General features: G+C 40.7%; 2 protein-coding genes across 4 annotated transcripts; one reads left to right on the top strand and one right to left on the bottom strand.

Annotated features, from left to right (window-relative positions):
• The first annotated feature begins 41,808 nt into the window (after positions 1-41,808).
• Positions 41,809-52,342, top strand: FCER2 (Fc fragment of IgE receptor II). Of its 2 annotated transcripts, XM_012542303.3 has the most exons (11): positions 41,809-41,909; positions 44,427-44,543; positions 44,729-44,785; positions 45,226-45,288; positions 46,272-46,334; positions 47,217-47,279; positions 47,450-47,539; positions 47,900-47,962; positions 48,743-48,894; positions 49,206-49,312; positions 49,898-52,342. In XM_012542303.3, the coding sequence occupies exons 1-11, from the start codon at positions 41,837-41,839 to the stop codon at positions 50,037-50,039; spliced, it is 990 nt and encodes a 329-aa protein (XP_012397757.1). In that variant the 5' UTR covers positions 41,809-41,836; the 3' UTR covers positions 50,040-52,342. The 2 variants fall into 2 exon arrangements, with proteins under 2 accessions (XP_012397757.1, XP_012397758.1); XM_012542304.3 differs by lacking the exon at positions 47,900-47,962.
• Positions 52,343-53,317: 975 nt separating this feature from the next.
• On the bottom strand, positions 53,318-58,400 carry TRAPPC5 (trafficking protein particle complex 5). 2 transcript variants are annotated; one of them, XM_031948340.1, is made up of 2 exons: positions 58,264-58,400; positions 53,318-56,060 (listed from the first exon to the last, which is right to left on the bottom strand). In XM_031948340.1, the coding sequence occupies exon 2, from the start codon at positions 56,035-56,037 to the stop codon at positions 55,471-55,473; it is 567 nt and encodes a 188-aa protein (XP_031804200.1). In that variant the 5' UTR covers positions 56,038-56,060; positions 58,264-58,400; the 3' UTR covers positions 53,318-55,470. The 2 variants fall into 2 exon arrangements, with proteins under 2 accessions (XP_031804200.1, XP_031804199.1); XM_031948339.1 differs by lacking the exon at positions 58,264-58,400 and adding an exon at positions 57,842-57,987.
• Between the last annotated feature and the right edge of the window lie 6,242 nt (positions 58,401-64,642).

The raw sequence follows: 64,642 nt of genomic DNA on the forward strand, positions 1-64,642 counted from the left end.
GGTTTTGCAATTGTCAATGCTGTAAAATTACCCATGTATATAACTTGTAAATAAAAAGCTATTAAAATAAAAAAAAAAAGAAAAAAGAAAGTGAATGCCAACAGAATAATGGGAGTCCAAGATTGGAGCTGGAAATTTGGGAAAGGGACTCAATTACACATCAGTGTCCAGATGTCAGGAAAAATAAATTCTATAGCACCAAGTCCAATTGCTGTTAGAAGAAGAATCCCAGTTCTTCAAATTTCAACCATTCCATCCAAGTCATGGCAACATTAATATTAACATTTTTTCAGATTCTGGTCTAAGAAAGACAAATAGTTAGATTGTTTGCATGGGTTTATCCTAAGAAAGCAGACATTTATGCATGTATACATGGGAGCACAATTAGAACTGAGAACAGAGTAGGAACAGGGATTATTAAGACAAAAATTACAAGGTGGGGATATAATCAAATAGTGATGTTATCAGGTTCCTTCTGGGCTATATTTTTCAGAAAGCATATTATGGCCATATCAGGCTTTGCCACTGGGCTAAGAGGGTCAACATGAGCCAGTCTAAGTTGGTGGCATAGCAAGTTCTGGGGAGAGCATGAGAATATTGAAGTGGATTTCTGATGTGCCCAACTTAAGGAAAGCTCAGTTCCAGGTCAGTCTGTCCTTTCCTGGATAGTAGGAAAGCTTGAACAAATCAAGGTTGTTAGTAAAATAATAACTGCTCCAGTTTCACACCAAAAAAAAAAAAGCCTCAAAGGGGGTGTGAAGAGTTGGATATGACTGAAATGACACAATAACATCATTTGTGAGTATAATTAATAACAAAATAAGGATTGTGCAAAGTAAGAATAAGGGTATGTGCTTGAAGTAAGCACCAAATGTTGGGATTCAGTCATGTGAAGAATTCACAGAATCAAGAAAGAGCTATCAATCTGTCAATCCTTTCCGTGTCCGGGCCGGGTGAGATTTCCCATGGTAAAAGAGGTAAAAAGAGGTTTCTCTTTGGTAAAAAAAAAAAAAGGTTTATTTAGGAAAAGAGGTTACAGACAAAATTAAGAGATACCAGGAATGGTAAATATGAAATAGAGTTGGAAGCACATATAACAATTAACAGTGGATACCCACCCCTCACATTGGCTAAGATGACAGGAAAAGATAATGATAAATGTTGGAGGGGATGTAGGACACTAATATATTGTTGGTGGATTGTGAAGTGATCCAACCATTCCGGAGAGCAATTTGGAGCTTGTGAGAAATGGATGGGCATTTATTTGGTTTCCATAGTTATAAAAATTAATTTGGAGAAATGAAACAAATTAAAAAGTTGAAACCCACAAGGACCTCAAAGAATAATCAAGGATAGAGATGATCTTCCCCCAAAAGAATGGAAGCTCCTTGGGGGTAGTGACTGGGGGGAGTGTTGTGTAACTTCTGTAACATTCAATTAATGGGGAATCAAGGAAGGGACTTGTATTCCAGGATAGGAAGTAAAATGCTGCCTTTAGTGTTTCAAAGATATGTCTACTAATCCAGGCACCCATTGTTGCAATAATGTAAAATAAATCTTTCCAGCATTCATCAGTGAGTCAGTGAAGTTCTTGGTAAAATATTTTGTTTCTCACAAATGGGGGCTCGTCCAGGATCCAGATATTATGAGCTGTGGGTGGCTTCTGTCAAAGCACAAGGAGACGCCTCCCATTGATAGTTGATTTCAACAGCCTCATAGAGCCTCGGCTCTAATGTCTTCCATTCATAAACTATCCAAGACCCCAGGACCATGTTGGTAAATAGAGCTATTGATGAATCAGGAAATCAGGAAGACAAATGATCTACAGCAGCCAAGCAACTCTGTGCACAGACCAAGGGTAAGAACATGGACTATCTAGTATTACCTTTTGGTGTCTGGAGCTATCTTAAAGAGCTTAAAGATGTTGGACAGATTAGTAAAATGGGGAATTTAATGTCTCCAAGGAGTGGGAACCCTGAGACATATCTGTCAGATAATCTTGGAAGAGAGGGATTGTCAGGAAATCTAGAGTTGGGTAATATTAGTGAGGAGATTTCCATGCTGGAATGCAGGAAGAGTCTGCAGAAGAAAAATTTACAAGAAACTCTAAGGGAGGAGTAGCAAAGAAGTGATCCAGAAGAGAAGAGTTTCTTCTTCAGGAAGTAGAGAAGGAACAACTCTACATTAGACAGAAAAGGAATTTAAAAGTAGTTTGTGTTTGTGTATATATGTGTGTGCATGTGTTTTTTTCTTCTGTGTTCTCTCAGTCAGCTGAATTACAAAAGAAAAGATCTGGCCATTTGGTGATTTAAAAGAAATAATTTTGTGTCTTCATTTTAAGTCTATGTTTGCTATCAGATGTGGTGCAAACTAACCTGAATTTTTCTTAACCTTTCAAACTTTTCTCCCTTGAGAGGACTAGGGAAATGGATGGGCATTTATTTGGTTTCCAGTTATGAAAATTAAATGAGAGAAATGAAACTTAAATTAGAAAACTGAAACCCACAAGTTTCAAGGGCCAGCAAAAGCTCACCAGAGGCTGCCAGAACTGTGACGCTTTCTAAGGCAAGGGCTGCTCTCTTGGGGGCTGCTCTTCACAAAAAGAGAGCTCTCCCCAGGGCTCCCACCAGCTTCTCCGGGTTTGGTTGCATTATTGCAGTAGACACCTCGTGGCGCCCGTCTCCCCCACTCTGGATTTGGAGATCTGAACCCAACTCCCTTTTGATTGGCCGAGGTCAATGGAGGCCATCTCCCATCCCTTCAGAATGGCACTGGTCTATCTCTCAGGACTAACTGACCCATGTTCAGCTGCTGTTCTCAAAGAAAGCTTTTGTACTGTAAGCACCTTAGGATATACTTCATATCCTAAATATTGAAAAGGAGTATGTCTTTGAATTTTTTCTGGAGCTATATGCAATTTGTAGTTCTTAGTGTTTCTATGGTATTTTGTAGACATACTTCTAACATTTGCTCCTCAGGTGCACACCCCAAGATATCATCCATGTAATGTAACAATATAACTTTTTGGAAATGCTTTTCTTACTGGAGTAAGAGCAGCAGCAACATACATTTAACGCATAGTAGGGCTACTTTTCATTCCCTATGGCAAAATTGTACATACCCTTCAATCCAGCAGGATCTCTACTGGGTCTGTATACCAAAGAGATCATAAAAAAGGGGAAAGGACCCACATGTGCAAAAATGTTTAAGGTGGCACTTTTTGTAGTGGTAAAAAATTGTAAACTGACTGGATGCCCATCAGTTGGAGAATGACTGAATAAGTTATTGTAAGTGAATATCATTGAATATTACTGTTCTCTAAGAAATGATTAGCAAGATGATTTCAGAGAGGCCTGGAGAGACTTACAGGAACTGATGCTAAGTGGAGTACAGTTAAGAGAATATTGTACATAGAAACAACAAGATTATGTGATGGACGTGGCTTTTTTCAACAATGAGGTAATTCAGGCCAATTCCAATTGTGATGGAGAGAGCCATCTGCACCCAGGGAGAAGACTGTGGGACTGAATGTGGATCACATAATATTTTCACTATTTTTTGTTGTTTGCTTGCTTTTTTTCTCATTTTTTTTTCCTTTTTGATCTGATTTTTCTTGTGCAGCATGATAAATGTGGAAATATGTATAGAAGAATTGCATATATTTAATATATATTGGATTACTTGCTGTCTAGGGGAAAGGGTGGAGACAAGGGAGGGAGAAAATTTTGAACTCAAGGTTTTGCAAAGGTAAATATTAAAAACTATCTTTAAATATATTTTTAAAATAAAAACCTATTATTTAAAAATAAAGAAAGAAAATGGCAAAATATGCATAAAAAGAAGAATTAACAGTGGAAAAGACAAGTTCCTTAGAGGAACTCACAATAAACCAGGAGCAACCCATGATGTTGGAGTATGCCCTTATCTGGCAGGCTAAATCCATAGAGAGATATCACCCCATAGTTATAAGAAGGAAAAAGATACCATGAGGTATAGTGGGGTAATGAGAGGAAAGATACCACATGGCATAGGGGAGGTAGAAGGGGAAAGACACCAGGAGGCAGAATGCCACACTGACCCAATGGATTCAGCAAAGATGGCGGGGCAATAGATTTATAGGGGAAATTTAACCTCAGGAATTTGAATAACTCAGATTTCTGACTGGACAAAGCATGGTGGGGTTGCCCAAGTCTCAAAAGAGAGTGAGACTATAAGATTAAACTGATTATCAGTGCCCTTCCCTGCTTGCCTCAGGTAGTAATATTATAAGTATTATTCTGCCAACCCTACCTAGTTACTCAGAACCTCATCAAAGGGACTCATGTTTTAATCATGTTTGACCTTTGAATACATGCAGAGCCAGTCTTCAGAGAACAAATTATATCTGAAAGGTGTAATATGTCTAAAGATAAATAAGAAGGTATTGAGGAGGTGTTCCTCTGGAGGGAGGGAGCCTGACTCCAAAATATTTAGGTTAGGTTTTAATGAAATGACACCAGTGGGGAAACTGAGATAAAGGGGATGGGTGGAAGTTTTTCCCTGAGCTCTGCTTCTTTAAGAGAACTTAGTAGAATAACATTGAAACATATTGTACCTAAGTATGGATTGGTAGAGATTATTGATTCTGATAAAGGAAATAATTTACTTCTGAGGTTTTATAAGAAATAATGGGGAGGGATTGCAAATTGAGTAGCAATGTCATACACCTGGGCATCTGCCCTCATCAAAGACAGTGGAAAGAATGAATCAGATTCTTAAGAAATGAATTATTAAATTGTTAAAGATTAAACTGAAGTGGTCCAAATGCTTGCCTAGTGTTTGTTTTTTTAAATAGTACTATTCCCAGAAATTACCTGGGACTTTCCCCATATAAGATTGGTTTATTTTATTTGGGAGGAGAAAGGGAAATGTCCTCTTATGAAACAAAAGATAAGTTTTTGAGGAATTATATACTGACAGTGTCCTCATCCCTTTTAGCCCTTAAGAAACAAGGATTGATGATCCAGACAATACCTTTGGAGTTTGCAGTTTGCAGGAGAATGGGAGCTTACTAATTCTTGGAAGAAACAGAGTAGGAAAGACCTTACCAGACATTACAGATGGATAAGACTGCGGTCTGGAGCCTGAGAACACCAGGTTTAAAAGATCTGTGGAGAAACTTCAAGAATGGATTGTAAAGGACGATTTACAACTTCTAAAATTGACTTTGCAATTAGGAATGTTTTGGGGGGAAGGAAATTGTGCTTAATTCCTTTGAGAGGAATTTTTAAAGTTTATAGAGACTCTCAATTGAAGGAAGTTGAATTAGAATCTGAGAAAAGTGGTCTAAATCTTTGTCCCTTTGAACATGGTTAATACCTGAATATGTTTTGATATAGATTGATTATTGAGCATCTAAAAGTAAAATAATTTGTGTAATGTTGAATTTAAAACCCATCTACTTAGATATAAAGATAAACTGTGAACATTCTAGGATGAATCTCTTATTGTTTTCAATGTCATATTCATCATAGTCAAACTCATTTAGGATATGTGATTCTTGAGCAAAATTTATGTGAAGCTTTGATTAATGAAACTTGTTATTTTAGATAAAATCTCTTGAGACTGTAGCTGATATTATTTGGAGTTTTGAATTCAGTTTGATTGTCTGATGATAAACAAGCCAATAATCCACCATCTGAAAGGAATATTCCACAAGCTATTCAGAAGAAGGTGATCCTGAATTGTTACAGGTGGAAGTTAGCATTTGGGTAAGAGTTGGGAGGACAACCTTGACCTTTGCCTAAGGTGAGATCCTTCTGACTCAGTTTCTCAGTGGTATACTTTTGAATAAGAACCCACATGGTTATTCTTGAGTGTGGCTATAAGGTGGGATTGTTATTGCATACAATTAGCTAAGGATGCTTTATCCTGTCACTGTGAGGCCTGAAGAGCTAGTTTTTGATTATAAAAATTTGCTATGAGGAAAAAGCAGGGACATGATTATAATCGGAGCAAGTGTTCAGTAGATTTAAGATCTTGCAGTTTCCTATCTAAAAATATGTGGTCATTATATCCTAAATAAGTGAGTATTTGACCTGGTCATTTATCTGTTGCTAAATGCATATATCTGTCTGTTGCTTTTAGCATTTTTGTTGTTGCCTACTCTATTTATTAGGAACACAAATGGTTGGGTAAAAGATGGCCCCAGATGGGAGTTGGAGGTACAGAATCCCAATTTGTATGCTGAATAGACACATTAGACTCCAAGACATGGTTGAAATAAATAGATTTGGGAGAGCATATAGTTAGTAAGGAAAGGACTTTTAAGAATTAACAATGGGAAAAAAACAACTTCCTTGATGGAATCACAATTTCCTAGTAGAAAGGAAGTACACCACAAGATTGGGACATTCCCTTAGCTGGCAAGCTAAATCCTTAAAGACACTTGACATCCTAAAAGAGTAAGTTGTAAGGAGGAGAAATGGGTTTGGAAAACATAATTAGGAGAGATACTACATGGTGTGGAGGAAGGGAAAAGAATCACAAGGCAGAATGCTGTGGTGAGCTGACCCAAAGGAAGGGGCCATGGGATGGCCCATAAGAAGGTTGGGAGATGTTCTTTCTCTCGAGATCATAATAAATCCCTTTTTGCTTTTTCTTACTCTGAGAGTCTCTGTTTTTGTGGCCACTACTATCTACATACTTTGCCTGAAAAATCAAAGGAAAGAAAGAGATGAAATAATTATCATGAATCAGAGAATAAGAATCTTGAGTAAACAGAAAGAAAAGATGTATAATGAAGAGGGTGAGAAAAATCTTTTTTTTAAAGAGTACAAAAATTGAAAATTTAAAAATTTAATAAAATTAGCCAAAGAGGAGAGAAAGGGAGAATCAACTTGACTAATTAGAGGAAAAAAAGAGTGAAAAGAAATATATAACCAGATAAAAGACAAAGAGAAAAGGGAATTAATAAATCCCTAAGGGGAAAGGGGAAACAAACAAGAAAAAGAGGTCAGAGGTAAGGGGCACAGAGCTGGTGGAAACAAAGCCACTCTGAAGGAACAAAATATTGTGTTTACAATAGAAGGGGGAGAAATCATAACTTGAAAAAAAAATTTTAAAGACATATGAGAGTCAACAACAATACTAGATGATGACCAGTTCTGATGGATCAGGCCATCCTCAGCAACGAGATCAACCAAATCATTTCTAATGGAGCAGTAATGAACTGAACTAGCTATGCCCAGAAAAATAACTCTGGGAGATGACTAAAAACCATTACATTAAATTCCCAATCCCTATATTTATGCACACCTGCATTTTTGATTTCCTTCACAAGCTAATTGTACAATAATTCAGAGCCTGATTCTTTTTGTACAGCAAAATAATGTTTTGGTCATGTATACTTATTGTGTATCTAAGTTATATTTTAATATATTTAACATCTACTGGTCATCCTGCCATCTAGGGGAGGGGGGGGGTAAGAGGTGAAAAATTGGAACAAGAGGTTTGACAATTGTTAATGCTGTAAAGTTACCCATGTATATATCCTGTAAATAAAAGGCTATTAAATAAAAAAAAAAGACATATGAGAGGAAAATAGAAACAACTCCTAAATTTTTCATAATTATACTTTATTTAGCCTTCATTTTTTGAAATTTGGAGTTCCAATTTATCTCCTTCCCTCCAAACCCTCCCTTACCGATGAGAAGGCAAGTAATTTGATACCAACTATACATGTAAAGTCACAAAAAACATATTTCCATGTTGGCTATGTTGCAAAAGAAAGGAAAAAAAAGATGGATGGAAGGAGGGAGGGAGGAAGGAAGGAAGAAAGGAAGGAAGGAAGGAAGGAAGGAAGGAAGGAAGGAAGGAAGGAAGGAAGGAAGGAACTAGTTTCCTTTGTCTCAGTTTCTGAGGAAGGGGTAACTATTACCAATGTTGTGTCATAGTTTCCTTTTGTTGTTCTGCCTCAGTTTCCCTAAATTGTTTTGACTCAGTTTCCCTAAATTGTCCTACCTCAGTTTCCCTAATTGTTCTGCTTCAGTTCCTTGAACTCAAACCTCTATTTGCAACCCCCCTTTCCTATTCATTAGGGATGAGATAATTAGGGCCAGTAGAGATCTGGCCACTCTGGCAATCCAAAAGATAAAACTCCAGATGTTCTATCTAATTGGCATCCTCTATCTCTAAGTTCCAGACTTTCTGTCTCTAACTACTCCCTTCACTCCCAGTTTATCAGAATTTATGTCCCCATCCCCTACCCTGTCAGAACTAGAATGAAGGTCCCTTCTTGGAAATTCCCACTCTCAGTGTTTGGGCTCCACCCCTTGCCTTTGTCTCCCCTGATTGCTAGAGAACCATATATAACTCAATGGAATCTCACATTCTGTGCTGATGTTGGTGCTGAATGCTTTAAGAAATCAGCCCTGGGACCAAAATGTATCTTTTGGTCCCAGAAAATCTCACCCTCTCAGAAATCCAAATAAAATTTTAAAAACTCTCTAATCTCTATCTTGCCTTGGTTTCTCTGGCATTACATTTTGAAGGCTTCCAAGAGAGATATGAGACTGGCATTACACCAGTATCATTCTGGAACTCGAATGTCTAAGCTATCACTTGGGCAAGTCAGAAAACCTGAACCTAGCATTGCTGTTTAGTCAGTCAAGTCTGGAGTGAGGAGAGAAGGGAATAAAGTCTACTTAGCATCACACAAGGCTCCCAGGAGGCTTTTACTTCCCCAAAGAGATTAGTAGAATTGATGGATAAAGTGTATTTGTGTAGCTATTCTACCTCTGAAGTATGGCACACTTATATCATAAGTGTATATCTTAAGTATTTGTCTATGACTACTATTTGTCAATTAATTCTTATGAGTCAACACTTTCAACATTTCCTTTGGAAGGAAAAAAACAATCACTCTCTACTTGATACACTATTTCTACACTGAATAACTCTTCTAGAAGAATACTATTACTCTAAAGGTGGGTGGTGGATCGTGGGTATATTTGAATTCTGGGTTTGCAGACAGGAAAACCTACATTCAAATCCTGCCTCAAACATTGACTAGCTGTGGAACCATTTTACCTTGCCTGCTTCAGTTTGCCTCACTGTAAAATGGGGATCATGATACTACCTATCTTCCAAGGTTATTGTTAAGATCAACTGAATTAATATTTGTAAAGCACTTAACACAGTGCTAAGCATACAGTAGGTGCTTAATAAATGCTTGTTTCTTTTCTCTCCTTTGAGAGCCTAAAAACAAGTAGTACCTACATTTTATTTATGAGATTTTTCTTGAAATAATTCCAGGTAAGGGGCAAAATGAGTCATAGAGTCTAAAAAAAAAAAAATGCTAGTTAGTATCTCCCGGAATTGTTCTATTTCTCTACATCCCAAATCATGGCTTCTTTCTGGAAAGAAGAACACAACCAGTTTACCCCCACTGTCTGTGACATTCTCTCATTCAAAAAAAAAAACACTTATTCAATTCCCAGCACTCTTGAAACATAATCATGGAACACAATCATGGGGAAAAGGTCATCTCTTGCCATCAAAGGATCTTGTGCCTGAATCAAGTTTGAGATTTCAAGAAACAGAGCTGCAGCCATACAACCCCCTCCAATCTAACTACTGGGTTTGTTGATAGAATATGAACTTCACCTGTGGAACACTTGTTTACATAAAAAGATACGATGATACATATTTCAGGGCTTCACAGACACTAATGGGTCTACGTCTTGGTCTCCATTTAGAAAGTGAAACTGCACAGCTAACTTCTCAAAGAAAATCAGTTCTATTCAGAAACATGCTGATTCTGAATGCTCCATATATGTCAGGGGCTAGTGATGTGATTTTAGATTTCAGTGACAAAGAGAACTGAAGTCTTTTATAAGTGAGCTTATGTAGGGTAAGCAGACCTCAAGGAGAAATCATATGTCAAATAAGGATATGTATTATAAAAGTTTTCTTTTCTTTTCTTTTTACCCATGGGAAAGAGAAGGTAGGGGGGAAGGAAATAAATGCTTGTTTATTGAAGAAGGAAAAAAAAAAGGAACATAGAGTTTCGGCAGTCATTTGACAAATGACCATAAAAAGATGTATTATGACCTGCCTTACCATTGAACTCTATTACCCCTAGATTTTTTTCATCTGCTCTGCATATAAATCTTCATATACTTGTTATCTCCCCCATTAAAGAGTAAGCTTTTTGAGAATAGGAACTATCTTACATTTCTAGTTACATCTCTTAGCACAATAACTAACACGCAGTAAGTGCTTAATAAATTATTTTTAAAATTTTATTCCAATTCCTTTAATGCTTCTCTCTTATCCTCCTTCCCTTCTTCCCTTCCTCCCTCCCCCTCTCTCTCTTTCTCTCCCTCCCTTCCTCTCTCTCTCTCTCTCTCTCTCTCTCTCTCTCTCTCTCTCTCTCTCTTTCTCTCTCTCTCTCTCCCTCTCTCTCTCTCTCTTTCTCTATCTCTTTCTCTGTCTCTGCCTCTCTTTCTCTCTGTCTTTGTCTCTGTCTGGCTTAACAAACTCATCACTGTTTATTAGAATGAAAGAGATAGCAAGGGATAAAGCAGGACAAGAATAAAATATAAATGAAGTGGGATGAAGGGTGGAAAGTTAAGAGAGGGGAGATCCAAAATAGGCAGAGATCATTTCCAATGGAGATTGGAGTGATCAAGGAAAAAAGGTTCCTGAAGAAGATAGCAATGGAACTGGGACAAAGGATAGGGCAAGAAAATTCCTGTGCCTGGAGCTTGGGTCTGCATATTGGGGAGCCATGGTTCAAGCCAGGGACTTTCAGAGTGTGAATTCACCCTCATAGCTGCCTGCCCTACCCTGTTTGGGGACTCTTTAGGACCCCACCCAGTTTTCTACTTTGAATCTAGTTACCAAACATATTCTTGTGCCTTCATAGTACTATGAATAAAATGGCAGCATTCACAGAAAAGGTCAGGCTAACAGCTTTCAGAGATTCTCTTCTCATTAAAGAATCTTATAACACAGAATTACTGAGCTGGAAGAAATCTCGGAAATCATCATACACCATCTCGATCTCAATCCTGACATTAAGTTTCACAAAATGTTTTAAATATGTCATCTCATGATAACCCTGGCTTGTGGCTGCTATTATCCTTTTACAAATGAGAAGTTAAGTGGAACACTTAGGGTCACACAACTAGGTCGTGTCTGAAACAGAATTTAAACTCACATCTTCCTAATTCCAAGTATTCTCTCCATGGTACCATTTAAACAGATGATGATTTATGCAAGAGGAGAACCCATGTCTTCTGGATTCCAGTATAGGTCTGTTTTCACTGCACCACAGTACCTTAGGGATTCTCCAAAGAGAAGGATAGAAAAATCTCTAATAAAGCCTCTCTGGCTTTCATCTCCTTATCATGGTGCTGGGAAGACAATCATATCAATGAGGATCTAGAACCAACTAGAAATAAGTGATGGATTGCTTAATCAGCAGGAAACCCAAGGGATGAAGTGTGGGTTATGTTTTCAAAGATCAGAAAAGAGAGGAAGAGAGACAGTCAGGTGAAGGAAGACAGAGGTTTTTTGTTTTTGTTTTTTGTTTTTCTGGATGATCTGAGTATTAATGAGCCCAAGAGGATGAATCTCTCTTCCATATGAGAACCTTGTGAATGCATGGAGACAACTGTCATGGCCCTCATAAGCCTCTTTTCCCCTACTAAACGTTCCCAGGTCCTTTAACCAATTCTTATTCAAGTCTCCTTAACAGACTGATCACAGTCTTCTAGACGTGCTCCATCCTTCCTAAGTTTGACTAAGATGTTTTAGATGTGATCATGTAAAACATATTTCCATATTAGTCACAGTTGTGAACTAGTATCTTTAAATGTGTCAGTGAGCTCCCTCTAGATCTGATCCCTTCTGAGCCTCAATCTAGGTCATCACCTCAAGTCTCTCCTGCTTCCTACTCAGTGTCACGTTTCTCGTAATTCCCATCTTCCTCATTTTATTGGTTTCTCTGCTGGACATTGTACTGTCTCATGGTGGCTGCTAGATATTAGCTTTGGTACAAGCTTCTGGGTCTCATCTCTTTAGGGCAGTCTATTGGTCATCTCAGCTACAATCTACGAGGATGTAGAGACAAGAAAAGCTTTTCCTAAAAAGGATAAGCTAAGAGCTCTTCAGTCAAAGCTAAGGACTTGGAACTCCCCCACCAAGCTTAAAAAGTTATGGAGAGAGCTCTCTGGCTAAAATTAAGTATATTCTATCCAACCCTGTGATTCAGGCTAGGCAGACAATTGGTAACAGACAATTCTCTGATTTAAGATTAGCTATTTCCAAGAGTATTCCTGACATGAAATGAATTTGAACAACAAAAAAAAAAAAAGATGAGAAAAGGAGACAAAGTCGTTTTATTATTTGTCCAGAATTCTTGACTTTATTATATATGTGTAATATATTCCATATGTATGTAGTTTATAGATATATAATATGCACCATCAATAGTAAAGTGGAATGGAAAATTTGAATTCAAATTTGAATCCAACTCTGCTAATGCTACTTATAATTCTTCCAAAAAAAAAAAAACTTGGGTTATATAAGTAACTTCAACTTTGGTACTTGCTACCCTCCTAGCCAACGTAGTCCATGCTCTGTAAAATATTGTCAGTCTCCCTTCCTCTAATTGTACCAGGTGCCAGAATGTTGTCCTGGGTTTGCATTCTAAGTCTAGGACAACTTAAATAGGGTATTAACATTCACAACCCCTAAACAAACCTTTAGACATCCCTGTCTTTACAAATCACTTTAGCTTTTCTTTGAGGTTGCTCCATTTCATTAACAAGTCTGATAGATATTCTGAGTTTGCAGGTGCTGAAGTCCCACAGTGTTTTTCCCGTGAGTTGTCATCTGACCAGACATCTCCAGGCTCATGTGATATTGGGTATTACTTCCTCAAAGGTAATGGAAGTCATCACTATCCCATGGGTAACATATTTCCCTTTTATACCCTCATATGGGATCCTCTGCAATATAGATTCTCCTTAGCATCAGTAATGTACTCATTCATTTTTATGACTTCAAAAGACATCCTAGCCCTCAAATGTATATGATTCATTCCTGTTGCATATTCTGCCCAATACACAATATATTTTCCATGAAGGCTTGACAATGGTGATAATAGGTTTAAACCTGGAAGGAATCATAGAAATTATATAGTCCAGCTTCATTTCACAAATAAGGAAACCAATGCTTAGTATACCTGCATAATTATGATTATGCAAAACACTTTGTACTGAAACTGGGATATTTAGGCATTCTAAAATGAATAAGCTACCTTAAGGATATTTAGAGAGACAATAATGAGACAATGATGATGATAATGATAATCATAGGATTTAGAGGAAGAAGAGAGCTTAAAAGTCTTTTGGAGTTAACTCCTCATTTTAAAGATCTGGAAGCTGAGGCTCCAGAAGATTAGATTTGTCTAAAGACATAGAGGTAATAAGTAACAGAGCCAGAATGTGTGAGCCCAGGTCATCTTTCTCCAAACCCAACGTTCTAAACATTAAATCCTGACTTAACTTCAGACAATTCATTGAAGTTTGTTGTAATGGTGATAGTGATGATATGGTGGCTCACAATCTCCCCTCTATTTCATGATCACTTATCTTCATCCCTGTTGACTCCAAGATTAATGCTGATAACCCTTCTGAGTCTGGTTTGCCAGTTCCTTCAGCTCTTTAGCTCCCATGACATCTGGCTCCATTCTGTCTCCCTCATACAATCTCCCCACACACACACACACACACACACACAAAAAAAAAGAGGACATCTACTAGATCTCTTTACCCAAATTACCCAAGATTACCATTACCCAAAATATCTACTTCCAAGGTCCTGAACTCTAAAATTCCCCCTTCTGATCACAAACTTCTATTCTTCTACCACTCTTACTCCTTACTTGTCTCAGGTTTCTGCAACAACCTCAGATTTCTCTCCCTGTCCCTTCAATCTCTCTTTTAGCCTCAATGCTGTTCCTTCTCTGTCTTGACCTGTTAGCAATGAGTTCAAGGCATTGTCCTCCACCCTCAAATCCCTTCCCCTTTTGTCCTGTTGTTCCTGTTCTGCTAAACTTTAACCCTAGGTCATCTTCAAGATTTTCTTTCTCTGTCTCTGTTCTCTGCTGCTGGACATTCCTTCCTGCATTCTAGTAATTCGGAGCCTCAGCAATCATCATTCAAATCTGGTTCCCTATCACCTACTTCCTGATTCCAATTTCCCCTCAACCCACCCACCCCCTAATGTTTCACTAAAAATCTACCCATTCTATGCTTTCTGGAATACCAGCTTCATAGGCAACACAATTGCTTTCACCTTAAATCTTTTCCTTTGCCTTTCCTTAAATCTTGGTTCTCACTGAGACTCAGCTCCCTCCTAACAACACAGCCTCCAATGACCTCCCTTTCCAATACTTTATACACTTTCATTTATTCCCCTTAACTCAATGTTTGGAGGAGGAATACTTCTTGCTCTCCATTGTCACTTCCAGACACTCCTTCTATCTCCATTATAACTAACTTCAATTCCTTTATAGTTCACTCTTTACCATCCAATTAAAATTCTTGAAGCTATTGTCTACTTACTGCCAGGATACTCTCTTTTCCTCAAAGAGCTAAATGCCTTGCTCACAGTCTTTCTGTCCTTCTCAATTCCTACCCTCAGGAGACTGCAATTTATATATTATTACTCCCTCAAACATTCTAATCTCCTTAGTCCCTCGACATACATATTTCCCATGATTTACTGGTTCACCTCACTTCATACACAAAGATGATCATATCTTTGATCTTGCCATCACCCACAAAAGAACCATGTTCATCCATTCTGAAATTTCCTCATTTGTTGATAATATATTGTCATTCTATTTCATGCTCAAAATCTCAAACCATGTTCATCAAATATACTATGACCTGTAATCCTTCAAACTGTATTTATTTTCCAGGTCATCATCCTTGTAATAGCTACACTCTCCTCCCTCTACATCTCAACCCTTTGGTAAGCCAATAAAACTCTATCCTATCCTCTTCTTTGAATCCCTTACTTCCTTTTACCATCAAAATTGCCCTGTTAACCCTCAGCTTTGGATCATTTCCATCATCTGTTGTCTTTAATTCCTATACATACACTGCTAAAAAATGGAAAAATCATAAAACCATGTTGATAAAATCCACTACAAATTTGTTATTTAAGATCAACTGGACTTTCATTGCTGAAAAGCAATCCTTCTACACCTCCCTAATTAACTCATTATCCTACTCAACATAGTGGTTCTTCCAAATCTTTTCATTTCTCTTCAAACTTTCCATTGCTCACCTACACCTGACCCTCTCAGCTAAGAATTTTGACTCTTATTTCACTGAAAAACTGAGGTTATCCACAACTGAGCTCCTTTTTCCCCCCCCATCTCATATCATCCACATTCCTTCTGTTAAATTTTCCTTCTTTCCTCCCGTCTTATATAATCAGGTAACACTTCTTGACTAAGTCAGCTTCTCTTTATATACAAGTGATCATTGTCCTCTCTATCACCTAAACCTCTCATTTATCTTCAATCTTTCCCTGGCTATTTCCCCACTGCCTACATTCTTATCTATGCCTCTTCCAGTCTCACTTGGTCCATCCAATCTTCCCATATCTTCCCCACCCTTTGTGGCTCAAATCCTTGAGAAAGCCATCTACAATAGGTTCCTCTCTATTCTTTTCTCCCACTCTCTTCTTAATTCTCTACAGTCTAGTTTCTGACCTCATATCACATAACTGAAAGAACTCTTTCCAAAGTTATTGATCTCTTAATTGCCAAATCTAAAAGCTTTTTCTCAATCTTCATCCTTCTTTACCTTTTTGCAGCCTTTGATACTATTGATCAGCCTCTTCTTGATATTCTCTTCTCTCTAGGTTTTTCACTCATTTCCAATTGCCTCTTTCACAAAGGCCTCTCCAAAGTTATCAGTGATCAAATCTAATGGTCTTTTCTCAATGGTCATCTTTTGACCTCTGTAATACTTGAAATTGTGGGTCAACTTCTCCGTGATATTCTCCAACTAGACACTCTCAACTAGACATTTAAAACTGGATGTCTCAAAGATATCTTAAATTCAATATTTCCAAAACTAAACTCATTGTTTTCCTATAAACCCTGCCTTTTTCTTGATTTTTATTACTATAGAGAATACTTATGTTAGGAAGATGAAATGAGATAATATTTATTTTTAATAGTATTTTATTTTTCCAAATACATGCAAAGATCGTTTCCAGTATTTACTTGTGCAAAACTTTGTGTTCCAATTTTTTTCCTTTCTCCCCTCCCTCGTCCCCAAGACAACAAGCAATCATACATATCTGTGTGTGTGTGTGCATGTTAAACTTGTGTTAATTCTTCTAAACATATTTCCATATTCATCATGTTGTGCAAGAAAAATCGGATCAAAAGGGAAAAACACAAAAAAGAAAAACAACAAAAAAGTGAAAATATTATGCTTTGATCCACATTTAATCTCCATAGTTCTTTCTCTGAATGTGAATGGTACTTGATTATGTGGACAACTCTTTCTTCCTTCCTTCTCTCCTTTGACTTTCATGACACTTTTTTTCTCCTGGTAATACTCCTAAATCTCTAATTGTTCTTTCTTGATCTTTGGTTCTGCTTCCTCCTTTTACTTCCTAAATATGAATAGTCTCCAAGTCTCTGTCTTCTCTTTTTTTTTTCTTCTCTTTCTATTCCTCTTCCTTAATAATTTAACTACCACCTCTATTGCTAATGAGTATCAAACCTCTCCCCTGAGCTCCAGACTTTTGTTTTCCCACCTAAAACGGCTAAGGGTATCCCTACCATCATTCAAACGCTGGACTCTTCATCTTTCTCATGAAATTCATTCTTTCTCCTAACTTTCCTGTTATTTCTATTGATCCAAAAGATTAGTCTGGATAACCAGGTCCTTTTGAAGACTTTCCAGTTTCACCTGTGCAGCCTAACCAAAAATGTAGTAGGTAACAGACTGAAGGACAGAAACAAACATTTGTTAAGCACCTACTATGTTCCAAGCATTGCTCTTGCAAATATTATCTTATTTGATCCTGACAACTTTAGGAGATGGGTTCTATTATTATTCCATTTTATAGTTGAGGAAATTGAAGGAGATAGAGATCGAACAAACTTGCCCTGTGTCACATAGCTAGTAAGCGTCTAAGGCAGGATTTGCCACACAAAACCTCAAAACCATGGATCCACTTTTGACTTTTTCCTCTTCCTCATTCCATATTCCAATCAATTACCTAGTCTTATGGATTTTACTTTTGTTGAAAATATTCCCCTTCACCAGGAGATCATTATATACTTCAACAACAATACTATATGATGACCAGTTCTGATGGACCTGGCCATCCTCAGCAACGAGATCAACCAAATCATTTCCAATGGAGCAGTAATGAACTGAACCAGCTATGCCCAGAAAAAGAACTCTGGGAGATGACTAAAAACCATTACATTGAATTCCCAATCCCTATATTTATGCCCACCTGCATTTTTGATTTCCTTCACAAGCTAATTGTACAATATTTCAGAGTCTGATTCTTTTTGTACAGCAAAATAACGTTTTGGTCATGTATACTTATTGTGTATCTAATTTATATTTTAATATATTTAGCATCTACTGGTCATCCTGCCATCTAGGGGAGGGGGTGGGGGGGTAAGAGGTGAAAAATTGGAACAAGAGGTTTGGCAATTGTTAATGCTGTAAAGTTACCCATGCATATATCCTGTAAATAAAAGGCTATTAAATAAAAAAAAGAAAATATTCCCCTTCTCTCCAAACACACATCCAACATTCTAATCTAAGCCCTCATCTCTTCTTATCCAGCTTTCAGTCTCTCCCCATCTCCAAGTCATTTTTCACATGGGCTCTGGCCATAACACACCATTCCCCTATTCAAAGACCCCCAGTATCTCTTTATTGCTTAGCAAATAAAGTATAAACTCTTAGTCTGGCATACAATTCCCTCACAAATGTCCATAAACCAGTGTCTCCATCTTTATTTCACACAGGCCATCTATGTAACTGGATCCAGGGAGCAGAGATCAGCACACTCAGCTGATGCAACAGCCTCCCCTGTGGAAGAGCCTGGAGAGCTAACCTCCAGAGAGGTGTGATATAGGTTATGGGAATATCTTGGAGAATTTTGGAAAATATGTAGGCATTCTGTGGCTGGTTCCAGACAGCTCGGTAGTATGATGGACAGAAAAGGGATCGGAGCCATGAAGACCTAAATTCAAATCCTGCCTTAGACACATACTAGCTATGTGACATTGGGCAAGTCATTTCATCTGCTTCAATTTAATCAACTACAAATTGGAATAATAATAGTACATATAGTATTTCAGTCATGTCCAATTCTTTGTGACCTCATTTGGGGTTTTCTTGACAAAGTACTGAACCGATTTTCCATTTACCTCTCCCGTTAATTCTATAGGTGAGGAAACTGAGGCAAACAGGGCTAAGTGACTTGCTCAGGGTCACTCAGTCAGTAAAGATCTGAGGCAAACTTGAAGATGGATCTTCCCGATTCCAAACCCAACACCCTATCCATTGCGCCATCTAGCGGCCTCAGGGCTGAAGTGATATAAAAGGGAGTGATAAATGCTGATTCTTCTGTTCTCGTTGTATTGTCAAAGTAAGTATTCCTTTGTAAAAAGCTAATTGATGTTAATAAGTACTTAGGCTAGTGTCTCTTAGAAGATGTTTAATAAATGTTTATTCCCTTCCTTCCTCTTTTCCATTCTCATTTCATTTGTGTCTTCATTTGTGATAAATACAAACTTTCTATTTAGCATATAAAACCATTTTTAGTTTGCTACTGCCTAATTTCCTAGGCTTTTTGCATTTGCTGTGAGAGCTTTTGGAGCAGGGGAGTCAGATTGGACTTTAGGACTATGAATTTGACAACTTTGTGGAGGATGAGTCAAAGAAGGGATAGACTTGATGTGGAGATCCCACTCAAGAGGCCTTTGTAATAGTACAGGCAAGATTTCATAAGAAGATAGGCTACGATAATTGCAGTATAAATGAAGAAAGTGGGGCAGATAAAAGGAGGGGTGTGTTGGAGCCAGACAAGACCCAACTGTTAAATTTTCCATGTGAACAAATCGGCCAACAGTAGAAATCGGGTCTTGATATTTTGCTCTTGATTATCTAGATTTTTTTAATTGATAAAGAAAATATTATTAATGCAGTTAAACTTAAAGGTGTGTAATGTGTTTTGCTTGTGTTTGTTTTTTCTGAATAAGTTGTTAAACATTCACCAGAACACAGATGGATATAAAAGACATTGAGGATGTGGAATTAACAAAACTTGACAAATGATTGGCTACTGGTTCTGAGAGAGAATGGAAGATGACTCCAGGGTTTTGAATTTGATTAACTGGAAGTATGGTGGTGCCCTCAATGGAAGTAGGAAAGTTAGGAAGAAGACTATGTCTGCTGAAAAGAGAATCAATGCTATTTGGACAATTTGTGTTTAAGATGCCTCAGATACATCCTGGGTATTCAACAGATGTTTGGTAGCATGGGAATAGAGAGAGACAGGGACTGAATTTATAGATCTGGAAGAATCATCTGCACATAGATGACAATTGAATTTATAGGAACTAATAAGAATCCTGAGAGAGGTTATTAATAGGGAAGAAAGAGAGCCCAGAATAGAGTCTACTCATATTTAGGGGACAGAATGATCTAGTAAAGGTAAATGAGAAACACTGATCAGACAAGCAGGAAAAGAACAATAAAGTAGAATTGAACTGTTAATCAAAGACTCCTGGGACCCCAAAAGAGGTACCCTAAATGAAGCAGCGTCCAATCATGAATTACAAAAGCATTTATTGTCTGGGAAGAACTTGCAAGGGAGAGGTTGAAAAGAAGGAGACAGACTGACAGACATAGAAACAAAGAGAGAGAGAGAGAGAGAGAGAGAGAGAGAGAGAGAGAGAGAGAGAGAAGAAGAACAAGAAGAACAAGAAGAACAAGAAGAAGAAGAAGAAGAAGAAGAAGGAGGAGGAGGAGGAGGAGGAGGAGGAGGAGGAGGAGGAGAGGAGGAAGAGGAGGAAGAAGAAGAGAGGGAGAGAGAGAGAGAGAGGGAGAGAGAGAGAGAGAGAGAGAGAGAGAGAGAGAGAGAGCGAAAGGGAGGGGAGGGAGACCAAGACAGAGACAAAGAGTGTGTCAATTCTTAGCTGCTCAAAGAAGAGGGGTGAAAGGGTGAAATGACAGTTTCTCCAGGCTTTTGGCCGGGAGTAGGGTGTTAAGGGAAAAACATTTGTAGATACAGTAAGTCAGGCAGGAGGATGTTTTAAAAATCCTAAGCAAGGTCGTGAATTTTCAGACTGGTCAAGGTTGGTTCTGTGGTTTCTGGCAGCTACAAGGGTCTCCAAATTCAGCTAAAGTTCATTCACAAAGGATCACTCATTTGTCAAGAAGCTCCAAGTCTTAGAAATCCTTCTAATTGTCTGATTGTTGTATAACTCCATTGTCCAGCTCCCCTGTGAAGAAGAGAATAATAAATAAATAATCTAATAAATAAAATAATCATTACCGAGCCCATTTTAATGGAACAATTAAGAGACCATTGCTAACTTTGGAAAGAGCAATTTCAGTTAAGAAGTGGGGTTGGAAGAAAATTGCTGAGAGTCAGCAAGAAGAGAAGTCGAAATGACAAACATACACACTTTTTTCTAGAAGTTGGGTTATGAAAAAAATATATAAGATAAGATCAAGTAAAGGTCATTGTTTTGTTTTGTTTTTTTGTTTTTAATGTAAGCATATTTCTAGACAGCAAGGAAGGTATCCATAGATAGGCAGCTCTCCACTCTACCCTGAAAAGAATTCAGAAGCTAAAAATCCCATCTGCCATAGCATTCTGTCTAGCAATAGCAGCCCCATAGCCTGGCACTGTCTCGTTGCTGAACAGTCTGCCTAACCCAGTCCAGCCACTGCCTTGCTCTGTGAGGACCTAGCACATCATTGAGAGATCTACTTGACCCAGCTCACAAGTGGATTGGTCATTCTTTTAAGGAGTCAGTCCAGATGACTGGCAAAGTGAGTTACCCATCACCAACATGATGCTCTGCAGCAAACAATATGAGAACCCTCCAGAGAGAAAAAGATATCAGTCTCTGAAATTTCAAAGTTATAAGTTGCCTGAGCCACATGAGCTCCTCATTACCATTATACTTTAAGTTCACACCCATTCTTTTCCCCAAGGACTCTCTGTGCCTTCATGGGAGAGTGTACCCTTGATGTTGGGGAATATGCTTTGTAACTTCATCTCTTGGTATTCCATTTCAGTAAATGCCTTTGCTAAAAAATTCTCTCATGCTACTGGCTTATTTGTAAGGAGGACATGGGTGGGGGTTCATGAACTAGTTTTAAGGGGATAGCACCTACAGGGAAACTCCTAGAACCCTGAAAATATTATTAACTATTCATCTTGGGACCCAACAAAACCAGTACCAGGATAAGTTAGGCAAGTGACCCTGAGAGGTATATTACACATAAAGAGACACACATACCCAAAACACATGCTACTGATATCATTCATATATTATTGGAAATTAAACAATATAATAATTGGTTATAGCAATACAACAAAAGTATCACTCACATTTCATTGAAAAGTAATAGAGTGATCTTTCATCTGATTTGAAAAAGCTCACATGATACTGAAGATAACACTTACAGTTACAATCCCTCAGACAAGGATTCCTGTGAAGCTCTCTCCAATCTCTAGACTACATATTTCTGAACATCCTTTGGATTCAAAGCCAGGTATCCCACAAATTAAAGACCACTGGCTAACTGGCTTCCGGAGACTTAAGAAAATAACTGTTTGTGTAGTCCTCCTGGAAACCATGACAACACCCTTTCAAGCACTGTTTTATTATTTGTTTACACTGTTGATGCAAAGTTATGAAATATCCTTACTGGGGCAAAAGTGATAAGTTGCAGGAACGCCCAATAGTTATTTGGTTGTTGTCCTTCATTCTCAAAGAAGAACAAAATGGCATCGCTATGTTAGAGCTGAGTTACAGTGTATCCAACTGTGGCTGATAAGACAAATACAAGCTAAGAATGCTCTGCTACAGATGGGATACAAATTGTCCCTATGAACATTTAGGGTAGACTCTTTAACTTTGTATATCTCATGTTTCTTCTGAACTAATCCAATTGTTTTGCTCATAGAACACAGTACTTTCTCTGATGAGGGCATGCCATGTTGGGTGGTCCTGTGCCAGTGTCTCCTATGTCATATAATTGATTCTAAAGTTCTTAAGAGATACCTTGAGAGTGAACTTGTAAAGCTTTTTTCTGACCCCCTTGTGAGTACTTGCCATGTGTGAGTTCTCCATAAAATAATCTTTTTGGCAAACATATATTTGACATTCAAACAATGTGGCCGGCCCAATGGAGTTGTGGTCTCTGCAGGAGAGTTGGAATGCTTGGCAGTTTACTTTAAAAAAGGACTTCCATGTTTGGTATCTGCCTGCCAGGTGATCTTCAGAATCTTCCTAAGACAATTCAAATAGAAACCAGTTTCCTGGCATGTGCTGATATACTGCCCAGGTTTCACAGGCATACAACAATGAGATCAGCACAACAACTTTGTAGACCTTAAGTTTGGTAGTCAGTCTAATACCTCTCTTCTTCCACACTTTCCTGCTCCTTGCATTTTTCCTAGAGTTGTTGAGCAGCAAATATCATGTCAACGGTTCCTCATCTCCTTCTGAAAAATTGACTGAAAAGTAGATGATTTTTTTTCCCCAGGTGTAGAGTCAATCTATTAAGGAGGACTCTGGCAAGAATCTTACCAGCGCGAACTAGGAACTAGGAAAGAGATCCCCTTTTAATTGTGACAAGACAATCTATTCCCCTTTACTTTATAAAGATGGACAATGGAAACATCCTTCATCTCCTGGGGCATAACCTCCTCTTGCCATATAATATGGAAAATTTCAGTCAGCTTTTGTATGAACAATGGACCATGCACACACCCCTTGTAAATCTCAGCTGGAATAAAATCTGCATCTGGTACTTTACCACATGGAAGTTACCTAACAGCTTTCAAAACCTCTTCTTCAGTTGGAACTTCAGCTAGGGGATGATTGATTTAAACTTGAGGTAAATGGTCAATAGCTTCAGCATTGATTGATGATGGTCTGTTGAGAACACTACCCATGTTTCTAGGATCATATCCTTATCACTAATCAGTGTGGCATCATCGGCACTGAGAAGAGATATACCATAAGTTTTTGGTCCATAAATAGATTTTAGTGCATCATAAAAACACTTTACTATCAGCAAAAAAAAAAAATGAATTTTATCTGCATTCTTACAGAGCCAAGAATGTTGCATCTCTCTAAGTTTCTATTGTATTTTACTTTTTATGGAATTAAATGTTACCCTCTTAGAGATGGATGAACTATCCTGCTGGTACACCCTGTGGAGTTCTTATTTTTCATTTAGCAGCTTCTAAATTTCTCCTTCATTTTCATTAAACCAGTCTTGATGTTTGTTAGTGTTCTGATCCAGATGAGCAAATGCAATGCTGTACACCAAAATCTCTGAAAGCTGCCCATTCCTTTTCTGTTCCATTATTGCCACCTGTGTGTTGGCTCAACTTAACCTCCAAGTTGGCAATAAACTGTTCCCTCTCAGAGAAGCACTCTGATCTGTTGACATTAATTCTTCTAGTATCTTTTGGCACTTTTGTTGAATGTGAATATTCAATTTGGAAAGGATAAGTCTATGATTAGTCCAGCACTCTGCACCATACATTACCTTTGTCACTCTCACATCCTGTCTGCCTCTTCTCCTTACAATTATATAGGCTCTAAAATGCCTTTTTTTTTTTTTTTTTTTGCTGAGAGGGTGCAAACATGAAATTTTATTGCATTTAAGTAAGTGGAATACAGTGCTGGTAATAAGAAAGTCATGAGATGCACAAGTCTTCAATAGTAAATGACCATTGCTGTTGCTGCTTCCAACTCCATTCTCCCAGAGACTCCCCTCTATGTCTGGTAGTCTGAGCTTTTTCTAGCATTAAAGTCACCCAGAATTGTTCTCTTCTGGCATATTGATTACAAGATTCTCTAGGTCTTCATAAAAATGTTCTTTGACCTCATTAGGGTTTTTCATGGAAGCATAAGCATTGAGGATGGTGTTATAGTGTTTTCCTATGAATTGCAATCACATTGTCATAAGACTGTCACTCACTCCTTTTGCAAGCCATATAAGCTTAACTAAACTAGTTTTAGTTTCAAAACTTATACCAGCTTCACCATGCTCCATTTTCCTGCAGCTGCTTTAGAAAAACATGTATCTAGATCCTGCTTCAGTAAGCTGGAATTCATTTGCCAGCCTTGTTTCACTCAGGGCTGCTATTTGGATAGGAAGCCTATTGAGTTTTATCATAACAAGAGTTGGTTCTTCTTTCAGGTGTACTGAATTTTGTTTTGCCTGTAAGTGGGCACATATCCCACATAGTGATAGTGAGCAGAATCAACTTTTCAGAATTTTTGTACATTCTTTCGAGTCTCAACCATAAGGTGGGATCCCTGCCTGCGGTGGTAGTCAGGCAAGGGTTGAGTAAACAATTTTTAGAGCACCATTTATAGCCCTTTTCTAACACATGGAGATGAGCAGTGTGATCTTTAAAAGGCTGCTCAGACATTCAAGGAGCTGCCAAACCCCACTGCTGTTTCCAGTGAGATCCTATGGCCTGGGTCCACTGTGTGCAGAATTGCAACTACAGTTCCCAATGTATCCACACTTGCTGTTTCTCCTTATTGCCATGGGGCTTTGAGGATAGAAGTGGCAAAATGTTATGATGATATCTTGATTCATGCATAAATTGGATTTAAGTGAGGCAGAGTTTCATGAAGTCATTAACCTCACTCTCTCTTCCAGAACCACCATTGTCCAGTGTCAACACAGAGTCAAAATGACTGGTGATGATTCGAGATGCAGTGGATGACCTTAGTATCTCCTATGTCTAACCAAGTTCTAAGCATTTCATAACATTTGCTTCACTTAGCTGCATGGCTGTTGGAACAAATTGTTCTCATCTGCCCATTGTACCAAAGGAAGCCTTTACAAGCTTGGGGTAAACATCCTCCTAACTCACCATAGGGTTTGTGATCCTTTGGTTACCTTCAACCTAGTTTAGCCCCTCTGCCGAAATGGTTTACCAGAGGATAGCTGCTGTGCATGCTACAGCTTTTTGAAACCACAGGTGAGAGTTGGGTGAATCAAGTGGACATTAAAGGTTGAAAGCAGCCCTCACACCAGAGATACTAGTCTTCCCTGAACACAGCCTACACCTTACACACTGAGGCTAACATAATAAGTTGTAGAAACTCCCAATAAGCCCTGATCAAGCAAAATGGGAAAAGATGCCTGGATCAGCTTCCCCTAGATCAGATTCCCCTACTCACCAAACTAAATATTTAAATACAACAAGAGCAACAATTGAGTCTATATTGTGTTGAATAGTTTGAAAATTATTTAACCTCATTAATTATTAGCTCACTAAATTGTAAGACAGGTTCACGTTAAGTGTTCCCTTATAGGATATCTCATGGTGATATGAGATGCTATAGCAGCAGGAGCAGCCCACACGACTTCTAGACTACCAATCTTCCTTTAATTTTAAAGTATCATCTCATTCACCAACAGAAGGCAAAAAAATATATATTAAAAACTTGCCCATCAGATGGCACTATATTAAACCATCACTGTAATGGCCTTATCAAAGTCTCTCTGAAGCATGTACAGGAAAACACATAAAGTAAACTGGTGAAAACCTCTTCCATCCACCAAGATGCATAAATTTAAATAACTGGGCTATTTAATGTCACAAAATGGACTGGGGAGGAAGGGATAATATATATCTTTGCATCAAAACTTTGAGTAGGTACTGCTTAAATAGATAAGTGGATCAAATAATGTCCAAAGAGATCCCAGATTATTTTGTCTCCAATGCCTCACACTCGATCAAGCAATCAATAAGTATTTATTAAGCATCTACTATGTGTCAAACAGTGGGATAGGAAAAGGAAATGCAAATACAAAAGAAGAAACCATTTCTACTCTCAAGGAATTTACATTCTAATGGAGGAGATAACAACACATGTATGCAAAATAAATATAATAATAATAATACTTATATTGTATTTTAATATTTGCAAATCACTTTACAAATATTACCTCATTTTATCCTCACAATAACCCTACTATGTAGATGCTATTATTATTCCCATTTTACAGATGAAGAAACTGAGGCACACAGTCAAATAACTTGCCCAGAGTCACACAGCTACAAATTTGAACTATTTGAATTAAGGTCTTCCGACTCTGGGTCCAGCTCTCTATCTCCTGGATCATCTAGAAAGAGAATAAATATAAGACTATTAAATAAAGCATTATTAAGGAGAAGACATTACTAATTGCAGGGGGGAAGCTCTTCCTGAAAAAGGAGGTGTTTCATCTGAGTCACAAAGGAAGAGAAGTATTTGGTGAGGTGGAAGAGAGGAGGGGCTTGGGAAATAATATAGAAGATGGAATGCCACATGTGAAGAACAGAGATAAGGTCAGTTGACTAGATCACAGAGTTCAAGAAGGAGACATCAAATGATGTCCAAAGAGACTGGAGAGATAGGTTGGGCCAGTTGTATAAAAGCTAAATAGAGAAGTTTATATTAAATAGGGAGCTATTAGAGTTCATTGAAGTAACTATCAATTAAGTGCTTTAAGAAAGATTATTGTGTGAGGGATAGATTGGAGAGGGGAGGAACTTTGAGATAGGGAAACCATTGCAATAATGATGAGGGCTTAAACTTGTGTGGGTGGTTGTGTGATTAGAGAGAAGGGGTTAAATACAATGGATATCTTGGTGATAGAAAAAGTAACTGATTGGTTATGTGTGGTAAGATTAATGATTCAAAGATAATGCCAAGGCTATGTACCTGAAAGCCAGAAAGAATGGTGGTCTCTTTGACAGAAATTGAAAGTTGAAAGAAGAATTTGAGGAAAAGATAAGTTTCTGTTTTGGACACATAAAATCTGAGATACCTTACAGGGCATTCCAATTTAAAATGTTGGATAAGCCATTGGTAATGTGGAGCTGAAGCTCACTGAAGAAACTGGGGCTGGATATATAGCTCTATGAGATATAGAGATAATGAGTCTCTCTCAAGCACCCTAACTTCCCAATCTCTTCATCTCCTGAAATGTCATGAGTTACTCCTTCCTCTCCACCTCAATCATGCACAGTGAGGGTCTCATGGTATCACCATGGATCCACAAATGTTTTACTTCCTTGATTGAAAATGATGTTCCTCTCTCTGACCAAAAAACCTCCTATCATTGAAGATGATAGAGATTATAATTAAACCCAAAAAGGCTGCTGAGATCACCACAAGAAAGATAATAAAATGGCACAGAACAGAGCCTTGGAAAATATTCATCATCACTGGGGCTGAGTAGAAGAGGCAAGAGACAAAATGATCATTAAGGATGGGCCCCACAAAAGTCAAATATCCAAGAGAAGAGGAGAACCAGGAAAGAATGAAGGCACAAAAGCTCAGAAAGGAAAGAATATTCAAAAGGACAGAATGACCAGCAGGTGTTAAATGCATCAGAGAGATGGAAAAGGATGAAGATCTAAAACAGAACATCAGATTTAGCAATTAGGAGGTCATTGGTACCTTTGAGGGAGCAATATTTCAGTTGAAGGATGAGGCTGGAAAACAGACTTCAGAGAGCTCAGGAGCAACTGAGAGCTACAGGAATGTATATCAGCATCTAGCGCGGTTCTGGCACCTAATAGTTGCTCAATAAATGGGTTTTGGTTGGCAACAGTGAATGTAACTAGCTTTTTCTTGGATTTTGACTGAAAAAAAAAAGGAGGAGAGGTGTATAGTTTAAGGAGATGGTTGGATCTGATGATTTTGGGGTTTGGGTTTCTAAGATAAGAGATCAAGTATATTTGAAGGCTGTGGGAATGGAATTGAAATTTAAAGATAAAGGGTATGACTAAGAGGGCAATCTGCACATGTCAATCACACATATAAAGAGGCTGGTCTTGACAAAGACAATGGTGTCCACATTATCAGAGATTGGGGAAAATGAGGAAACAGTGGCAGAGATTGTCAAGGGATTTTTACATGAAAAGGGTAGAGGTAGCAGCTATGGGACTTGGAATAGGATCCCAATTAGGAAGGAATAAAAGGATTGCCTTGCTGCAATGGGGGAGCTAAATATATATATATATATATATATATATATATATATAGGTAGTATATACTCATTCTGAACAGTTGTTTGATTTTCTCTGACTTTATTTAATAGCATGTGAGTAGGAGAGAAGGTAGATTACGGAGGAAGTAACTCCAGGACTGGGTAAAACAAGTAATGATAGGACTAGGGGTGAGGGATTTGGAATGAAAGTCAACATGGAGTTGAATTGATTAGCCACAGGGTCAAGATTAGGAAGCCAATGAAGTCAGAGCAGGGATAATGGCTTGAGACAGATCTGAGCAGTGAAAGGATTAAAGATCTCAATGAAAAAGAGAATAAATTTAGAAGGCACTGAGAGAACTGCAGTGATCGGATCAGAGAGAGGAACATCAAATTTTTAATCAAGGAAGTGAAACATTTGTGGGATCTAGGGAGATACCATGAGACCATCTCTGTGCGTGACTGATGTGGAGAGGAGGGAGTAACTCATGACATTTCAAGAGATGGAAGAGATTGGAAAGCTAGGGTGTTTGAGAGAGACTCAATATGTATGTTACCGTCCCTTGCATTAGGGCAGGAGTTGGGAAGGACAGGAAGACAGTCAGCCAGGCACAGACCTACCCCCTCCAGGTGAGCACAGGAAAAGTCAGACAGGAAGAGGGGTCTGGGGCAGAGCATGGGACACAAAGCAGAGGCTTCCTCCTGGAAAGACCAGGGGTCTAACTGAAGGACTGGGCAGGATGGAGCAGAAGGCAATCTCTTCAACCTCATTGTGGCTCAAGATCTGTGTCCAGTGAGTCTGGGAGCTAGGGCTTCTTGGTTTTAGCTGGTCATATTTGGTGATCCTCAGCTGGATCTGTGAGACTGGATGCGTAAGGTCTGAGATGGTCAGAGAATGGCCCCTGAAACAGGAAGAGGGGAAAGGCTATTGCAGGTTTTAGGATCAAGCTGGGAATGATTCCTTCTCAAAAAGACAATGTCATGGGGTTCCCAGAAAAGGATGAAGTCCTCCATCCTGCTACCCTGGTAACTGATCTGGGTTCAAGAGGAAATAGAGAGATCTCTGCCATATACCCACTATCCCTACCCTCTTTATTTTGAGTTCCCAAATCTGGGAAGGAGTCGTGGAAGAGGTAAAGAGATCCTGACTAAGAGAAAGTTGCTCAGGATTCATTCTTCTCTCCTCCTCTTGATCTGTCCTCCCAGGTTCAAGGACCCTTGTTCTTATCTAAAGGTAACTTTTCTCAAGATAGTATTTCCCCATTGTGCAAAGAGACATACTGAACATAGGGAGCAGGCAGAGTAGGGAAGGTGGACCAGGTCTGGCTTTGCAGAATTACAAAGAGTTTCTACCACTCCTGTCCCATCCCAGTCCTGTAGAATGCTTTAAATCCCGAAGAAAACTGTCTCTCCCAGACAACCTAGAACCAGACTATATAGTAATAGCTATAGTCCAACAAGAAGCAGCACCTATCTCCCTGACCTTAACCCTGAGGAAGATGAATTGGATGGATAACAGAGTTCTTGAAGGGAGAGGATACTGAGGCACAAAATGCTTAGATTTCTGAAGAAATTTGTAAAGGAAAGAGGAATAAGAAGTAATTCTTCCTAAGGGAAAAAGGGATGGGGAGAAGATGCCTGGAACCCTTGGAAAGAGGGGCTGAGTGACTAAACATTAGGTCCTCAAAGAGGGGGCCTGGAGTGTGGAACACTGGAGTCTCTAAGGGGGAGGGCGGGGAAGCTAGTACTTGATCACCACCTTGTCCTCCCTGGATCTTGCCCATTCTGGGAATTCTGGGGAATCACAGGATGGAATTAACAGGATCTCCCAGGCCAGACCCCAGGATTCTCTAGAATAGTCCAACTGATGATCCATTGCCCTCTGGGAGAATTCCATGGAAGTCTGAGGCAAAGTGATAGTACTAGGAAGGTGGAAATACTAAAAAGTACTAGGGAAAGTACTTGCAGGAGGAAGCTGGACAACATAACCTCTCAGGTATGATGCTAGCAGACCTCCAGTCTCATCTGAACTAGTCTCAGAGCAAGGCTGCCTCAGTCACTACCTTCTCCACTCACCACCAAGACTTCTGTCCCAAGTCCTTGTGAACCTTCCCCCAGGACCCCTCAGCACTCTGTTACTGCTACCCCCAGGCCTTACTTTGCACTCTGACCTCAAGTCCACCTGTTTCTCGATTGCAGGCCAGGGATCACACAAGAAGCAAAAGCAAGCAAGAGGAGAAGGGAAAAACACACAAGAGGAGATGGAAAGGAGTGGAGGATAAGCAACATTGAGAAAGAAATGTTTTTATGAAGTAACATCCCCATTCTAAGGCCTGTCCAGAAAGTTCATTGAGGACGCTGAAAGTTATGCTTCATTTCCACAGTTTCATATTTTCATGTTTAATATTCACAACCTTTAAAATGAAGGGGTTAGATAAGGTAATCACTAGCATTTCCTCCAATATTCTCAATTTATAACTTATTTTTTATTATTAAAGCTTTTTATTTACAAGATATATGCATGGGTAATTTTTCCAACATTGACCCTTGCAAAATCTTTTGTTCCAAATTTCCCCTCCCTCCTCTCACCCCCTCCCCTAGCTGGCAAGTAGTCCAATGTGTTAAATATGTTGAAATACATGTTAGATCCAATATATGTACACATATTTACACAGTTATCTTATTGCACAAGAAAAATCAGATGAAGAAGGAAGAAAAAAAACTGAGAAAGAAAACAAAATGCAAGCAGATAACAACAGAGAGAGTGAGAATGCTATGTTGTGGTCCACACTCTGTTCCCATGGTTCTCTCTCTGGATGCAGATGGCTCTCTTCATCACTGCACAAGCGGAACTGATTTGAATCATTTCAGTGTTGAAGAGAGCCTCGTCCATCAGAATTGAGGCACCGAAATATTAAAACACAAACAAAAGTTCATAGACCCCAAGTAAACGCCAACATCTTTATTTCATGTCAAGGAAGGAAGGAGAGGTTGTAAAGAAAGGATCCAGGACTTCAGACTAAGGTCCTTTGACTGTAGACTTTCCCACTATCCTAATACTTTCTTGCCTCAACAAGGCATAAAACAGCTATCATTGTTCTAGTGTCTTAAGCCTTAAATTACTTTTCTCAAAACAACCCTGTGAAGTAAACAGGATGAATTCAACATTATTATTCAGTTGTGTCCAATTCTTCCTGATCCCATTTGGAGTTTTCTAGGCAAAGACACTTCAGTGGCTTGCCATTTCCTTTTCCAGCTCATTTTACAAATGAGGAAACTGAGTAAACAGAGTTAAGTGAATTGGCTACACAACCAGTAAGTGTCTGAGGCTGAATTTAAACTCAGATCTTGTTGATTCTAGAGCTAGCACTCTGTCCATTGAACCACCTAGATGCCTCTATGAGGTAGCAAAGAAGTAATGTTGACTCCTGGGCTTATATATCTTTATATCTTTTCTTTTTTTTTCTTTTTTTTTCCTGAGGCAATTGGGGTTAAGTGACTTGCCCAAGGTCACACAGCTGGGAAGTATTAAGTGTCTGAGGCTGGATTGAACTCAGATTCTTCTGACTTCAGGACCAGTACTCTATCCATTGCACCATCTAATTGCCCCATATCTTTTTCTTTCTTGCCCACTCATTTACATTAGATAAAAAGAGATCTGAAAGTTGTGAACCCCAAAGCTTTTTAGTAGCTACTGGGCAAATAACCACTATCTGAATTATAGTTTAGTTTTCAGAGATTAAAATTGGGGAAGTTTATTGATTACTTACCATAAACTAAGTACTCAAGCTTTCAAACCATGAAAAGCAGTCTATTTAAAAAAAAAAAAAAAAAAAAAAAAAAGCTTAAATCTGTGGGCATTTTCTAGCAAAGAGGACCCTGCTTTTCATTCTAAATATTTTGGTACCCAAGTCTGAGAACTTCTTGCTGGAAGGATGAACAGTCTGGGGAACCAAGCCTGAGAAGGATTCATACTGAGTCAAGACTTTCTCTAGTTCCCAAACAAGGATTTCTGCCTTTTCTAAAAGAATAGAAAATATCTATGAGCTTTAGGCTAAAAAAGTATCACAGAGCTCACCCTTGCCTGAAGAAGAGGCAATCAAAGATTTCAACTGAGCCAGAAGCTGAAGATGGAGGGGCTATAATGGAGACTCTTCCAGCAAAGCTATCTCTGGAGGGAGATCTCCCATCAGAGACTGAGAGCAGACCACTGGAGCAGGCTGGTCGGGAACCAGGGCAATGCCATCTAGAAGTAAGGACAACTATAACTTTAGAGGTATGAGTTATTTGTCCCTCCATGCATATGTTTACTCATGTTCCTCTTCACACCCCTTCCCTACACATACCCTCTCTTCCAATTAAAGGGCTTTTGTGGTACAGCAAGCCAGGTATATGGGGAAAGTAATTTGTTGCTGCTTTTCTTATTATGTTACATCATTAAAAGTCTTTGTTTTTAAATCAACTGTGTCACCTGACTGTTAAAGGTTAAAAACACAGGTGGTGGGGTTGTGAAGGATGGTTTTAAGAGCTGCAGACAGAGTACCTAAAAAGTGGAATAGCTACCCACTGGAGGACCAGCCTAGGGAACACGGAAATAAAATGGAAATAAAAATAACTATAGTAACTATCCTCAAAAGGTTCACCTTCATCCTCCTCTATTTCATATGGAAAGAGAACTCATTCATTTTCATGCAGATTTTCACTTCCACTTGCTTTAAATCCTTGTGTAACAAATAATATCCCTATGCCCTAGAATGAGACCTGTGGCAAAATTGGAAGTCAGTTTCTTAAATTTTGAGCCTCAAGTTTCAGGGACATCTGGGTCTTACATAGAAGAGGGGAACCAGGCAAAAGAAGCCCAAGAATAGATTCTAGTGTTCCAGTAAAGGGATGGACTAAGAGGGACTTCTCCTTTCTTCAAATCACTCTCATGGCAAAGTATTACACAAGAAGATTTATGAGGGGAGAAAAAAGAAGGGGAAAGATTTTGAGTGAGACTTTAGATGAGTCTTAGAGTAGTCACTCTGGATTTCCAAGGAATGCCTCTTTCTCCTCCCCCAAAGGCAAGTGGGCTTGGGAGAAGAGGAAAGGGACTTCCCATTTCTGAACCTACTGACCTTGCCAAGGCCCCCTCCCGTTGGACTGCTGGCTCAGACCCTACATTTATTTGAACTTCAGGTCATGGACGTGAACTTAAACATGGAAAGAGAAGAAGCTTGGGAGAATGCAAGGAGGCCTAAGGTATCAGGACCAAGGAAAGCTTTTAGAAATGAGGCAACCTAAAAAGGATCTGAGGGATATGTCTCCTAATGACTGTTAGGATTCAGGGAAATGATATTGAAAAGAGAGGGAGCTGTCTATTCCTTGCTTCCATAGCAGCAGGATGGATTTAGATTACTCTGGCTAGAGCTCAACCTCCCAAACCCATACAGGAGCAATGGGATTTGGTGTCTGAAAGGCTTCAACTTGAGTCCTCTCAGATAAGGTAGGGAAAACCAAAGCTGTGTGATTCTGGACAAGTCATGGCACATATCTGCCTCGGTTTCCCCATTTGTAAAATAGCACTAGGTAGCACAGTGGATAGAGTGCTGGCCTGGAGTCAAGAAGACTCATTTTCTTGAGTTCAAATCTGGCCTCAGACACTTAATAGCTGTGAGAGTTCAGTCCAAATTACTTCACTCTGTTTACCTCAGCTTCCTCATCAAATGAACTAAAGAAGAGAAATGGAAATTAACTCCAGTATTTTTGCCAAGAAAACCCCAAATGGGGTCATAAAGAGCCAGACATGACTGAACAACAACATTGAAATATTACTTGCTTCATAATGTTGAAGATCCATAATGTTGAGCTAACATATGGAAAGGACTTTGCAAACTTTAAAATGCTACATAAAATGATGGCTTTGAAGTGATATAAATTATATAAGTGATAGTTATTATTATTTCCTGGACAAGCTATTTAACTTTTGCCTCAGTTTCTTCATCTTTAAAATAGTACCTACTTCCCTGGATTATTGTGAGGATCAAATGAGATAACAATTGTAAGGCACTTTACTGCAGTGCCTGGTACATAGTAAGTGCTATATAAATATTATTTATTATTATCATTCACCCCAATCGGTCTTCCTGTTCTTTTTTGATCTCCCTCTTTTCCCCAAAAACTTACCCCCAAAATCCCAATCATCCCTTTTACTGTCCTTCATTTTCCTGCTCTGCCTCTCAGACTATCTCCTGTCTACTAGGGATGCAGCTTGTATGTTCATAGGTATTTACATATTATCTCCCTTTCCCCTCACTTCTCCTTCCCCTTAGAGTGTTAGCTCCTTGAGGACTGGATTATTTTTTTCGTTCTCTTTTATCTCCATACTTGGCACACAACACTTTCTGAACTCTATCATTTCCAACATATTTATATGACATTCTCATATTCCCTTAAAAAGTTAACATTACCTGCCCTTGATTACCATCTTACATACATCTTTTTAAAAGATCCTCACATAGCTACATTAGTTTCTTGAGTGAATATCATTTTTCCTTCTCATTAGAATTATTTCTCTTTATGTTTTCAGAATTTCATTCTTGAGATGTCTTGATCCCTCAATAGATTCCTCAATAGACTCTTGGCCATGGGATTCTACCTACCCTTTCTGTAATTTCTTTGAAACATGTTCTCCTAGGGTACAAATTAGATTTATTATCTTAATCTTGTTAAATTTCAAGTGCAAATTAAAAAAAATTTCAGTTTGAGGAACTCACTCATCTTGCCTATTGCAGTCTCTTTTACACATCCAGATTTGCCCCATGATCCCCAGTCTTTCTCATTCTATTAATGATTCTCATTTGGTTTTGGATCTTGATTGATAGAAAGGCTATTTTAAAAGCATCATTTTATAGAAAATAATAATTGATAGTGCTTGGTACATAATAAGTTCTAAGTGCTTGTTGATTATTAATCATAATTAATTCATCTAATAAAAGATCTATATTTTAAAGCAGACCCTGGATAGAAAACTGGACTTGGGAGTTAAGAAGATCTGAGTTCAAATAATGCCTCGAACGTTTGCTAGCTATGATGCAGGACAAGTCTCTTAATCTCTCTCTGCCTCAGTTTCCTCATTTACAACATGAGAACAAGAATAGCACCTACTTCACAAGATTGGATTGTTATGAGGACCAAGTGAGTCAAAATTTGTAAAGTAAGTTTGGACATGTATACTAATATTGCATTTAATTTATACTTTAACATATTTAACACGTATTGGTCATCCTGCCATCTGGGGGAGAGGGTGGGCAGAAGGAGGGGAAAAATTGGAACAAAAGGTTTGGCAATTGTCAATGCTGTAAAATTACCCATGCATATATCTTGTAAATAAAAAGTATAATAAAAAAAATTTGTAAAGTACTTTGCAAATTCTAAAAGTGCTATGTAAGTCATTATTATTGTTGTTATTTTAATTATTATTATCATCTGAACTTTGTAACAAAAGAAACTGAAAATAAAGGAAGCAAAAATGAAAAAAAATTAGATTTATTCCCAAGTTTTCTCTTCTTTTTTTAAAGTCACAAATTCTAAGATGAAATGGTCTCTTTCTTTCAAAGTTTCTATCATTTCCACCTCAGCAGCTTCTGGGTGAGAAGCAGGGCCAGAAGAGTTGCTACCCTCTATTTCTGAAGGATTGAATTTTCATTTGAGCAAGTCCAAAAATTATCAGTCATCTCTTTTGGGGGGAGAGAGATAGACAGAGTTCCAGCTATGTTCAGATAATTCACAGTACCCAGTACTATAGTCTCAGACCTCTGTACTAGGTTTATGATCTGTTCCCTGAATTCCTTAGTTAGCTCCTTTCTGTCCAGGTGGTCTGTAGCATACTGTGTCTGCTACCTTTGATCTTCACTCACATGCTCCTCACTATACTTTACTCCTCTGTTTCCCTGTATTGTATCTCATGAGTATATCTTCTGAATGTACAATGGTAGAGAAAGAACTAGGGACCATGCAAATGCCCTGATTTTCAAGAGAAAAAGAATAGGGACTTAAAACTATGGGCTATTGAGCATGACTTTGATTCTTCAGGAAATTTGAGAAGAGTCTGGTCTCACCAAAAACAGGTCTTCAAGGACAGGAAAAGGCTGGAGGATCTCTATGAGGTCCTTTGGACATTAGTTGGAGTAGATGGCTGCTGAGGTCCTTTCTCCAATTATTTGATTTTTTTTTTATTTTTTTATTTTTTTTATTTTTTTTTTTTAGGAAAACAAAGAACATCCCATTCTTAGGAAAGGCAACCATATATCAGAAAGCAGAACCAGATCTCTACATCTGCCCATGGTTTCCTGTTTTTCTGCTGAAAGAATGGGAACCTCGTGGAGAAGTCAAGGTGACCCTATGAAAATAGTTCTTCTAGTTTTAGAACTGAAACCTGATGTCTCCTGAGGTCAAAATCTAATCCTGAGTCCTCCCCAGTACTCCTCCCCCCCACTAAGGGAGGGAAGGAAAAATCTGTGTCCCAGGCTCTATAACAAAATTTGGGGATTGTCAGGGCTTCAATCTGAGGTTGTTCCATCTGGAACAGAAAGGTCTGCACTCCATTCTAAGATCAAAACCTGTTGTGAAGTTGACCCATCAAGAATCTGGAGCCAGAATAAAATCCAACTTCCTTTCGGGGGAGTCAAACTACCCAGTCTCACCCATGGACAGTTTTTTCTTTTCCACTGGGGAAAAAACTCAAGATTATTGACCTATACAATCAATCTTACAAAAATATTCACCTTTAAAAAACTTCTAGGAGCAGTTAGATTGCACAGTGGGTAGAACACCTGGCTAGGAATCAGGAATCATTGGCTTCCGATACTTAACACTTCCTAGCTTGTGAGCCTGGACAAATCACTTAATCCCAATTGCTTTGAGAAAGAAAGACAGAAAGAAAGAAAAAATTTAATAAGTGATACTTCCTCCTTTTGCTGCAATCAATTGTTTTACATGATTGGGTGCTGATTTCATAAGATTTTGGCACATTCTTTTTATTTTTTATTATAGCTTTTTATTTACAAAACATATGCATGGGTAATTTTTCAACATTGACTCTTGCAAAACCTTCTGTTCCAAATTTTCCCCTCCTTCCCCCCACCCCCTCCCCTAGATGGCAGGTATTCCAATACATGTTCAATCCAACATATGTATACATATCCATAATTATCTTTCTGCACAAAAAAAAAATCGGATCTAGAAAGAAAAAAAAAAAACCCTGAGAAGTAAAACAAAAATACAAGCAACAACAACAGAAAGAGTGACAATGCTATGTTGTGGTCCATACTCAATTCCCACAATCTCTCCCTGGGTATAGATGATTCTCTTCATTACTGAACAGTTGGAATTGGTTTGAATCATCTCATTGTTGAAGAGAGCCACGTCCATCATAATTGATAATTGTATGGTCTTATTATTACTGTATGCAATGATCTCCTGGTCCTGCTCAGCATCACTCAGCATCAGTTCATGTCTCTCCAGGCCTTTCTGAAATCATCCTGCTGGTCATTTCTTACAGGATAATAATATTCCATAACATTCATATAACATAATTTATTCAGCTATTCCCCAACTGATGGACATCCACTCAATTTCCAGTTTCTTGCCACTACAAAAAGGGCTACCACAAACATTTTTGCACAAGTACATTCTTTTTAAATTCATCAAAATGAAACTTTTTATCACACCGATATTAAAGCACATATTTCACAAACAACTCATTTTGCAGGTTTAGCCTTGATTAGAGCATATAGGTGTTCCCTTTTTTCCACCTTTGTTGCTATTTGTTTTAATTAATCTAACTCTCACATTACCCTCTTCCTTGAGCATATCAAAACAAAAACTAAATAAATAAATAAGGCCCTCAGTCCATAGCTGAATAGTCCAGCATAACAAATTCCCACACTGGCTGTGTCTAAAAAAGTTTGTCTCTTGATTCATTTAATTTCATCACCTCTCTATCAAGAGGTGAATAGCATATGTACCATCTCAGTCTTTTAAACTCATGGTTTATCTTTAATCAGACAAGAGTTCTAAAATCTTTCAGTTGTTTTTCCTCTAAAATGTTATCACTTAACAAATTATTCTCTTAGTTCTGCTTACTTTGCTCTGTGTCAGGATCAGTTCAGAGGTTTTCCCAGGTTTCTCTGAAACAATCCATTTCACCATCTATTATGGCAAAATAGTATTCCATTATATTCATGTACTACATTTTATTTAGCCATTCCCCAGGAGGAAGACAGCCAATTTTCCAGTACTAAGAGAAGAGCAGCTATAAGTATTTTTGTTCATATATATCCTTTGCCCTCCTCATGGTAGTTACAACATATGCCCTCGACTCATCTTCCCCATCATTTCCTTCTTCCCCCAGCCACTTCATTAATCCACCAGTGCAACTCAGCAAAATAACAGTAGAAAGAGTGTCAGGCATTCCTTCATACTAACTCCAACTTCCTCTTCCCAACAGCAATAACCAGAAAACTTGGACTGTGCCCAGATAAACAGCATCCTATAGGAGAATTTGGAGGTCAAGGAAAGGGTAAGCTGTATACCAATCCCCACCATACAATGTGGTCCCCTCCTCTCACTCCATGCTCTTGCCTGGCATCCTGGGAAAAGTTGGAGAGATCTGAGAGACAGCCTAAGAGATCAAGGATGGAGGGATCTACCCCAAATACCATTGGCTGGGGGAAAGATCAGGCTACAGAAAGCTTAATAGTAACCTTTGATATGATGCTAAACACTAATTCTGACTCCAAACATCTAAACTTAAAGCTGATTTAAATGTCAACCTCTTGCACATAGTAGGTACTTTATAAATGGTAAACTATTTTTGTTAAGGGCATTTTTAACAACCTTAACTTATTTGATCACCCAGGTTCAAAATCTTGGGAGTCATCCTTCACTTTTCTTTCTGTCTCACTTACCGAATTCAATCAGTTGCTAAATATTTCAATTCTATCTACACAATACATCTTACCCTACCTCCCTTTCTCTCTACCTACAGGGCCACCACCCTAGAAAGCCCTCATTGGCTCCTATTTAGACAATGGCAATAGCTCCATTGTTTCTCACCATTCCCTCTCCCATAGAGAAATGTATAGGATTTTAGAGAATCACCATTCCCTTCCCAAAAAGCTGCCAAATTGATCTTCTTAAAATACAGATCTGACCATATTATTCCCCTATTCAAGAATCTTCAGGGACTCCTTTAGAATTACAACTAAGAAAAAAATAGAATTACAACTTAGGTGAAACTGTAAAATTCCTGGAGTCAGGGAAGTGAGCTCAAATTCTGCCTCAGACACTTATTAGCTGTGTAACCCACTGGCAATATTCCTCTCCTGTGAAATGAGGATAAAAATGGGGGGCATCCCGCCCAGGATGTCTGTGAAGAACAATTGAAAAAAAAAAAGTACTTTGAGCTCTAAATAAATCTTCTCAATTACTATTATTTAGAATCAGCCTGACATTTAAAGTTCTCCACAATCTGGCTCCCATCTGCTTTTCCCATCTCATTTCACTTTATTCCCCTGCTGTGCTCTCTATAATTCTGGCCAGGCTCACTTGATAGCTATCTATCCTTTTTGCACATTTCACTTCCTAATTTTGTGTTTTTGGCACAGGTCTAGAATGCATTCTTTCTGGACCTCTCTCATCTTCTTTGGCTTCTTCCAAAGGCCCGCTCAAGTGCCACCTCCTCTGACATGAGGCTTTTCCTTACTCTCCCTCTTTCCCCAGTCATCTGAGATCTCTCTTTTATGAAATGACTTTGCATGATTGTTGTGTTTATTGAATCTGTGGACATGATGTATTGCTTTAGAAAAATAGGAACTTGTTGAAGTTAGGAATCATTTCCCTTTTAGTTCTTTGTCTCCTTGTTGCTTAGCATATTGCCTGACACATTGTAAATGTTTAAGAAACATCAGTTAATAGTTACTAGCCCCTACTATGTGCTGAGTGCAAGGGATATGAAAAAAAGGCAAAAACCATTCCTTGCTTCCAAAGAGCTCACAATCTAATTCTTCCAAGGAGCTCCCAACATAATTCATAAAACAATGTATATTAAATATAAACTGCTACTGGAGGATAACATGCAAATGATTATGAACAAATACGATTAAGCAGGGCAAACTGAAGATAATCAACTGAGAGAGAGACTAGAATAAAAAGGATCAGAAAAGACTTCTTATAGAAGATGAGACTTCGGGGGAGACTTGAAGGAAGCTGGGGAAGCTGGGAGACAGGGATGAAGATGGAGAGAGATCCAGACGTGAAGCACAGCAAGTAGAACTACCTGGAATCAGTAGATGGAGTGTCTATGCTAGGAACAACATGGATATATGGGAGGGTGAAAGAATAAGAATACTGTAAAGGTAAGGAGGGGACAGGTAACGAAGACTTTTAAAAGTCAAACAGATCGTAGCAGCTCTTTTAGTGGCAGCAAAGACTTGGAAAAGGAGTGGATGGCCATCAATTGGGGAATGGCTGAACAAGTTGTGGTATATGAAGTAATGGAATATTATTGTTCTATAGAAAATGATGAACAAGTTGATTCTTAGAAAGACCTGGAAAGATTTCCGTGAACTGAGCGAAACAAGCAGAACCAGGAATACACTGTGCATAGTAACAGCAAAAATGTGCGATGATCGACTATGAAAGACATGGTTCTTTTCAGTGGTTCAGTGATCCAAAGCAATCCCAATAGACTTTGGACAGAAAATGCCATCTGCATCCAGAAAAAGAACTAAGGAGACTGAATGTAAATCAACACATGTTATGTTGGGGGTTTTTTTTATCTTTCCCATGGTGTTTCCCTTTTACTCTGATTTTTCTCTCCCAACATAATTCATAAAAATAATTATTAATATATAACATATAACATATATTAACATATAAACAAGTATTAAAAATAAACTAAAAAATAAAAATAAGTGAAACAGAAGACTTTTTATTTGATCCTGGGAATAACACAGAACCAGTGGAGTTGATTGAATTTGGGAAGAGGGGTCCGTGGTCTGTATCTACTCTTAACCAAGAATCTGAGCCTTCTTCATTCCTCTCCAGAGAAATGGATCACTACTGCAGGCTCTTTGGCAAGTGCTAGAGGACTCCTCTTGGGGAAATTATGGAAGGGAAACTAAGCAATCTCACTACCACTTCTGCAAGATGCTAGCACTGATTAGTGTCTCTAGTACCCTTGGCCCTAACAGCAGCAGACACAGGAAGAACTGGGAAGCCCAAATTCTTTTAGGACTGGCTGCTCTCCTGTGCCTGAGCATGATGAGAAGGAAAGGAGCAGGAAGGTCACTCAGAGGACCTTGAGTTTTCTCCTTTTTTTTTTTTTCAAATCCTGGGGATTTCTAGGAAAGGGTGAGAGTAGGAGGAAGAGGAGAAGGAAGAAAAAAGCCTTGTGCTGGCTTTCCGAGCAAAGGCCCCGCCCTCCCTCCCCTTAGTCATCCCACCCACTACAAAACTGGGCTGAAGCCTTCAGAGCTCTGATGGAGCCGGAGGCCAAGTGGAACAGCTACTCAGACCAAGTGGAAATCAGAAGGATGTCCCCAAGAAGTCAGGGTGAGGGCATGTGGAGCGGGTGGGGAGGGGATACAGGACCGGAGGGACTGGGAGGACTGGAAATGACCCAAAACTAGCTGTGCTGAGCCTCCTGCCTGCCTTCTTCCCTGCCGTGAACCCCAAATTCTTGGCATTCAGAGGGCTTTCGAGGGCCTGGTGGCTGCCAGAGTATGAGGTAACTGAGCCCCGTAGGATGGCATCCTTCCAAGACTCATTTTCCCTGACCAGGCTATCTGAGCCTAAGTCAGACCTTCCCTTTCTATTCTTGCGTGGCTCAAAGGACCGTATATTTAGACTTATTTCACTCTACAGATGAGTAAACTGAGGCCCAGGAAAGTTAAGTGATTTGCCCAAAGGGAAGAGCTAGCATTTGAACAGAATTCAAAACCAGGTCTTTCTCTGTTATGATGTTATAATAATGTTATGCCAATAGTAATCAGGAAGAGAACAGGAGAAGAGAAAAGAGAGAATCCCATCCCTTCTCTGGAACTCATTTTATTCGCATTCAAAGTGAGAGGTTTTTACCAGAAAGATCACTAAGGCTCTAATCCCTAAGATTCTACAAGAGCAAAGGCATTCCAGACATGGAGAGTAAGGGGAGGAGAGGAGAGTTTAGGATATGGAAAGAGAGGGAAGCCTGCTTTTAGCGTTTGGGTTAGGATTATGGAAAGACAGGGAAATGAGACCCCGAGATAATAGATTTGGGGACCAAAAAACCTTAAAGATCATCTAATCTAATATATTCATTTTACAGATAAGTAAACTGAGACCCATAGAGACTGAGAATCTAAATGGTAAACATTTATATATGCCATTGAGATTTGAAGCCCTTGATAAATATTATCTTATTTGATTCTCACAACTCTGTGAAGTCAGTGTTATTATTATTATTATCCTCGTTTTATAGATTAAACAGGCAGAGAGAAAAAAAGTGACTAGCCCAGGATCACACCTTGGAAAGATGCAATGGCAGGATCTGAACTCAGAACCTACTGACTCCTGTTCTGTCACTCTAAACCACCTAACTAGCACAAGGTCATACGAATCGTAAGTAATAGTGTAGACAACAGAGACAGGCACATGGGATAATGGAGAGATGGAAGAGGTATTGAAGGACTTTAGAAAGATGCAGAGTGTGAGGCTGTAGCTGAGCTTGTGTATGAGCAGAGGAGGAGAAGGGTAATTGCTTGCAATTCTTGCTGTTAAGGAGGCTGAGGATGGTGAACACCTTGAGCTTAAGCGTTCTGAGTTACGGGGGGCCAGGCTCTCAGGGGTCTGAATATGGTGAGCCCCTGGCAGCAAAGGGCCCCCAACTGCTTAAGGAGGATCAAAGAGGCTTGAGTCAGGAGTCAAAGCTCCCATCATGCTCATAATGGGGTCACTGCACTTCCAGCCTGGGGGAGGGGGAAAGACCATTTCCCTTCCCTATAAATATATATATATATATATATAATACATGCATGTGTGAATATTTATGTGTATGTATACATAGTCATGCACATATAAACATGCTTCTATCTACATGGTAGAGGAAATATGATAGGGGAACTAGATATAGATGATTAGATAGACATAAAGAGTAGAGTCACTGATAGATATAGAGAGATGAGGATGGGGAGATTCAGATATGGGAGATGGAGGCAAAGACAGATCTAGGAGATGGAGAACAGAGCTCTTCAGAACCTCCTCTGAGCCAGCACCCAAGGGAAGCAACAATAAGTACCTCTCAGACTCCTACGGCCACGCTGAAAGGGTGATCCAGTAGATGCAGGGGTCCTCAAACTACGACCACAGGCCAGATGCAGCAGCTGAGGATGTTTATCCCCCTCACCCAGGGCTATGAAGTTTCTTTATTTAAAGGCCCACAAAACAAAAGTTTTGTTTTTACTATAGTCCGGCCCTCCAACAGTCTGAGGGACAGTAAACTGGCCCCCTATTTAAAAAGTTTGAGGACCCCTGCAGTAGAGTATGGCATGTGAGATGACAGCAGTGGTTGTTGTTCAGTCATAACCGGGTTCTTTGTAACCCATGGGACCATGGCCCACAGGCCCTCCTAGAACAAGTTCCTTGTTTCCATGATGCGATCTATTTCTCTGTCATCCCCTTTTCCTTTTGCCTTCATCCTTTCCCAACATCTGTGTCTTTTCCAATGGAGTCGGAGGATTAGTCTGACAGATTTAATACTTGTAGGAGCTAGTCACTTTCTTTGCCCAAAAACAATATTTGTATTTTTGTTTCTATATCATCAAGGCCTAATCTAGTGCCTGGCCCAGGGTAGGAACTTAACAGATGCTTGATGATGAATTGAATTCTGTCGTGAAGGAATCCCTCTATCGGCCCTCCCTGACCACCTGAGCTTACTCAGGGTCCCTTCACCTGCTAAGGAGCTCTGGGAGGAGAGAGGTCCCACGAAGGAGGCCCAGGGCCAGACTAAGTAGCAGGTTGCAGCCAGAACCTAACTTCCCCGTCTGGACCCTCCTTCACCTTTTCCTTTTATCTTCTTCCTCTGGCTCCCAGGATTCACTAAGCTGCCAGGCCAGAAGACCTGTGGGAAGAGTATGTACCTCCTTATTTTTGTGCTGCTGATCTCCGTGGTCCTGTGGGGAACCCTTCTCTTCTTGTTCTTAATCCGGTGTAAGAATCGTTCCCCTCCTCCTCCCCCAAACAGGACCCTACTTCTTACTCCAGGACCCATTCTTCAAATCATTCACCTGAAAACCCAATGAAAGGACTGGGGGGCCAGGGAAGAGGGGAAAATGGGGAGCCAGGGGAAGGGGAGGTGGAAAAGATTAACACCCATATTGCCTTGATTCCTCTAGACAAAGAGATAACCCAGGATTTGGAGAAGCTTCAGAAGTCCTGTGTGCCTCACAATGGTACGTAAGTGACCCAATGAGACCCTAAGATATGTTATCTCCCTTCTCAGCCCTGGACCCAAAGATCTCAACTCCCCAACAGCCTCACCCCAGCATCTCTTTTGTTCCCCAACACTCCCACCTTCCAGAAATGGAGCATAGAACCAATGCATTGGGCAGATGAGGAGTCTGTGGCCCCCGGGGAGGAATGTGGCTACATCACTACCCAGCAGTGACTCAAGTCTCTAACTGCTTCAATTATGGGGGTTTCCTCTTGCACAGGCTTGTAGAATCCAGAGTATCTCTGTGACCTATTTATTCTGCAATAATCCCTGATCCCTCAAAGTCAGCCCCCCAAGCCCTGGACCACCGAAGGACTTCTTAAATAGGCCCCTCCTACCCCTTGTCTTCTGGAATGACTCCTGGCCCACCCTCTGACCTTCTCCTCTCTCTCCTCTCAGACTCTGGGACTGTGACTATCATCAAGCAGCTACAGGTGGATCAATGGGACTTCAAAAATAATAGTGAGTCTCAGGCTGGGTGTAGCTGAGGTCATCCTGGAGGGTTTATGGAATAACTGGGGAGACAGATCCAGATTAACATGAAGGCCAGGATGTTAATATGAATACCAGGCTGAGGAGATGGCCCATGGGAGCTGGCGGGAAAGTAACTGGGTAACCGTACTGGAAGTCCCTTCCCCTCTGAGCCCATATAACAAAGACATACCAGCCGCTGGGACATTCTAGGGGACAGTGGAATATGACTCCACCGCTCTGTTTGCCATACTGCCAAGAAGACCTGGGAGGAGGGGCCAGAATCCCTCCCCTTCTCTACTCAAAAAAAGCCCTGGCAATTTAGTGGTCTATGGATCAACAGTGTGATTCAGCAGAAAAATAATGTATGTTCTTAAGCTGCATTGAGCAAGCTCTAGTATCCAGGTTTGGTGGTGCTGCCGGTGGAGGAAATGTCCTGCAGTGCTGTCTTGGTCAGAGCTCACCCATGATTCTCTATTGGGAACCACCATTTGGGAAAGACTCTGACTGTCTTGGAAATTGTCTCAGAGAGCAGCAAGAATAGTGAAGGGTCTAAGGATGTCAAACTAAGATCCCAACTAAGGATGTCTAACATGGTGAAGAGAAGAGGGAATTTAAAAGCTGTCTTCAAGGGGAGTTGTCAAATAGAGAACAGACTCATTCTGCTTGACCCCAGAAGCTATAGTGAAAGTATAAATTACAAAGAGGCAAATTTAGACTCCATGTGAAGAAAATCTCTTAACAAATATGGTTGTCCCAAACTTAAATGGCCTTCCCTTAGAAGCCCTCTGGAGGTCTTCCACCAGAGCTGAGATGATCACGTTTTGGAACTGTCATAGAACTGGCAGAGTGGTTTCTGTTCAAGTAGGTCCCTTTCAAATCCTAGCCCTAGGTGGGAACTAGTACTGAAGACCTTCTGCTCTGGAGACAGCATCCATCCCCAAGACCAACCTTGTTCTCCCTTTCCCTTGAAGTCTCTCAGCTCTCCAAGACCCTGAACAAACTCCAGGAAGACCAGACAACCATGAGATCTAAAGGTGAGTAAGCCCCTTGATGGGTGCCTGTAACTGGGGGGGAAAGTATGATGAATCTTTACCTTCCTTGGTAAAAAGGCCAACAGCTCAACTTTCCCCAGGACTCCTTGATCATGTCTTTACACCTCTGGGCCCCAAAGCCCGGCACCAACCTCTGAGCTGATTCAGTCTCTCCATGGGTTGGGGCAAAGGTGTAGAATGGCAGAGATCCACTGGTCATCCTGCCATCTAGGGGAGGGGGTGGGAGGGGGTAAGAGGTGAAAAATTGGAACAAGAGGTTTGGCAATTGTTAATGCTGTAAAGTTACCCATGTATATATCCTGTAAATAAAAGACTAATAAAAAAAAATAAAAAAATAAAAAAAAAAAAAAGAATGGCAGAGATCCAGAGCTGTTAACTCTGGAGAAGGGTTGACCATGAGTTAATCTAGGGAAATGTGTTTAGGAGTTCACCTGTGGTGGCCCCCAAGCTCCACAGAGAATCACAGGGCAAGGAACTGGGAACAGAGAAACTTGGAGGCCATCTGCCCAGAAGGGTCAGTTTGTCCCTACAAAGTGATTCTATTTTTCAAAAGTCAATTTTCTAAGATCTTGAAGAATAAGACAGCCTTAAAATCTCAGGGCTTAGAGACATGTGGGATATCAAATAGGAGAAGGGATAATATGGTGGGCTGGGGGAATATAGAGGATGAAGAGCAAAGGACATGAGAATTAAAGACCTTAAAGAACATAAGATTGAGAGAGGGAACCCTTGGAGATAGGGTGTGTGAGGGGAGGTCGTTCTGAGGGATATGAGGGACAGAGGTTGTTAAGAGGGGTTGGTTTTGTAGGTTATGCCTTTGCCTAAGATGGACGGTTCTCCCTTCTTTCCATTCCTCCACCCCAGGTACTCAGGTGTCTGACCAACTGGACAGACTTGAAAAAGACAGCACAGCCTTCAAATCGCAGGGTGAGAAGGTGGGAATAGAGGAGGAGGGTTGTGGGGTCCAGGCTTGTGGGATATAAGGAACTGAAGAAAGGGGACAGAAAAAGGTGAGGGAGGAAGAGTGGAGACTTGACCCCAAAAGACATCAGTCCTAAAGGCGGCTCTCCTGTCCCCAATGTCCCCAATATCTACAGTGCTGAATGAGAAGAATGACGCCAATCAAGCTCGGGAGAAACTGCAGGAAGAGATCCAGAAGCTCTGGATGGAATTCCATAAGGCGAATGGTAAGAGAGCAAGGCACGAGGGTGGGGCCCCCCTCCACTTCACCCACTTGGTCCCTCCTCCTTCTCCTTTCCCCAGACCTGAATCTTCAGGCCCAAAACCCTCCCCTTCCCCTCCAGTCTCTCTGGACTCACCTACAGATTTTCTGTGTTTTGTCTGCCTTCTTTTCTCATTTCCACACTCAGAGAGCCCAGTTCCCGCCCCACTCCCCTTGGGCAGGACCACCTGGACAGACCCTGCCCAAACTCCCTCACATGTAGCGCTTAGTGTTGTTGGTAGCCACGATGGTCGCAGTTGGTGGTAGTGATGGCAATGCCTGGGACAGACAGTTCTTCCCTCTTCTCCTTCCCTCCCCCTCATAGCTTCTCGGCTTCCCCCACGACTGGACAGCCTTGAAGAAGACCCCACAGCCAAGCCAACCCAGGGTGAGGACTCAGGCTGATGGCGTTCATGGCTTTGACAGTTGTAAATAAGGATGGTGCGGGGTTCAGAGACACGGGGGGTAGTGCTAGGGATGCTGGAGCTGCTGCTTGTGATGGTGGTCATGGTAGAGAATGAAAGGGCTGAGAAAATGGCAGAGATGGTTGTGATGTCGGTGATGATGGTGCCGTATGGTGGCGATGAGCACAGGGAGAGTGGCGAAGGTGCTGGACAGCAGGGGAGAGTGATGGTGCTGATTGTTGGTGGTGGAAAGGGAAGAGGAACTAGCATTTCTATAGCAGAGACCTGACCTAAGCTCTAGATCCTCCTGGCAATCCTGGGAGCTGGGTCCTATTGCCCCATTTTACAGTTGAGGCAAACAGAGCTTGTGACTTAGCCAGAGTTTGAGTAAGTGTCTGAGAGTGGATTGGAACTCCACCCCAGATCCAGCTCTCTCCCCACTGCCTGTAGAAGTGGTGGTGGTGGAGGTGATAGAGACAATGGTGGCAGTGGCCATGACTGCAATGGTGGCAGTGATATTCAGTGGCAAGGATGATGGAGATGGGGGCGGTCATAAAGGTGATGGTGAGCCTGGGGATGACCGCCGCTGGTAATGGCGATCACCAGCGGTCTGAGAGTGACACCAGTGATGTCCTCTAAGGCCTTTTCCCATCCAACTCTGTGCTTGTCTCCTTATCTCACAAGAAAAAACCCTGCAGGCGGCCACGAGTGGCGACTGAGCGTCCTAGGCCCTGACCCCTCTGCTTGCCTTTCTCTTCCTAAAGGCTCTGTCTGCACAAACTGCCCAGAAGACTGGCAACTCTTCCAGAAGAAATGCTACTTTTTTGGGAAGGAGCCCAAGACATGGTCCCAGGCCAAGTTTGCCTGCATCAACCTTCAAAGCCGGCTAGTCAGCATTAAAAGCAGAGAGGAGCAGGTGGGACATCCCCCAAGGGGGTCTGAGCTAAGCATGACCTAAGTCCCTGGGTGGATTCCTCCTAGAATGTAGGGAGTTTTTGTAAGGACTAAGGGCTAGCTCAAGGAAGAGGCTCTGGGGATGCTTTCCTCCTTTTCCAAGAAGCTGGACTGATGGGGTTACAATGAAATAGCTCTACTTGGGGGGAAAGGCTGAGTCTGTAAAAGGGATGTCCGATGGCCCAGGTGGTGATGGGGCCTAAGGGAGGCAAGGCTGGGACCCAGAGATCTTGGCCCTTGGGGGCTCTAACCAATTGCTTGACCTTCCCTCAGTCCTTCCTAACCAAGAACGCCAATAACAAAGGTTGTTGGATTGGCCTCCGAGACCTGGACAGAGAGGGAGAGTTCCAATGGATGGATGAGAGTCCCCTGAACTACACGTGAGTTGGGGGATGATCCAAGGAGATGGAATGAAGTGGAAGCTCAAAGCCAGAGTTCTAGGACAATTACAGTTCTCTCTGTCTCTGTCTCTGTCTCTCTCCATCCCTCCCTTTCCCTCCCTCCCTTTCTCTCTGTCTCTGTCTCTCTGTCTCTATCTCTCTGTCTATTTCTACTCTCTGTCTCTCTCTTTTTCTGTCTCTCTCTCCCTTTCTCTCTGTCTCTCTCTGTCTCTGTCTCTCTCTCTCTCTGTCTCTTTCTCTTCTCTCAATCTCTCTTTTTCTCTGTCTCTGTTTCTCCATTCCTCTCTGCCTCTCCTTCCTTCCTTCCCTCCCCTCCCTCCCTCCGTTCTTTCCCTTCCTCTCCTTCCCTTCTTCTCTGTCTCTGTCTTTCTCCATCCCTCTCTCCCTTCCTCCTTTTCTCTTTCTCTCTCTCTCCCTTCTCTCAATCTCTGTCTCTTTTTCTCTGTCTCTGTCTCTCCCTTCTTCGCTCCCCCCCTCTTTCCCTCCCTCTCTCCTTCCCTCATTTTTTCTCAGTCTCTATCTCCATCTATCTATCTCTCACTCTGGAAATTATCTGCTTTTCAGCAACTGGAGCCCAGGAGAGCCCAACAACCAGGGTCAGGGGGAGGACTGCGTGGCGATGCGTCCCTTCAATGGCAAATGGAATGATGCCTACTGCCGGGGGTACCAGGATAGCTGGATCTGCGAGAAGCTGGCTACATGCTGACCACTGACCATGGCCCAAAGTCTACAACCTAAGGCTAGCACTCAGCTTTAGCCCTGACGTGGCAGGGTCAAAAGGTTTTTTTATTTCTCATCAAGAAGGATCAGGGAGGAATTCCCCTCCTAACCCTTGACCTAAAACTTTGTCCCTGATCCTGCATCCATCCTATCCCAGCTTCTGGCCCTCCCATTCCCATGGCTCTCTGACCCTACTCCAGGACTCCTAATGCTGGACTAGGACCCAAACCCCCACCCTCCAGGGTCCAGGCCCTTCCTGAGCTGGGAGGGAAGGACAACCTTCCTCTGAGCCCTCACTTTTCCTGAGACTAAGGAAAGGCCAGATCTCCAGTGCCAATCTTCCCTAAATTCTCCATCCTCCATCCCTGTCCAGATGCTCACACTCTTATTTGCTTCCTCACCCACCAAAGATTCTTGGATAGAATTTCCAAGATATGGCAGGGAAGGCTGATTTTGTTTTGGTTCTTCCCCTCCTCCCACTCTGCCCCAATGAGTCAAAGAATGGAGCCAGCCTCACACTGTTCGCTCAAGAGAGGAACTGTGTTCACAGGCCAGATAAACAACAGCCCACCACTACCAGGAAAACTGGAGTTTTTCTTCAGCAACCAGAAGCCTCCTGGGTTTTTCTCACTGTCTCTGGTCCTGACCTGGTCCAGGATCAGTCTTAGGTCCAAAAGCAGCCACCCAATTTATAGATGAGAGCACTAAGGCTTCTAGCCCAGCTTATGGCACACTAAGGGTCTAGGACTGCACACCCACCTGAGCCACAACCAAATCTGGTTCTCTGAGAGGCCATATTCCACCTTCCCTTTGCCCATCCCACCAAACCTCATTCCTCAAGTCTACCTATCGCTCCCCTTCCCTCAGTTCCATTCCTAGGCACACAAAAGGCTGAAGGTGCTCTGAGAGAATCATCAAATCCTGGTCTTTAGTGTCTCCAGGATGCTTAAAAGAGCAAAAAATAGATAGGGCAGTTGGTCATCTGCCTCCCATAGGATCTGGAGATGAATGGGTCCTTAAAGATCATTTGGTTCAGTCTCATCTTACACTTGGGGAAAATGTGGTCCAGAGATAAGGGATCTGCCCCAAGTTAGTAGTAAGTGGCAGAGCTGAGATTTGGGCCCAGTTCTTCTGACCCTAGATCCAAGGCTCCCAGATTCCCAGCTGCTGTCTGTCCACGTCTTCCCTTCCCCAAACTCACACCCCTTTAGCTCACTAGCCAGGGCAGCCTGCCATGGCCCGCAAGAGCCTTGCTGGACAAGTCTCTTTCCTTCTCTGACTCTATTTGCTCCTGTATACAAAAGAGAAGCTGGCCAGGCTTCTAAAGGTCCTTGTGATTCTCAATCCCGTAATCCAGTGCTCATTGAAATAATAGTGACAGCATCCCTGGGAACCTTCCCAAGACTGGTCACAGAAGAACTATTTGCCCTCCCCCGCTCAGCCCTTGAACTCCCCTGACCACTTTCCCAGATTTATTTTTCCCCAAATCATGTCCTGACTCTTTTTCCTGACATCCTCTCTCCCCATTCCCAGTACAAGCTAGGGATTCCTATCTGCAACTGCTGACAACAAAAGCCATACTGAATTCTCAGCTCATTTTTTATACAAATGTTCATCAAGAACATCCTGTGTGTAGAAACACTAGGGACTGGGATTTCATTAACAGGGCTTAGCTCCCTCACTCCTCAGGCCTCCAGCTGTTCAGACTCATAAGGAGAATAAGAGCTGTCAAAAAGGACCACGAACTGATTGAACTACTAATGGAGGAACTTTCCAAACTGCCCATGTTCATGCTGATGGCGAGGGATCTTCCCCACAGGCACAAGAGCCAAATCCTCAGCTTGGAAGTACCATTCATTCTCCTGTTCCCCATTCAGTCTTCAAAGTGGTTCCCTGGCATGAGCCTTTGGACTCTGGGATCAAGAGGCACCAAGGAGGGGGGAAAGGGCACTAACCATGAATGACTGCTTGGGTCATTCAAACATGCTCATGGAAATAAAGCCATTAACTATTGTCATAGTCATACTAACACTAGAAGGGACTGAGATCAGCAAATCCAAATCTCTCATTTTGGAAAGAGAGAAAATGAGGCCTGAAAGGTCCCCAGGCCATGAAATAGGCTAGTGACAGAGCCTAGGTTAGACATCCCAGGTCTAACCACCATGTTGCCAACTGACTTGCTGTATGAGGATGCGTTCCTTCTCTAGGATTCAGTTTCCCATCTTAGAGTTGGACTAGATCTCAGAGAGAAAGGTATACAAAAATATTTAATTATAGGAATAATTTTTATGGTAGCAAAAAGTTGGAAAAAAGTAGGTGCCCATTAACTAAGATATGACTGAACAAATCATATGTGAACGCAAGTGATTATTTTTATGTCAGAAGGGATGAAAATGAAGAATTTGGTAAAAATCTGAAAAGACTTGTATGAAATGATTCAGTGAAAAGGGAAGAGAACTAAGACAATAAAACTGTAAATAATTATGTAAAGGAAAAAGGATCAAAAGAATCAGAACTCTGTATCCCAAGAATCTGTTCTCACCCTGATTACCCTCTTCTTTCTCACTACCATCTAAATTATCTCATCACTTTCAGTAAGTCCTATTATCTACCTGCACATGGCTCCCAAATCTATTAATTCTCACTTATCTCCTGAGCTCCAGTCCTAACCATCAAACTTTAATGAACCATCACAATCTCAAACCCAGTAAGTCTTAAACAGAACTCATCTTTCCCCCTAAGCCCATTCATCTCTTCTAATTCCCATCCTTCTCTCCAGGGCACCAGAACAGTTCCAAGCAGACAGTCTCACAAATGGAAGTCATTCTCAGTTCTTCTCATCCACACATTCACTCAATTACCAAGTCTTGTTGATCCTACTTAAGTAGGATCCTTCACATCCGAATCCTTCTCTCCACTCAAAGCCCTCATTCTCTCAATTACTGCAATAGCTTTCTTGGTCCCCCTGCCTCAAGTCTCTTGCTGCTCTTTCAAACAGTTCATCTGCCTAATAGCAGACAAGAGAATAAACCCTAAAGCATAGATAGATTTGACCATGTCACTCACTGCCTTGCTTTTACAGACCCCTTTACTTGGCATAAAGCCTTATAATCTACCTCCAAAATCTCTTTTCAGACTGGGTTTTCATTATGCCCTCTCACACACTACATTCCTGTAAAACTGACCCACTGACATCCCAACTCCATTTCCTTGCCTTTTCACAAGTAGCCTAGATCTGGGATTCTTAAACTTTTTCCACTTGCCTAAGAAATTTTTATTACTCCAGTTGTAAAGTTATATAATGGAAGTATACAAATCATTTACTGACAATCATAATTTCATAACTACTAGTTTAAGAAGCTGTGAATCAGTTTAAGAAGCTGGAATCTAGACCACTTTCTCCATACCTCCACCTCTTAAAATTGTTAGATCCTTTAAGGCTCTGCTCCAGCATACCACCTTTAAGAGGTCTTTCCAGATTTACCCAGTTGTTTAGGTGCTCCCCACTCAAAAAAGTTGCCTTGTATTTTCGCATATATTTTGTATTTAATTGTCAGTATATGTTTCTTCCATTCCATCCCTCCCCACTCTATCCCCAAGATGACTGTAAGCTCCTTGAGGGCAAAGATTATTCCTTGCCTGTCTTTCTGCCACTTTTATCAGTGTCTGGCACAAAAATAATAATAATAATAATAAATGTTTAATGCTTATTTAACTGAACTGAATTGAATCACCTTGATAAACCAGGAAATTTAAACTCCAAAGGACTAATAGTGAAATATCCCTCTCTTGTGATGAACTATCGGGACAGAATGAACCATGAATTGTCAGATACAGCCAATGTGTTGGTTTGTTTTGATTACTTAAATTTCTCTGTTACATGGAAGACGTCTATTGCTGGGTGGGGAGGGTTCCTTGAGAAACTAGTTTTGGGGTTTACTGGTATCTTGGTATCTATTTATTGGTATTATTGGTATCCTATTGAAGTCTAGATAGTATTTCAAGTCCCTTCCAATTCTGAGTTTTTCAAGTGACAACATAAGCCTTTAATCCAGACCTGTCCTTTTCATTAAACATAGCTTGGAAAATTAAGCATCAACAGAATGATAATGAGTCACAGGACTTAAAGTCAGATAGGACCTCAGAAATCATCTAGTTCATTTCTTTCATTTTAATGAATAAACTGAGGTCCAGAGAAAAAAGGGACATGTCCAAATTCACAAAGAGAAAATGGCAGAGGGAAGATTCAAACATAGAATGCCCATCCACAGGACCCATGACCACCAGGAATCTGGGCTTAGACTCTATCCCTGAGCTCTCAGACTCAAGAACCCAGAGAAGGGCAAGAAAAGATAGGAGCCACAGAAGACATGTTAAGCTCCATTATGTATGAGGTGACCAAAGAAAGAAAAGGACAACAGATTATCTCCAGGAACACTTAGCTTTAATGAATATCACACTGTTTCTAGCAGCAATTCACTGTCCTCAGAGCCCCAAAAGAAATTATGAGGATTGAACTATCACCCAAGACTCAGATGGGTGAGGGGGAAAGGGACAGGAACCAAGAAAGAAGAGAGGAATCCTGGGGCAAGACAGGGATTATACAGCTGACCATAATTCTTCTCTAGAACTGGGATGGAAATCCAAACTTTCTGCCTCGAATTGCACAATAGCTACTAAAAGGTCAGGTTTGGGACTGATTGAAGGCACTGTCCCTACTCAAACAGGAGTAGAAACCACCGGGACAGCTCAGTTTCTGGTCCCCAGCCAATGTGTCATTGGAAAGAACTATGTGGGATCCCACCCCACCCCCCAGAAATCAGATATGGAGCCATGGGGTCCTCTAGCAGTTGTCCCCTAGCAGATGCTTCTAAAGTAGAGATGAGGGTCTAGGCAAGATGACTGCCTAATTTCTTCAAGGGAAATCACTTCTCCTCCTTGGCTAGTCTCATTGACTTGATTTCCCCCTCAACTGACAATGTACAGAAGCCCCTACAGTGAGTTCCCCAAGGAAACAGGCAGAGAAGAGTTAAGGATTAAGAAAGCCCAGGGTGATAGAAAGTGGACCCTCCCTTCTTCCCACTCCCACTCATCCCCATACCATCCAGGAGATGACACAGAAAAAAATAAAAAAAGGCCAAACCCAGACTGGGGAGATTAGCCTGATCAAGCCTAGAGGAACCTGAGCCCCTTGTCCCTGAGCACACCAGGGAATACACTCCCTGACACCAGACACTACAGACAAGGACTAGTGACTGAACGCAAAGTCAAGAGCCAGAAGGGATAAGGGTTCATCGTGAGGGGATGGGGAGACTAGGGAGGTTGTTCATCTGGCAATGCAAACAATCCAGGAGTACAAAGGATGATGGCTCAAACGTACAAAGAAGGGCCTGGCCCTCACATTCTCTAGTCCGTCCTCAGCGACCATCCAGCGCCCGGTCCCGGGCAATGACAGCCTCATCGAACTTGATCATGAGGGTGGTCCCCTTGTGCCAGTGGGCAGTGACCTTGGCAGGAAAGCCACTGTGGGTGAGCACAGCTTCCACTACACCTGCTGTGAAGCTGGCACAGTTGAGCGTGCTGTTCTCTTTGGGCACGGAGATGTAGGTGTTGATGAGTGGTTCGCGCTCGATGATGTAGTAGGTCTTGTCGTCATCATTGGCTTGTTCCAACTTGTCTGCCTCCTTGCCAAAGAGGGCCCGCCACACTGCCCCCTTGACGAAGAGCAGCGCGCCCAGGACCCGGGTCTCCCGTCGGCCGCCCTTCTCCCGAGTGGCCAGACCGTCCAGCACTCGCGCGCCCACCTGCTGACCCAGCTCTGCCAGCCGTGCCTGCAGCTCTGCCACCGAGTATACGCGGTTCTGGCAATACTGAACCAGCTCTGAGAACAGCAGGGAGAAGGCACTCAGGCTCACCTCCGTCTTGGGCCTCACTAGGGACCGCTCCAGGATGGCTGACTTCCCCCTTGTGAATCTTGCATCCATGGCCTCAGGGTGGTAGGAACAACCTGGGAGGAGAGCAATAAGGTAAGAGAGAGAGCCATGAGCTGGGAGTCAGATGTCTGTGCTCCAGGCCCAGCTCTATCATTAACATCCTACGTGACCAGGAACAAGCCCCTTTCACAGAAGCATAGACCAGAGGGTCATCTAGTCCAACCCGTTCCTGAGCAAGGCTCCCCAGGATATCGTGTTTGGCCAATGGTCATCTGGCTTCTACTGAAGATCTACATGTGAAGAGTTCATTAACTTCCAAAGAGAGCCCATCACTTCTGGACAGCTTTCATTACTAGGAATTTTTCTTACACTGACTTCAAATCCGCCTCTCTGAGACTTCCACCTGAGCTCTGGGCCAAAAAGAACATGAGACAAATGCACAGCGGACCAGTTCATCTAAGCAACATTACCTAACTGGCTCTGCTGCCCTACCCAGCCTCGGGCTGAGTAGTAAGTTCCAGAGAATGACATGAGGCAACAGAGGTGAAATGATGCCCCAAGATCACACACCTATTACTGGAGGCCTGATCTGAACAAGGCTGGTCTTCCTGGACGTAATCCTGGCTCTCCACCCACCCTCTCATGCTACCTCCTTTTATGTTCAAGGCTTCTCTTTTCCAGGCCAAACATGCCCAGCTCCCTCCTCTAGCGCACTCACTACCTTGGTCTCCGGACATGCTCCCACTACAAGCACCTATATCAGTGTGAGATACTCAGAGGACGAGAAATACAATCAAATAGGGTCACCTTGGGGGACTAGCCACACGGACTAGCTCTGGTCAACTTGCCAACATCTTTCCTGAAAGGTGGCCCCAGAATACTGGGGAGACAATACCACAGACATGGACTGACTAGAGCAAAACTACATCTTTTTTGTCTTTGTATCTCTGCCCTATCAACCTATAAGAGCATAGAATGTGAAGTCAGGAAAACTTGATTATCAAATCCTGTCAAGAGGGAACAACTTGACTTTGCCTCAATTTTCTCCTCAGTATAACAGGGGAAAACCCAGCACCATCTCCCCAGAGTTGTTGTAGAGATCAAATGATACACCACTGTGTAAAGGTCTTTGTAAAATTCCATAAATCTAGCTATCAAACTTTGATCAATTTCCAAGGATTATAGTAAAGAAAGCACTTTATAAATCGCAATTCACTTTTCAAAGGCGAACTGTGATTATCATCATTATGACCATCATGGTATGGAGATGCTTCTGGATGCGCCCACAGGAAGTAGGCGCTCTGGCGAGTCCACAATGTCCAGCTCTAGCCCGACAGGCCTGCACCTGGGGCTAGGGACAGGGTCCAAACCCCAAACCAGCGAACTCGAAGAGGCTCAGAGCCAATGGGAATGGCCTTTCTTCCAGCCTCCTGGCTGCTTAAGATACCCTCTGCAAAGCCCTGACCTCCCTTACAAGTCAGACCAGTTCAACTTCAATCCCAAATCCTTTGAGACCCAATAAAAAACTAATAATAATAACTATCATTCAAGGTTCGCACGATGCTTTGCAAGGTACTATTTCATTTGTTCTTCTCAAGAAGCCTGGGAGGGAGGTACATTCCTATCCCCATTTTACAGATGAGGAAACCGAGGCACAAAAGATTTAATAAATGTCCGAGACGAGATTTGAACCCTCAACTTCCTGATTCCGAATTGAAAGGTTGATGGAGACTGATGGCATCCCCTGCTTCTCAGAGCCCAAGAGATCCTGGCCCCAAGCTCATTCATCTCTATCCTCCGTCCCACCCCCGCTCCGCCACCGCCTTCCTGGGTGACCTTGGGAAAGTCCTTTCACCTTGCTGGGCCTCATTTTCGGCACCTGTGAAATAAAGGGAGGCGGGCTCCATGGCCTCTTCCCTCTCCGAGGCTAAGGCCCAGGAGGGCGGACCTCTGTTAGGGCCCACCCCTAACGGCCGGACCCGGACCCCGGGCACGACGACCCCGCCCACGCGCCCCGCCCCTCCCCCCGCGCCCCGCGCTCCGTCCGAGACGCCGCCGAGAAGGAGGTCCCGAGAGGTGCTGGGAGGGGAGATCGCCGAGGGCGAACCCTGCCTGAGGCGGAGGCCCGGAGACAGCAGCTGCTGCCCGAGCGGCGCCGCACGGCCCGGGCCGGAGCCCCGAGGTCTCGGCCTTCCGGCACTCCGGCTCCCCCCGCAGGCCTTGGCGGGGAGACGGGCCCAGAAGAGACAGGAGGGCCGGGGGCTGGAGGAGACTCACCAGACCCTCCAAAGCCGCAGCCGAAGGCAGAGCCTCTTTACGGCGGCCGTAAAAGCCCACGGAGAGCGCAAGCGCAGACCGAGCGGTCAGCTCCTTCCCGGACCCGAGTGAAGGGGCGGGGCTCCGCCGGAATTACCCCGACAGGAGAGCGCAGGCGCAGGAAAGAGGCGCCGGGTCTCTGACCGGAGAACGCAGCGTGAGGGGGCGGGGCGAGTACCCAGTGACGTCTCCTCATAAGCTCCTTGTTCTGTACCGGGAGCCAGCCCCGAAGGCCTTCCGAGCATCTTAAACTTTTCCGCTCCTGACCCCTTGTGGTCCGAAACCTTTTTACATCACCCCAGGTAAACAGGTATAGAAAATAGATAAACAAATCAAACATTCACTGGTAATAAATCATCCGTTTATAGAAAGCAATCCTTCGGCGTACGTATAATTTTACCACTTTTTAAAGAAAAAGGCAAATTTGCATAAAGTAAAATTGACAAGAGATTAAAAAAAAAAAAAAAGGGAAAAGGACCCACATGTGCAAAAACCTTTGTAGCATCCCTGATTGTAGTGGCCCGGAACTGGAACCCGAGTGGCTGCCCGTCTGTTGGGGAATGGCTGGGTAAGTTTTGGTATATGGATGTTATGGAATATAGCTTCTAGGGGAGCCGATAATTTTTACAAAGGATTTGCAGGGATCCTCAAACTAGGGCCCGCGGGCCAGATGCGGGAGCTGAGGACGACTCTCCCCCTCCCCCAGGGCTGTGAAGTTTCTCTATTTAAAGGCCCACAAAACAAAGTTTTTGTTTTTACTCTAGTCCGGCCCTCCAACGGTCTGAGGGACAGTGAACTGGCCCCCTATTTAAAGAGTTTGAGGACCCCTGAAAATTAGACTTAACGAAGATATATTAGTGATCCTGAGACCCTCCAGCCATAGAATAGTATGGTTCTATCTTGGGTTGCTGTCAGTGAGTCTAAAGTCTTCTAGAAGGCTTTAGGACAGTCCTAAGTCTGCTGGTCAGTGATAGTCTCCTGCGACCACTCCTCAGTTCTACCTCCAGGCCATAAAATTAGCATATCAGTAATATAAAGAACTAGATAAATGTGTCTCCTTGCTTCTGGCTCTTCCCTAAAAACTCCTTTTGGAATTTACCCCTTTCAATAAATTTTGCACTTTGACTGGATAGGGGTTCAAGCCTGCAAACTTTTTTGAGACACCTGTCTGCAACCTCCAACTTTCTGGGGTCCCTCCCCAACCTCAACAAATATAATGGCATATTATTGTTCTGTAAAAAAAAAAAAAAAAAATCAATAGCATGATTCAGAAAGGCCTACAGACAGCACATGAAGTGATGCTAAGTAAAGTGAGTAGAACCAGGAGAACATTGTACACAGCAACAGCAAGATTATGTGATGATCAACTAAAATGTATTTGGCTCTTTTCAACAATGAGGTGATTCAGGCCAATTCCAATAGATTTGTGATGGAAAGAGCCATCTCAGAGAAAGGACTATAGGGACTGAATGTGGATCAGAACATAGTATTTTCACCTTTTTTCTTGTTGTTTGCCTCCATTTTATTTTTTCTCTTTTTTTTTTTTTTTTTTTTTTTTTTTTTTTTTTTACTTTTTGATCTGATTTTTCTTATGCAGCACAATACTTGTATAAATATGTACAGAAAAATTGCAAATGTTAACATATATTGGATTACTTACTGTCTAGGGGAGGATATAGGGAGAAAAGAGGAAGGGAGAAAAAAATTGGAACACAAGGTTTTGCAAGGGTGAATGTTGAAAACTATGCATAAATTTGGAACTGTGCTCAAAAAGTTATGAAACTGTGAATACCCTTTGATCTAGCAATATTACTACTGGCTTATATCCCCAAGAGATCTTAAAGAAGGGAAAGGGACCCACATGTGCCAAAATGTTTGTGGCAGGTCTTTTTGTAGTGGTGAGAAACTGGAAACAGCAGATGCCCATCAATTGGAGAATGGCTGAATAAGTTGTGGTATATGAACGTTATGGAATATTTTTGTTCTGTAAGAAATGGCCAGCAGGATGATTTCAGAAAGGCCTGGAGAGACTTAACATGAACTGTTGCTGAGTGAAATGAGTAGAACCAGGGGATCATTATACATGGCAACAAGATTATATGATGAACAATTCTGATGGATGTGGATCTCTTCAACAATGAGATGATTGAGGCCAGTTCCAATGATCTTGTGTTGAAGAGAGCCATCAACACCCAGAGAGAGGACTGTGGGAACGAAGTGTGAATCATAACATAGCATTCTCACTCTTTTTGATGTTGTTCACTTACATTTTGTTTTCTTACTCATTTTCTTTCCTTTTTGATCTGATTTTTCTTGTACAGCAAGAGAATTGTATAAATATGTTTACACATATCAGATTTAACATGTATTGTAGCATGTATAATATATATTGGATTGCTTGTTATCTGGGAAGGGTGTGGGGAGGAAGGAGGGAAAAATCTGAAACACAAGGCTATGCAAGGATCAGCGTTGTCTAATTATCCATGCATCTGTTTTGAAAATAAAAAGCTTTATTAAAAAAAAAAAGAAAAATTTATCCATGCATATGTTTTGAAAATAAAAAACTTTAAGAAAAAAATCAAGAAATAAAAAAGAAAAATATGCATATATTTTGAAAATAAAAAGCATTAAAATAAAAATTTAAAAAGAAACATTATGCAAAGCCAAAATAAAATACTGCCTTAATTGTATGACTAAAAATAAATGAATAAAACAAAATAAGATGTATGTGCTTGTTTATTTTTACATAAATAATTAAATCTTGGCAGGTCATTTGATGTCTTTTACAGCTTAAAAAGTTTGGTTTATGAAACTGAGGTACATAAACATAAAAGGACCATGAAATCATAGATGTAAAACTATCCATGCTTTCTTCTGGGCCTCAGTTTTCTACTCCATAAAATCTTGACAATAAAATTGATGTTACTTACTTCCTGGAATTGTTGTGAAGAAAGCAATTTATAAAATGTATGTCATTTTTGAAGTGTGAATTCCAGTTATTATTATCATATTTAAAGACTTCAGAGGCCACCTGATTCAATATACACACACATTTTACAGATGAAGAAACAGATCAAGAGAAATTTAATGATATGGAACATAAAACAAGTAGCAGAGGCAGATTTGAACCCAATTTTCTGACTCCTGAGTAATATGTCTTCTCCCACACCACAATACCTCCCCTCAGTGTATTTTCGGTTCCAGAAATGGGACTTGCACACAGTTACAATTTAATGTTTAGAGCTTTGCAACCCTTTAAAAAAAACTACATACACACACATTTATGTGTATATGTAATATGTATATCCGCCAGCAACTATTATTAATGATAACAATAATAACCTGTGCAATGACGTCTAGTAATATATAAAGTCTTTGAGAGTAGATACTATATATTTTTTTTTTCGCTGAAGCAATTGGGGTTAAGTGACTTGCCCAGGGTCACAGTTAGGAAGTGTTAGGTGTCTGAGACCAGATTTGAACTCAGGTATTCCTGACTTCAGGGCTGGTGCTCTATCCACCACACCATCTAGCTGCCCCTTAGATATTATTATTTTCATCTTTATAACCTCAGCATCCAGCATAATTCTTGATAAATAGTAGAAGTTTAATAAATGTTTGCCTAACTGACAGAATGATTTTTTTGGACAGATTTGTGATTTCATTGGTGCAGTGAACCCCTCTTGAAAATACTCCTTCTATCAAATCATCACTTGTTCTGCAACTGGTAAATATTAAGTGTCCACAAGGTGCCAGACAAAATGGTCAAAATCAGAGGTTAAACCCAGAATTTCCTATCTTGAGATTAGCTCTTTACATCCCCATCTCAATTATTATGATTGTATTCTTTTCATCTTTTTATTGGACTCACAGAAAATAGTTTTTAGACAATAATGTACTATTATTCTTTTCTATTTAATATTCTATAAACTATTTCATAGAGGGAGAAAATAATTACTTTGTAGCTTAATAAAATTATTAGGATATAAGCTCATCTTCTATAAGGTCATCAAAAGCATCCTCAACTTAATTCAACTATCAGGATAAAAGGAGATCTTAGAGACAACTTAATCCAGTGCTCCCCCTTCATTTTATGCCTGAGGAAACTGAGACCCAAAGAAATTATCTTATTCCCACAGGATTCTGACCTTTTCCACAAGGTCTCTATATTCTGAAAGGTTTTCAGACCAAGTAGTTTGAAGATAATGAATATTTGGTATGATGACATCTATTAAGAATGGAAACAAAAATTCATCTTTTTAGTATCAACATCCTACCAATGTTACTGTATGGTAGTGAAATATGGAATGTATTAGTCTCTGAAGTATTAAAAATTGTGTGGCAGATAATAGAGAGATGTACAGTGTGTATATGATCAGGCTGCCACATAGAACCAATGAGGGACTTCAAAGAATGGGAATAAAAGATTTTCTTCAGGGAAATTTATGATACAAAGATAAGATGGGTGGGTCACATATCAAGGAAAAAGATGACAAGTAGACAGCTACAGTGTTCCACTGTCATCATAGAGTATTAAGAGATGGAAAACTCACGAAAGAACACTAGCAAGAAGTGCTCAAGTAGGATGGTCAGGTCTTGTATTGCTTCCAATGTGTATCATCAGGGGGAACTTTCATACTATTGAGATCACAGGTCTTTTTCAGTAAGTGAATTTCACAGGTCCATTTTAGTAATTCTAATATTTATCAAAAGTATTATTTGTTTAAAAAATTAAAATTAAATTAAAATTAATTTTAAAATTAAAAAATATTATTTTTTAAAAGAAATATAGCTAGGTGATGCAGTAGATAGAGTACTGGACTTGAAGTCAGGAAGACCCTACTTAGTATATGATCTTGGGTATATTACTTAATAGCCATCTAATAACAGAATCTGCCTCATAGGAGTGTTGTGACACTATCTTAAAACTGTCACATAAATGCAAATGACATAGTCCCAAGCGTCTTTTTTAGCAAGCCTTGAAGCAATCAAAATCAAAAACAGAAAAAAGTTTTAGGGATTTATCTAGCTAACTAATTAAGGAGGGAGGGGTAAACCAGCCCAGATCAGAAATGGATCAAATTAAAGATTCCATGCTAATCAGCAGTGATCATCTGCTCCATTTCTAACCCAGTCTGAAGGGGAAAAAATATTTCCTCTAACTCTTTAAAAGCAAGTTTGTTGTATATATTCCTCCTCTATAAAAAATCTCCAGAAATTAGTGTTCTAAAGTTTTCCATTCTTTAAAAATACTGAAATAAGTCTTATTTTGTCATAAGGTCTTATAAAGAATTTGGGGATATTTATTATTATCATTATTTAAATGTTTATAGGGATAACAAACAAATCATGGGGTATATAATTTCTCAATATTATCTGAAGATTAATGTTTGAGTTTTAAAATTATAAAATCTATGCAACCTGAATTTATCATCTTAGCAAAAGTTAATAGCATCCTTAAACTCTCTGTAATCAATATGACTTTAGAAATGCAAAATCTATGATAAATTTTATCTCCTCTTAATTTTTTTCTAAGTTTTTTAAAAGAAAGTTTTTTTTATATAACAGAAGCCCATTACATCAATCAGAACAAGATTTTCCATGTTCATGGCTATGTCAGCCTGTGTATTGGCTAAAAACATATTTCAGTGTTTCTAGGATTTCTGATTTCATTGGATAAATACTCCCTTCATTGACAAAAATCTTACTCTTACAAGAATACTTTATTGATCCCGTAATGTTAGTGCCTTCTCTCCACTGATTATCTCTAATTTATCTTATATATATTGTTATAAATAATTGTTTTCACATTGTCTCCTCCAATAAACTCTAAATTACTTGAAAGCAAGATCTGTTTTTTTGCCTTTGGCTGAGGGATTGGGAGATGTGAGGGAAGGTTAGGTGGGGGAGAGGGGTAGTATATTTGCATAGTATATGAATTCAAATCTGGCCTCCAACATTTACACTCAAATACTCCCTAGTTGTGTGACCCTTTGTGAAGATTGAGTTAGCACCCTGGATGCCCCAGAATCAGCCAGAGTCAGAATAAGCAAAAATCCTTGGTCTTTATTCTTGGTCTTTAGGAGTAGAAGTGAACAGAATGAACACAGGATCTCCACAATCTCCTTCTTCCTTGTCTACCACCAGAGTGACTCTGGCTTGTCTTACTCCACTCCCTAATCCTTCCCACAATTCTCTGTATACACCAAAAGATTGAACCAGCACAGAATAGTGGGAAGGGCCATTTTCCAAGAATATGCTAATAGAATATTGTCCAACCAGTAATTAGCCTTACGGGCTCTGTTGTCCAACCCCAGTGCATCAACTCAGAGTTTCAACC

This window comes from Sarcophilus harrisii, chromosome 1 (assembly GCF_902635505.1).
Source record: "Sarcophilus harrisii chromosome 1, mSarHar1.11, whole genome shotgun sequence".
Taxonomy (NCBI): Eukaryota; Metazoa; Chordata; class Mammalia; order Dasyuromorphia; family Dasyuridae; genus Sarcophilus; species Sarcophilus harrisii.

Bases quoted from the DNA above. Each gene is read 5' to 3' on its own strand.
- FCER2 (XM_012542303.3), top strand. From the start codon at position 41,837: ATGGAGCCGGAGGCCAAGTGGAACAGCTACTCAGACCAAGTGGAAATC. The intron at 47,280-47,449 runs GTGAGAAGGTGG...CAATATCTACAG, and splicing joins CACAGCCTTCAAATCGCAGG to TGCTGAATGAGAAGAATGAC. The intron at 47,963-48,742 runs GTGAGGACTCAG...CTCTTCCTAAAG, and splicing joins CACAGCCAAGCCAACCCAGG to GCTCTGTCTGCACAAACTGC.
- TRAPPC5 (XM_031948339.1), bottom strand. From the start codon at position 57,893: ATGGAGCCCGCCTCCCTTTATTTCACAGGTGCCGAAAATGAGGCCCAG. The intron at 56,061-57,841 runs GTGAAAGGACTT...CTCTCCTCCCAG, and splicing joins CGAAAATGAGGCCCAGCAAG to GTTGTTCCTACCACCCTGAG.